At 42.7% G+C, this 72089-nt stretch overlaps 1 pseudogene; it reads right to left on the minus strand.

Moving 5' to 3' along the window:
- Positions 1 to 11954: 11954 nt before the first annotated feature.
- On the minus strand, positions 11955 to 32593 carry LOC137095303 (uncharacterized; annotated as a pseudogene).
- Between the last annotated feature and the right edge of the window lie 39496 nt (positions 32594 to 72089).

The raw sequence follows: 72089 nt of genomic DNA on the forward strand, positions 1-72089 counted from the left end.
ATTCCAGAAGAGAGATAAGCCTGTTGGAGAAACCCGTGCTAGGACGGAGAAGCATCTTTTGACAGGTCAGAGGAGGCCCCTTGATCAATGACTGCAAAATGCATGCTCTTCACCTAGACACAGAGACATATTTTTGCATGTTGGAGGGGGAACCTGATATTCTTATGATGCTCAGATGACGTAGGGATGACGATGACATATGTTGTAGTATGTTCTTTGTCTACTTGAGTCTGAAACTTATAAAAGGCCAGTCTGCACCTTGATCGCGGCTGGTGTGATTAGAGGTGACTCCACACCAGACTCCAGCTGGATAAATAAACGTGCTTTAAAGTCTCCAGACCTCTCTCTGTGTCTCCTTTCATCAAACCGCTCCTGCTACTACAATACCAGAAATAAATAATAAATAATAATGTCAGAGGAAACCTTTACCTTTTTATGTGTGTGTGTGTGTATACACACACACACATATGTCTGGAGTTACACTTTAAAATGTACTCCGGTATGGCGGATGGCAGCACTCCTCGGAGCTGCGACTCAATAAGAACTTGATCCAAGGGAATCCGAGGCCCATCTCCCCTCCTGATCCTCCCTAACCCAAGGAAGGGATCCAGAACAACCTGGGGTCTCGAAAAAGGCCCACGGCGGTCAGAAAACTCCAGGAGGATAGGAGAACCGGGAGAAGAAGTGGAGGGAGATAAACGAGGTAGAGCGCCGCCATCCATCGCGGCTGGCTCCCTCAACCCTCAACCCTTAATTGGTAAGATCGTACCGGGTCCCTTGAGCTCTGAGGGCCTGCCTGATGTCCACCTAACGCCTGGTTCGCTGGGTGGGTCGCGACTGGTATCACCATCTCATCAGGCCAGCAGAGAGATAAAACCACCCTCGCAGCCGCCATTACTACCGCGGCGCTGCATTGCTGCTCGGCCCAGCCGGACGAGCCGACGGCCCTGACTGATTGTGGCTGCAATATCTCAAGCCGTTTTGTGGGCCAGTGCCGCCCCCTCCTCTCCTTTCCAACCCGATCCACATGGCCCTTCCCATCGTTCTTACCATCGTCCTCCCTGTCGCTGGAGCGCCGGCCGGCTCTGCGGCCGCCATTGCCGGATCGGTGCCTTGGGCCGTGCCTTCTGACCCGGCTGCGGGGTCGTCGTGGCCGTGCGGTCTTTGGGAGTGCGGCGGGGAGGCCCGGCGCTTGTCTGCGGGCTGTCGGCGCTGCGCTGTGCTGCCCGTGTGTAGCATCGCTGCGGCGGCTTTGCTCCCTTTCGACGGCTGTTTTCCACTGGCGGTAAAGTCGGCCCGGTCGTCTGTGTAGTGTCGACTGCAGAGGAGGCCCCATGAACCTGCGTCGTATGGACGCCATGCTTGACGCCCTGATGTTGTTTGCTGCTGATTGCTAGTGTGGGGCATTATCCATCACGCCCACTAGCGTCGGGATCGAACATCGCCACGCTCCCATCAGGACTTAAGCACCGACCGGAAGGCCTACCCATCAGGAGACCATTGAGAACTCATAGTAATAAAACTTCTGTTTTGCGACAGCGCCCTCTCTGGCTGGAAGTGCAATAACACCTACCTTTTGGAGCCCACAATATATAAGACCAACTCCCTCTGACTTCCATCAGATTCTCTGGACGGCCAAGAAGAACTAGGGGCCTGGCCAAGGGGTGCCGGCTTGCTGTCCACGGGCCCTAGAAGCGGGGTCCTTGTTCGGATTGGCCCACTCTAATTGAATGACATTGGGACATCTATGTGGGCATAGCCCTTGAGCTACTGAATTATTAAGCACTTTAAGCCAGCTCGGGGACTAAATGGGTCATTAGAATCTGAGCCATAGAAAGTCATTCAGTACTGTAATCTAGCACTTTAATCCTGCACTTTAGTCTGCCTGGGTTGCCATAAGCTATTAACTGGTTCAGAGCCAACAAGCTGCTGTGAGGTGTGGTATTATAGCACTATAGCACTTTACTACAGCACTGTGAATTTAAAATCGCCTGATGTTATCGCTGCTGTCTTTTTTGGTATTGCTGATAATCCTCTCTGTTAATACTACTCAAATGCACTTTACTGGAAGCAAGGATGGGGGGGACCCTAGGGGTATAGAATTTTATAACCACAACAATGTCTGTTATGATTATGATTATGATTATTATGCATTAACATCTGATACTGTAAGTGAGGAAATGAGAGGGAATTCCCCGGGGACGGGTGATTCTATGGGTGTGGGGGCTGCTATAGAGGTGGTGACAGGTAGAGGAAGATACGGGAAAGGGAGAACAAACTACTCAATCCGACCCAAAACTCTCAGCAATAATTTGGCAAACCTAAAACGCTCTAAGAATGTAAGACAAAAACAAATCCGGCTCAAAATTTACAATAGAACACTGGCAATCCCAAAAGTTACCCATATTACAACTTCACAATCAATTTGGCCTGAAAATAATAGGAATATATTGGCGATTCCAAAAAAAAATCCTCCCAACAAGATACAACTGAGATGTCAGGATGGTGGTCCTTCTGGGCTAAGGGTGGTGCTGTTCAATGCCAGGTCGGTAAATGGGAAGTCCTCCATTATTCGAGATCTAATTCAGGAGGAACAGGCCGACCTGGCATGTATAACGGAGACCTGGCTGGACGAGGGGGGAGGTGTGAACCTCTCCCAGCTTTGCCCGCCAGGTTACTCTGTTCAGCACCAGCCAAGGCCCGGAGGGCGGGGAGGAGGAGTGGCAGTGGTCTATAAGGTTTGTATTCCCCTAATCAGGTGCCCCATCCCACAATCATCTACATTTGAGTGTGCCGGCTTCAGGTTAGGTGACCGGGACAGGATAGGGATTCTGTTAGTGTACCGACCACCCTGCTGCACGACAGTCTCCCTTCCTGAGCTAGCAGGAGTGGTCTCGGACATGGCGTTGAGCTCCCAGCGGCTTATAGTCCTGGGGGATTTCAATGTTCATGCCGAGACTGCTCTGTCAGGTGCAGCTCAGGACTTTATGGCCGCCATGACAACCATGGGCCTGTCCCAACTAGTATCTGGTCCCACCCATACCGCTGGGCACACACTGGATTTGGTCTTTTCGCAGGGATGGGGTGATAGTATCGGGGTGGAGGAGCTAACCATCGCTCCTTTGTCATGGACCGATCACCACCTGATTAGGTTTAGACTGACTGCTCCTCCCAACCTCCGCAGGGGTAGTGGACCCATTAGAATGGTCCGCCCCAGGAGACTTATGGATCCCAATGGTTTCCTGACGGCTCTTGGGGATTTTCCCACCTCCCTGGCTGGCGACCCTGTCGATGCCTTGGTCTCTCACTGAAACACCAAGATGACTAGGGCAATCGACACAATCGCTCCAGAACGCCCCCTCTCGAGTAACCGAGCTAACCCGGCTTCTTGGTTTACTGAGGAGCTGGCAGCAATGAAGCGAAAGAAGAGGTGGCTAGAGCGCGTGTGGCGCAGTAACCCGACTAAATCAACCCAAACACATTTGAATACCTTCTTAAGGTCCTACGGTGTGGCAATAGAGGCAGCACAAAAAACATCTTTTGCTGCCAATATTGCATCTGCGAAGAATCGTCCAGCTGAGCTCTTTCGAGTTGTCAGGGGTCTGCTAAATCCGCTGAAAAGCGAGATCCCTGACAGCTCTGGAGCTCGCTGTGAAGCGTTTGCTCAATTTTTCGCAGATAAAATTGGGCGGATTCGGTCGGGTTTTGACACCACTTTACCTGCAGTCTCTGAGAATGTAATGAGAGCATCTGCTTGTCAAGTTTTGTTGGATTCTTTTCAATTAGTTCAGCTTGAGGATGTGGACAGGATCCTTGGAGAGGTGCGGCCTACCACATGCATCCTAGACCCCTGTCCATCCTGGCTTATAAAAGAAGCCAGAGGGGGTTTGGCGGAGTGGGTGAAGGTGGTGGTTAATGCCTCCTTACAGGAGGGCAAGATTCCAGCGAGCTTAAAACAGGCTATTATCAAACCGCTGTTGAAAAAACCATCACTGGAACCCACTCAATTAGACAACTATTGGCCAGTTTCCAATCTCCCCTATTTGGGCAAAGTCCTGGAACGTGTGGTGGCAGCTCAACTCCAGGGATTTCTGGTAGACACTGATTATCTTGATCCGGCACAGTCTGGCTTTAGACCGGGACATGGAACGGAAACAGCCTTGGTCGCCTTGGTAGATGATCTGCGCAGGGAACTGGACAGGGGGAGTGTGTCCCTGTTAGTTCTCCTGGACCTCTCAGCGGCCTTCGATACCGTCGATCACGGTATCCTTCTGGGACGACTCACAGAAATGGGACTTGGAGGTACTGCTTTGCAGTGGCTCCGGTCATTTCTTGAGGGACGGTCCCAGAAGGTGTTACTGGGTGACACCTGTTCGGCTCCACAACCATTGTCGTGTGGAGTCCCTCAGGGATCTATTCTGTCCCCAGTGTTGTTTAACATCTACATGAAGCCGCTGGGGGAGATCATTCGGAGTTTCGGACTGCGGTGTTATCTCTATGCAGATGATGTCCAGATCTGTCATTCCTTTCCGCCTGTCACCAAGGAGGCTGTCCAGACCTTGAATCAGTGTCTAGCTGCTGTGTCGGACTGGATGAGAGCTAACAAATTGAAATTGAATCCAGACAAGACAGAGGTCCTACTGGTCAGTCGGAAGGCCGAACAGGGTATAGGGTTACAGCCTGTGCTGGATGGGGTTACACTCCCCCTGAAGACACAGGTTTGCAGCTTGGGAGTGATCCTAGACTCGCCGCTGAGCCTGGAACCCCAGGTCTCGGCGGTGGCTGGGAGAGCTTTTGCGCAATTAAAACTTGTGCACCAGTTGCGCCCGTACCTTGGGAAGTCTGATCTGGCCACGGTGGTCCACACTCTTGTTACATCCCGGATAGACTACTGCAATGCGCTCTACGTGGGGTTGCCCTTGAAGACTGTTCGGAAACTCCAACTAGTCCAGCGTGCGGCAGCCAGATTGCTCACCGGAGCGACATACAGGGAGCATACCACCCCCCTGTTGTGCCAGCTCCACTGGCTGCCAATTCAATTCCGAGCACAATTCAAGGTGCTGGTCTTAACCTACAAAACCCTATACGGTTCTGGTCCAGTGTATCTGTCTGAACGTATCGCCCTCTACGTCCCACCTCGCAATTTGAGATCATCTGGGGAGGCCCTGCTCTCGACCCCACCACTCTCACAAGTGAGGCTGGTGGGGACGAGAAGCAGAGCCTTCTCAGTGGTGGCCCCCCACCTGTGGAATTCACTCCCGGGGGAAATCAGAACAGCACCAACCCTCCTCTCCTTCAGGAGGAGGGTGAAGACATGGCTGTGGAACCAGGCCTTTGGGCAACCAGGCAATTAGACAATGACAACCAAATAAGACAATCAGATGTGTAAGATCGGCAGGATTGTCGAAATGGAACCAAAACAGATCTTTGAGTTAATTGTACACTGATGGGTAGGAGGAAGATCCAGGTTTGTATTGTTTTACTGTTTTTATCATTTTACTGTTTTATTGGATAATGTTGAATTGTGGGATTTTGTACTGTTATATTTTTGTGATGATTGTTTGTGTAGCAGGCGTCTAGGTGCGCCTTGCAGCTGTAAGCCGCCCTGAGTCCCCTCCGGGGTGAGAAGGGCGGGGTACAAGAACCCCAAATAAATAATAAATAAATAAATAAATACCTGTTCTGATTTACATACAAATTCAACTTATGAACAAACCTATATGACCGACTATCTTATTTCTAACTTAGGGACTGCCCAAGTTACTTTTAAAACTTCAATCTACTTGAATGTTATACTATGTCTATTTTCACTGTTATACACCAACTTGAGTTCCACACTAGAGAAAAGGCAGAACATCAATCAAGATTAGTCATCAAAGCAAGCTGCATCTTCGAAACTTGTGGTGACCTGGAACGTATTTTTCCTCTGAATGTTTTTTTTTTATTTTTTTTTTAGCATTTTTTATTATTATTATTATTATTGTATAATACATAGAAACATACCATCTTTGAAAATAACATACAAAATACCAGTTTTTTTCCCCAATCCCGCCACCAGCACCCCCCCCCCCCCGGGAACAAATAAATACTTTAGCTGTGTTTATTACAATTGTTCTATCATGAGAATAGTTTTGTTCAACACCGTATATTTATCTTTCCCCTTTATTCTATATATGAGACCCTTCCATTTTGCTTTCCATGTCTTTTTGCTTTGACCCGTCATATAGTAACTTTTCCTTTCGCTAATATAATCTTGAAGAATGTAATCTGCTAAATATTTGTACCAGGTTTTTGTATCCCATTTCTTGTGGTCTTTCCAGCCCAGGGCCACTGAGGCTTTAATTCCCTCTATCATATGTTTTATTATTTCCTCACTTTCCTTATATTCCTCTTTATTTTCGAATTTCTGAGTGAAAAATTGGGCCTTATTCCATTCTATCTTGATCCCTAATAGCTCCTCCATTTCTTTCCTGATTATTTCTTGGAACTTTTGGATTTTTTCACATTCCCACCACATGTGGGCATATGTTCCTATTTTACCACAGTTGTGCCAACATAATTTTGGGCACGTTTTTGTGATATGCGCCAGTTGCACAGGAGTTCTGTACCATTTTGTCAATATTTTTCGTTGCATTTCTTTAATCTTTAGGTGTTTTATTTTATTGATTGAATTAATCCAATTGTCTATTTCTCTCTCACTGCAACTTAATTCCTCCTTCCAGACTTCTATTAGGGTAGATTTTGTGTTGTATTGTATTTCGGTGATTGTGTTATATATAAATCCCATGATTCCTTTCTCCCTCTCTACTTTCCATTTTATTATTTTGTCGAGATTTGTTTCTGAGGTTTCCTTATTCTTCAATTCTATTAGCTTTTTAGACAGCCCTCCCCATTGTAACCAATTTCCATGCCCGCATTTATCTTTTATTTCCTCCCATTGAATTACAGTCCCGTCTGGTTTTAGTAAGTCCTCAATCTTTGTTATTCCGTTTTGTTCCAGTTTCTTTAGCATGTTGCGATATAGCTGGGGTTTTCTGTTGTCTAAGGAACCTATTGGGAGCTTGTCTATTTTATTTACTGGGAGTTTATTTTGCCATTTTCCCCAACAAGTCATTGTTAATGACAAGGGGCCTCCTTTTATGTTTTTTAGTTCTTTTCCCCCAATTTTCCCCATAATGCAAGATCCATATTCCCACCCGTTTGTTAATTTCTCTAACCTAACCCATCTTTTGGGCTCACCGATATCTAATTCAAGTAACCTAGCCAATTGACAGGCTTCGTAATAGTTCTGGAGGCAAGGTGCTCCCCAACCTCCATTTTCTTGTGGAGTATAAAAAATTGAATTTGCAATTCTGGTTTTACTAGAACCTACTACCCATGTTTTAATTGAGTTATCCCATTTCTTTATTATTTTGGGAGGAATGCTGCATGGAAGGCATTGAAATAAGTACAAAAGTTTGGGCAGTATCATCATTTTATATGTCTTCACCCTTGTTGTTATATCCCAATTCCATTTTTTCCAATTGTTAATCTGTTTGCTTATTTTCTTCCATAGTTGGTTATAATTTATCTGAATTATGTTATTTAGATTTTTAGGTATATACACTCCTAAGTATTTTAACTTCTTTTCCCCCAGTTTGACCCCTAGAATAGATTGGACTTCTTTCACCTCCTTCCAGTTCATGTTTTTAGGTAGGATTTCTGATTTTTCAATATTAATTGTTAAGCCTGAGAACTTTTCAAATTTTTTAATTTCTTTCGTTACTTCAATTACCGAATTCTCCATTGAACCTATGAGCACTACTGCGTCGTCTGCATACAAATTTATTTTTATTTCTTCTCTATCTATCTTATATCCTTTTATGTTTTTGTTCGATCTGATTAGATTAGCAAAAGGTTCTATTGCTAGGGCAAAGAGAAGGGGGGAAAGAGGGCAACCTTGTTTGGTTCCGCTTTTGATTTCAATAGTTCTAGAATTGGATCCGTTTACTATCACTTCAGCTAGATTATCTTTATACAGTTCCTTAATTACTCCACATATCTTTTTTCCTAAGTTACTCTCCTCGCATAAGTTAGCCAAATAATTATGATTTATTGTATCGAATGCTTTATAAACATCTAATTTTATTAGAAGTAATTTTGTTTTCTCTCTAGTTGCATGGTCAATTATATTTATGATATTTCTAATTGGGTCCGCTATCTTTCTTTTTATAATAAAGCCGTATTGATCTTCCTCAATTAGAGTGGGTATTACCTCTTTCAGCCTATTAGCTATTATTTTTGTGAAAATTTTATAGTCCACGTTGCATAAAGTAATAGGCCTATATGAGTTGGGGTCAGTCCCCTCTTTGTTTGGTTTTAAAATTGTTATAATTTCGGATTTTTTCCATGTTTCTGGAATTAGTTTATTTTCCATGATTTCATTATATAGTATTAGTAAATTAGGGGTGACTTCCTTTTGAAAAATTTTATAGAAATTTGTAGTGAGCCCATCGGGGCCTGGTGAAGAGTTTATTTTTAATTTCTTTATTACCTCCTCTATTTCATTGCTAGTGATGTTCCTGTCCAGTGTTGCTTGGGATAGAGGGTCTAATTTTTTTTGGAGTAGTCCTTCCGATTTCACTGTATCCTTACTCGTGTAAAGCTTTTCGTAGTAATTGGCCATTATTTCCTTTAGGTCCTCCTCGCTTGTTTTTATTTGGCCCATCTCGTCTTTCAAATTAAATATTTTTGTTTTCCCTTGTTTCTTTTTTAGGAAATTTGCTAATTTCTTTGTGTTATTTATGGAGTTTGTCTGAAAGTCGTTCTTGACCCAGATATATTTCTTTGTACTTTCAATTTCCTCCAGGTTTTCTAGTTGTTTATTTAACTCTATCCATCTCTTTTTCCCCCCCACTGTTTGGTCTTTTTGAAATGATTGGAACGCTTCTTCTACTTCAGACCTCAATTTCCTTAATCTTTCATTTTCTCTTTTATTTATTCCCTTCTCGATTGTTATACACTTTCCTCTAATTACTGCCTTGAAAGCATCCCAAACTATGTTTTCTTTCATTCCAGGGGTTCTGTTTAAGTTAAAATACTGAATAATTTGTTCATTTATCTCTTTCCTGTCTGACTCTTTATAAGCAACTTTTGGGTTAAATCTCCATTTTTTCACTTTGTTTATGGTATAATTTCCTAATTTTAAGTAGAGAGGTGCATGGTCTCCTGGCCAATAATTGCCCACCAAAAGTTCTTTTATTGGCATTGTGTTGTTGATTCCCACCAGGAAATAGTCTATGGTAGAAAATGTTGAGTGCCTATGTGAGTAGTGTGTTGGGGTATCTGCTCTTTCCCCTATTCTATTGTTGGCCTCTATTAAGTTCCACTTACTGAAATTTATCTTACAATTTGTACCTGAATTTCCAGTTCTATTACTCTTCGTTTTTTTGTACAATTGTAAATTTAGGTCCCCACCGACTATTATATCTCCTATTGCATGCTTTTCTATTTTTGAGCAAGTTTTGTTTATAAATTTTATTTGTTTCTGATTTGGGGCATAGACACTTGCTATTGATACCTGAGTATTGTTAATTTTACCTATTATCATTATGAATCTACCTTCAGTGTCTTTAATGACCTTTTCCAGCACAAAGTTTAGATTATCCTTTATTAGTATGGCAACTCCTCTGGCTTTGTTTGAGCCCCTTGATTCATACTGTATATCCCAATTTTTATCGTAAAGCAATTTGGTTTTGTCCCCCATTTTTTTGTGTGATTCTTGAATTAATGCAATATGTACTTGTTTTTCCTTTAACAATTTGGATAATTTGTGCCTCTTAACCGGTGTCGAAAGCCCGTTCGTGTTTACCGACATAATATTGATACCATCATCCATCATGATTGGTTTGTTCTTTTGCCACTTTCCACAAAATTTTATAAGTCCGTGTTGCTATTCTGTTTTTAACTGTTCCTTTTGTTCCCTTTCCTATAGCCCTACCCGCCCTTACCCCCTTTACCCCCCTCCCCCATCTGACCTCTGATTCCCACCCCTGAAGTAAGGGAGGAATGGCTGAGAATAATATCCTCGCCATCGGCCAGAGTTTCATGAGGGCAGAGTCCCCTGCTGCGACTTCCCCCCTTCCGTGCATTGACCTTTAACCTATGAACCACCCACTAATTCTATATAATAAAGATTCTGCTGTACCTTCCAATAAATAACAATATAATTTCTGAATTCATTTTGTGATCATTATTGTGAGAGCCACTTAACATTAATCCCTTAAGGTAAATCCACTATTGCTTTTCCTGAAATCTGCTTCAGCTTTCCCTTTCCAGCTCCTTCAAATACTTAACAGTATAATTTATGAATTTACATAGTGATCATTATTGTAAAAGTGCCTTAACATAAAAACCTTAACACAGATACCCCTTTGCAATTTTTAGATGCAGATAGTACTTTTCTATTATAATGTTCTTCAGTCTTAGATGTCTTTCAAAGTTATGAAGGTTCTAACATTATAACTAGTGATTTATTATATACTTTCTGCGCTTCTTCAGTCTTCCTGTACAATCACTCCTGCCACACTATTTGTTGTTCCTTCTTGTTCGTGACCTGTTTGAGGATGCATGATGTTTCCCAGTTTTTTTCTTTGAGGCCTTTCTTGTTTTTAAATGTGAGTGTGAGCCAGTTCCTTCTTCCTCTCCCTCAGTTGTTGGATCAATTTCCCCATCTGATTCTGTTTCAGCAGAGTGTCTCTTGGGTGAAGGAGAAGTTAAGTTCAGGTCCCTAAGAAGCTTGATTCCCTCTTGTGGAGTTCTCGCAGTGAGTTTTTTTCCTCCTTTGTAGATAACAATAGTTGCTGGAAAGGCCCAGGTGTACATAATCTTCTCTGTTCTGAGTCTGTCTGTTACGACCTTGAGGGAAGCTCTTTCATCCCTAGTAGATTTTGCCAAGTCCTGAAAGACTATCACCTTGTTTCCATTATACTTTAAATCCTGTACTTTCCTCAGGGATTTTAGACTTTTAAACAAGTAGATTCTCTGGCAAAGGCAATTATCACTGGCCTTGGTCTTTGTTTATGCTGGTTTTTATCTTCCTTTACATATGACGGTATTCTGTGTGCACGTTCAATGTCATCAGGCGAAGCTGGTATTCCAAGTTCTTCCCACCATTGGGTCAAGGATTTGATCAGATCTTTATCGCTTATATACTCTGGTATGCTTGTGAGAATAAGATTTCGGCGTCTCTGACGATTTTCCAAATCTGTTATTTTTTGATTGAGAAACTGTACATTTCGTTCTAAGGCTTCAATTTTCGCTTCAGACCCTTTCTGCTTCTGAAGCAAGAGCTGTACCTGCTCTTTAGTATCTCTGACCTCAAGGGCAAGTTGTCCCATTGAGTTTTGTAGCCCCTGAACCATTTCCATCAATTTATCCAGTTTGGAGTCAGTGGAATTCAGGGCCTCTGAAGCCATTCCGAAATGCTCTCCTCCTGCAAACTGTTTCCTCTCTCTGCCCCACTACCAGAATGGTCTTTATCTCAAGCCGTTCCTGGCAGCAGAGTTTGCTGTCTCGAGAAGCGTTCTGGACTTTGGAGCTCTTTTAAAGTCTCTAATATTGCAGGTTTGGCATGAAAGAAAAATCAGTTTGTTATATGGTTCATTAGCTGTAGATCAAGTTATTTCCAACACTTATGACCTTGAGTAAGTTATATTTTGCTGCTCTATAGCTTGCGCTTCTATTTCCTGTCCGCTCGGATGGCCGTTTATCACAGTCTATCACGGCGACTCCCGGCAGCTCCAGGCAGCAGTGACTGCTTATCTCAAGAAGTGTTTTGGAATTTCGGAGATAGCTTTTTTAATGCCGCAATTATTTCAGATATGGCAGAAAATTAAGCAGTTTGTTGTATAGACTCTTAGATATGCTTCGAGTCTATTTTCAGCTCTTTCAGCCTTGGGTAAGTTATATTTAACTTACTTTTTCACGGAGAGGTTCTGCAGCAGTCCGATCAGCAAAAGAGCATGCTCCTCCCCCACCATTTTTCCTCTGAATGTGAGATGGGATGCATAATTCTGGTCAAAAGCATAGAGAAGCATGAGAGTCACTCTGCCCTGCCCGAAGTGCCCCTTACCTGGAAACCGTTCTGGTCTCTGGGATTGAGACCAAGGCATCGGCTGAGAGACACATCCTCTGGGCTACGCGACCTATTCTCATACAAGATGCTTTGTCCGGGGGTGAGAATGGCAAGCAGCCAGTCGGCTGTCTCTGAACTCGAGGCTGTGTACACTACGGCGTCAACCAGCCCTTCGGTGGTAACTTCCATATTCATTTTGTAGATGGTGTTAGGACTGTGGTAGAGGGCCACGGCTTCCGCTCCATTCTGAATGGTATTATCCCGCAGGACAATCGAGGGCTTGGGGGTCACTCCGGCACTTCCCGCCAGGAAGTAGCCCCACTCATCAGTACGGTGGCCCCCAGATTGATCACCTGGTATGCCAAGTTGTTCTTGCCATTGTATAGGACAAGCCAGTGGTTCCAGAGCTCAAAGGGTCAAACTCTTCCTGGATAGAAGAATTCAATGTACTTTGCGTCCTCTCGTTTTCCTGGGTTGTCTGGATTCACTTCATTAATAAGCAGCACTGGTAGAGGTGCTTCTGTGGTCCTCGGCTCTGCTGGCATTACTCCTTAAAAAGAGTAAAATCTTAAAAAGAGTAAAAGCTTAAAAAGAGTAAAATCTATAGCTGGATAAGTACCTTGCTTCCATAACCTAGCTATGGCTATGGATCTTAGCTTAGGTGCTCTGCTATGGTGGATCCACTAAGAAAATCTACAGACCTACTAAGAAAATCCAACAAATGCTATGTTTAGCAAAGGACAAGAGAGATCCTCTCACCTCTGCAGGAGTCTATCGTATACCATGCAGCTGTGGACAGGTCTATATAAGGATCCCCAAAAGCAGCATTGCCCAGACACAAATCAAGGAACATGAAAGGCACTGCAGACTACTTCAACCAGAAAAGTCAACCATAGCAAAGCACCTGATGAACCAACCTGGACACAGCATATTGTTTGAGAACACAGAAATGCTTGACCACTCTAACAACCTCCATGTCCGACTACACAGAGAAGCCACTGAAATTCACAAGCATGGGGACAATTTTAATAAAAAGGAGAGAACTATGACAATGAACAAAATCTGGCTACCAGGATTAAAAAACTCTAAAATCAGAACAGTAAATAAAAAACAGGGGAATTCCAGACAGGAAACAATCAGGGCCAGATAATACCTCCTAACATAGGATTCCCCCAGGCAGGAATCAGCCAGTCTTTGAAGCTGTAAGACCATTCAGTTCTAATCAAGGTGGGCAATTGCAACATTCACACTTGCCTCCAGCAGACAAGATTTTTTTCTTCCACCCTGGACATTCCAAACATATACAAACCCCACTTGCCTAGTTTCCAACAGATTTCACAATCTCTGAGGATGCCTGCCATAGATGTGGGTGAAATGTCAGGAGAAAATGCTTTTGGAACATGGCCACACAGCCCGGAAAACTCACAGCAACCCAGAAGCAGAATATTTTCAAATTTTGATGCAAGTTACATAGTGCTTTATTACTTCATAATTCTTCAAACCCCCTAAATGTTACTGTGGCACAAGCAATGTGAGATCCACATTCTCTTTCCACATTCTTACCTCTTTCACTTGCCAAAGCAAAAAAATGCTCTGGCAGATAATATCATAGCTCCTGCTTTAGGGGGAAAGTTGCCCTCCCCAATGCTTCCCTCTCCATTACAACACTGTTACCTGGTGGGGTAGTGGTCTCATTTGTCTTAGGAAGACAAGCCTTCAACACCATGGAGTTCCACCTTCCAAAGCTCATCTCCTTTTCTGTATTTAGAACCCCCAAGAAGGCCTGCTCCAAGATATCCCGGTGGGCAGCCGACCTGGCAGTCAGGAGAGCGCTGAAGACCAGCTCTGTGCCCTGGCACATGACAGCAGCATCTGAGAGAGCGGCAGAGAGAAGAGGAAATCACTTACAAACCACAGCCCTGTATCACACTAAGGTCCTCATCAGATAGAGTTCTAGCTCCATGGCCCCAAGGGCGTCCCATGGAGGCCATTGCATAACATTACAGTGCTTGCAGTGGGACTCCGCAGAACATGGCGATGAAGCCAAAAGTCCATATTCAGAAGTCAGGTGCCACTCGACTCCAAACAGCATAAAATGGGGAAAGATGGGCGGAAGATGGGGAAAGGGTGTGGGATGTCTATCCATCCCAGAATAATGGGGAAAGATGCTAGGGAACCACGTAATCAAGTAAGGTGGTTCCCTCTGCTTCCCCCCTACTCCTGGAATGGTACCCTTAGATCAGTGGTTCTCAACCTGTGGGTCCCTAGGTGTTTTGGCCTACAACTCCCCCAAAATCGCAACCAGTTTACCACTGCCTTAGATAGTTGGCCATTTAAAATAAATATTTTTTTTTTGTTTTTACTAAAATAGCATTACAAAATTCCAATGTAATGACAAACAAAAGAAAGAAAGAAAAAGGACAAAAAGAAGACAGTGAAATCATGGCCCATTGGTTATTAAGAGTAAGTAGCTTTTTGTGCCAAAACCAAGGTCACAACAATGTCTGTTATAGAACTCCAGCCATATTCTGATGATAACATAGGCTGTGTTCATTCAGAAGAAGACCTACAAACCACTCTAAACATCTTATTCCTCTTCCTCTTCTTCTTCTTAATTCATTTTTATCCTGCTTTCAAAGCTGCGCACAAAGGTTTTAAAGAACAGAAACATATAAAAAACATATTCAACCAGAACATCAAAGCCAATTAAAACAAATAACCCAATTTGACTACACCATTTATAACAAATTAATCATTTACAACATGTACCAGAAGCAGAGCGTACACAAAGCTTAGCACTCAACATTGAGAAATCCAAACTGTTCTACCAGCAAAAGCCACCGGTCAATCCCGCTACAATGCCAGAAATACAGCTTAATTGTGTAATGTTACAAAATGTTGACTGCTATTGCTACTTTGGCAGCCACCTTTTCAGAAAAGTCAACTGAAATACAACACCATCTGAGTTCCGCAGCATTTTTTTTAATGAAGCAGAAAGTGTTTGAGGATCGGGGCATTCGTAGGGAGACCAAGATGTTTGTTTATAAAGCTACTGTCCTCCCAACACTGTTATATGCTTGCGAAACGTGGACTGCCTACAGACATCACAGTCAACTCCTGGAACAATTCCATCGGTGTTGCCTCTGAAAAATCCTGCAAATTTCTTGGGAAGATGAGCGGACAAATGCCAGCATGCTGGAAGAAGCAAAGACCACCAGCACTGAAGCGATGATCCTTCACCATCAACTTCACTGGACTAAAGGCCACGTTGTCCAAATGCCCAAAGCAGTTACTCTACTCTCAACTCAAAAACAGAAAAGGGAATGTTGGCAGACAGCAAAAGAGATTCAAAGATGGACTTAAAGCCAATCTTAAAAACAATGGCATAAACACTGAGAGAACTAGGAAGTCCTGCACCTTGAGCACTCTAACTGGTGGTCAGCTGTGACCAACAGTCCTGTGGAATTCAAAGAGGAACAAATAGAGGGTGAAAGGGAAAAACATGTCAAGAAGAAGAAGGCATGTCAAGCCAATTCGTGTCAGGACTGCCTTCCACCTGGAAACCAATGTCCTCACTGTGAAAGAACATGCAGATCAAGAATAGGTCTCTACAGTCACCTATGGACCCATCACCAAGACCCTACACTTGGAAGGCAATCAGACTTGGACATGAGGGATCGCCGATGATATGGACCCTGAAGCCCTCCGGGGTTGTCCACACTTGAACTAAATATTGTCAAGGGAATATGGGGCTCAAGTTCCTATTGAAGGATATGCTCCAGAGAGAGTGAGTGAGAAAAATAGTATTATTATTATTATGGGTCTCTTTGTAAGTGGCATAGAAACAGAAATAACTTCAACAATGATGATGAAAATGAACAACTGACTTTGCAGATGGTGTGGCTGGGAAAGTTTTGGCTTCTGTGCTTTTCTGAAGAAGGACTTCTGGTAATAGATAGGCCACATCTCATAAGCAGTTAGGAAAACAGGTATTTGCTAAAAATCTTATGAATGTGATGATGAAGACCTCAAACTGATTTATGTAGAAGAAAGGAAATAGTATTCCAGAGAGCAGGAAGACATCTAGTTCTGGAGACAATGGGGCAGGGGAAGTCAGGGGTCAGTACAAGAATCCATCAAAAATAGTCGCACCCTTTTGCCTTCTCCAGTTGCTGTGTAACGAAATTATCGGCAAGATTAGTGAGGAATTTGGACTACTTGCCAGTAAACCTAAAGCGCAGAAGGCACTCAGGTTTCCTTGAGAGAGGTTTAAAATAACCAAAAGTATTTTTTGTTTCTGTTTTGCTAGGCTCTAAGTAACAGGAAGAACAAGGAAATGATAGGAGGTAGTGGTACAAAAGAACTTCGAATTGTTTGGTTTTCTCCCACAAGGAAAAGAATACTGTACTTGGTCTGATAAAAACAGAACATGTGAAGCAATAAGGAGAAGCCGACCAAAACTGGGAGAAAGGTAGTAAAGGAATACCAGGATACTCTAAATACATTCAAGGACTAAATGAACTAAACCCAAAGGGATTAGAAAAACTGGAAGAAGTGACTGAGGGGCTTCTCCAGGATAATTCCAGAAGAGAGATCCAAGGGCAAATGTTTTCAGAGTTTTTGTGTTTTTCAGGTTTTAAACTGTATATGGTACACATTGGGTTTCCTTTTAGAGATATAAAGCTGTTGTAGTTTTTGTTGTTATTGCATTGTTGAAGGCTTTCATGGCCGGAATTACTTGGTTGTAGGTTTTTTCAGGCTACATGGCCATGTTCTAGAGCCATTCTCTCCTGATGTTTCGCCTGCATCTATGGCAAGCATCCTCAGAGGTAGTGAGGTGAGGATGCTTGCCATAGATGCAGGCAAAACGTCAGAAGAGAATGCCTCTAGAACATGGCCATATAGCCCAAAAAAAAACCCTACAACAACCCTTTGTTGTTGTTGTTTTCATCTTCAAAGAAGGCAAAGAACAAGGCCCAAATAACCATTTACTAGTCCACTCAACATCAGTAAAAATAAAACTCCCACAAAGATCTTAAATAGTCAGACTAGGAATACTTTAGAAAAAAATATTGTGATTATTAAGAGAGAACATAGTTTTCTTAAAAAATAAGTCATGCCAGACTAATTCATTCTCTCTCTTTCTCTCAATCTCTCTCTCTCTCTCTTGACAAGAGTTACAAACTTGGTAGACGTGAGTACTGTGGATGTTTTGATTTTACAAGACCATCTATTATATTCTTGCAAGCAAGATGGCAAAATATAGGCTGGACATTGTTGTTCTTGGTGGAATTCTAACAGGGTTGCCCACCAGTTAAAGGCAAGAAACACAAAAAAAACAGGGAACGCTTGACTTGAGAACAGAAAATTAATATTGGTGTCTTATCAAAGTCAATAATATGATGTGGTATCCAAAAAATTCCCAGGGGTGCATCCAGATCAAAGGAAGCCATAATCCTATTCTGTTCTGCTTTGGTCATACCTCGCCTGGAACACTGTGTCTAGTTCTGGGCACCGCAATTCAAGAAGGCTTGAACCAGACTATATCCAGAGAAAGGAGACCAGGATGAATGCTGAAAGGACTGGAACTCAAGGACTATGAGAAATGGCTAAGTGTGCTGTTGCACGCTGGGCCTGTGCATAAGACTGTAGACAGGACATAAATTCTGTGTGCCCAACGGGACACTGGGGCTGCCTCAGATTAAAGGCCCTTGGACCTCCCCAAAACAAAGTCTTTAGATTGCTTAAAGGTTCAACAAAGTTCTTTATTAATGAAAACAAACAGGTATTTCAAGGCTTTCTTAACAGTCTATAGGCTCTTTCAATCTTTCTAGAACAGGCACTATCTTCATGACTGGTATTTTAAGTAATGGGGAAATCCAGAAACTTCTAATCTGGGCAGTCTTTCTTTGCCTCTGTTGGTGTGGAGCCCCTACACCCGGTACCAACCGCGTCTGGCTTCCGCGAGTGACCCTTACCAAGCAGAGCTTTGTAGACTTCCAGGGAAAAAGGAGTTCAGGTTTCAGTGATGGCTGGCTGAAGTCCCTCAGCAAAGGAGCTGTAAGGCTGTATGATCCTCGGTCAAGCTGTGGGTCTGTATCTCCCTGGCCAAGCCGTAGAAGACAAAGCTTTCTACAGGAGATCTTGGTATTAGGTCCTGCATGGAAAGCTGCTCTGTGTGGACTGAACCAAAAGGGCTCCTATTCCCTCCAAAAATCCCAAAAGGGGGCGGGACCAGGGAACCTAACTATAATTGACAGGTGGCTTGCCCTATGATTGCAGCCAAAAGAAGCCACCTATCTGCAGAGTCCCTGAAACTTAGGACTATAACAAACATTCAATGCAAAGCAAACAAAATTGGAGCTCCTGGTGCAGTTGTACCTGCACACTAAGTCAGTTGATATGTTTAGCTTAGAGAAGAAAAGATTGAGAGGCTACCTGGTAGCTGTTCTTAAGTATCTGTTGGAATGTTATAGAGCCGGGCTTTAGCACAGTGGGTTAAACCACCAGCTGCAGAAAATCTTGTTGATTGAAAGGTTGACAGCTCAAACCTGGGTTGGGGTGAGCTCCTACTGTCAGCCCAGCTTCTGCTCACCTAGCAGATCAAAAACAGCAATGTGAATAGACAAAGAGGTAGCGTTTTAAACGTAATAAAAGGTAATAAAAGGTGCCCATAAGGACATGCTGGTGATTTGACTGGGTGGATGCCTATGCACAACAAAGCTCCTCGGCATGGAAGATGGAGCGACAGCACCTCCCTGTAGTTGGAGTCGAACACAGCCTCCAGCTGCCGAAGATGGAAAAAGATGGGAAGACTTTACTTCTGTTTTTGCATTGACTGTCTTTGTTAATCATATAACAGCATTGAATGTTTTCCATATACATGTACCGTAATCCGCCCTGAATCCCCTCAAGGAGATAGGGTGGAATATAAATAAAGATGATGATGATGATGATTATGTTTATTATTATTATTATGGGATGAACGAATCAATAAAATTCCATGGATGTAGTACCACCATTGATTGATGCTCACTAATCAGAATTTTGTCCTCAATGGTGGATGTCAATGAGAAACAATGACAGAGGAGACAGGGAAACACTAGTCATTTGTTATGCCTTTTTCTTCCAGACTGGAGGTGCATGAAGGCAAAAGTGGGTTCAGCAGGATAGCAGGAGATAATCCATGGGGCATTTTGACCAAGCCATTGGAACTAATACTTCTTCCATTTTCTTTTAGAAACACCTTTCTAATTATTTTATAATATGATCCAAACTCCTTAATTTGACAATGCATTCAATCCTACCTTTGAAGAAAGCAGGAGATATTTCACAGTCGTGCTCTTTGCCCAAATACTTTGGTACTGCTCATTTCTCCAAGGTCTGCTGCTGGTGGTCTAAAAGAAAACAGAGAAAAAGATGCTAAGACTATAATTCTATATCAACTCACTTGGGATTAAGCTCCACTGAAGTTCTGGCCTAATACATGTCCAATTTACAATGACTCTATTCTAGGGTTTTCTTGCCAAGATTTGTCCTACCTGCCATTGAGCAAATAGCTTCTTCATTTCCAAAATGGAAAAAGATGGGAAAGTCTTTATCTCTGTTTATGTATTGTCTGTCCATGTTAATTGTATAACGGCATTGAATGTTTGCTGTATATATGTTCTGTAATCTGCCCTGAGTCCCCTCAGAGAGATAGAGCGGAATATAAATAAAGTTTATTATTATTATTATTAATTTATTTCCCACCCCTCTTTGTGGCTTGAGGCAGAGTACAGTTAAAACAGTGAGGTAAAGCAAAGTAATATAAAAATACATATAACAAACACACACAGATAAAGTGCAGGTGTTATTAAGTGCCACTTAAAAAAAAAAAACACAGAAGCCAATGCTGCCCTTCTCCTCTATCATTTTCTTTTACACAACACTTTTTAATCTCTTGTCTCAAATATAGGCTGAAGTCTACGGTTATACAATGCACTTGTCTTACTTTGGGAAGAATTAGAATGAACATGACAATTGCATTTTTCTGAGACAGCCTCGGCCAAAAATATCAGGATCTCGCTTTTTCCTGGTGATCCTTGCTGGCAATCTAAAATGGGGAAAAGGAGAGAGAAAAATACATACTCTGACTGAAAAGTTGTATAAACCCATCAGGGTGTTTAGTTCCACTGAACCTAAAAAGGATCCTAAATAGACATCTATAGCAATTTGGTGGAGGAAACCCAGTGCCGTAGCACTTAAAAGCTTATTGTTGCTCATGAAAGACAAAAAATGGCTGTAAGTCTCATCTTAATTATATTCTGCAACTATGTTCCATAATAACTATTACCATCACCCCAATGAGGAGGGAATTCAATTAATCCTGTGCACCTCACTTGCTACGTATTCTCCAACTCGCACCACAGCCACTGGTCCAGGCTGTTGTTTACAAGCAGCTGGTGCTCAACCCGTGGCAGAAATATTTACTTCTCAAGCCACGAGAGTCAAGATGAAGATCCACCCAGAGGAAAAGTGTTCCTGCCATACATCAAGGGAACCACTGACCGCATAGGGAAGCTGATGAGGAAACACAACATACAAACAATCTACAAACCCACCAAGAAAATCCAACAAATGCTACGTTCAGCAAAGGACAAGAGGGATCCTCTCACCTCTGCAGGAGTCTACCGTATACCATGCAGCTGTGGACAAGTCTACATAGGGACCACCAAACGCAGCTCCAAAACAAGAATCCAGGAACATGAAAGACACTGCAGACTACTCCAACCAGAGAAATCAGCCATAGCAGAGCACCTGATGAACCAACCTGCACACAGCCTCTTATTTGAGAACACAAAAATGCTGGACCACTCTCACAACCACCATGTCAGACTACACAGAGAAGCCATTGAAATCCACAATCATGTGGACAATTTCAACAGAAAGGAAGAAACCATGAAAATGAACAAAATCTGGCTACCAGTATTAAAAAAATTCTAAAATTGCAACAGCAAAAACAGCAGAGAGAAAAACAGGCAGGGACATCTAATCACCTTTCAAGAAGAGTTTGCTCCAGGCACAGTCAGCCCATTGTATGCTAATCAAGGTGGTCAGTTGAAAGAGTCACACCTAGCCCAACTTACAAAAGCCTTTTGTTTCACCCTGGTCATTCCACAGATATATAAAACCCCTTTTTTCCCAGCTCCAGCAGACCTCACCTCTGAGGAAGCTTGCCATAGATGCAGGCGAAACGTCAGGAGAAATGCCTCTAGAACATGGCCATATAGTGTCATTGTTAGTTTTAGCTCTGAATGCAACAGCCCTCACCTGAGACTTGAAGGCAGAAGGAAATCTCTTGGCCAAAGCGCTTCTTGGGACAATCGTTGAATTTCCCAGCTGTGGGCTTGCTGACAGCAAAGGCGGAGGGATCGCGGATGAGAGAGCAACAGGAGCAGCGACTCACAGATGTATCATTATACAAAGATCTGGCAGAGATCAACAGGGAGGGTGGAGAGAGCCAGAAGTTGCCGTATTTACTCGAATCTAATATTCACCTTTTTGGGCTAAATTACTTTGCTAAAATTAGAGTGTGCATTAGATTTGTGGAATACAGTCATCTCTCACAAGTCTCCTTGTGGAGAGAAAGAGTGGGGTATAAATAAACACAATAATAATAATAATAATAATAATAATAATAATAATTATTATCATCATCTTACTGCTGAGCCAAAGCAAAGGGAAGGCTGATTCAGGAGAGTTGGGAGCTCCTCTTTGAGGGATGTCTTTTCTCGTTTAATGGCCAGGGCTCAATGCTATGCGATTCTGAGATTTGTAGTTTAGTGTGGCATCAGCACTCTTTGGCAGAGAAGGCTCAAGGCCATATAAAACTGCAGCCCCCATGATTCCATAGAATTGAACCAATGCAGTTAAAGTGGATCCATTTTACAGCATTCTACCAGTGGATGTGGCTCTTAATGAGACATGCCACATTATCATAAGATGCCTACGCCTTATGCTGCTGGAGAAATTATACTGTTTAGATGATACTGCATTGCTTGATATCCGCCAGGAAGCAGCAGCCACTAATGAAAGGACTAAGGCATGGACATCTCTGGCCCATCCTCTGTTTGGATATCAGCCAGCAGGCCAATGCCTTAAATCAAGAAACAGCTTCCTTAGATTTACAGAGATATTTGCAGGAACACCTCAGCAAGCGAGAGTCCAAAAGTGGCAGGCAAAAAACCCAAACCTCAATTGGTAGCTGATACTGATATCGAGCCACTTTTAGGAGGATCTCCCCAGCCGAGGAGGTCCCGAGGACCGCACCAAAGAGGGTCCCGGAATCTTGGTGAGGGCAGCGAAGCCAATTCCAGCAGCGAAAATATTAAAATAATAAATCCTCACCAAAGCAGAAGAAGCTGGTGACCGAGGTGTCTTTATCAGCGATTCAGCTGAGATCGGAGGCAAGTGTAGGGATATTTCCACTACAAGCATGCCGTTACAGAATATACAGTCATTTTTATAGCAAAAATACAGAAAAACATTTCAAATTTCCAGCCCACCCCTCTCCGCCCGGCTTCACGCTGATTGGTTGACAGCCTGAACAGCTGGGAGGAGGCTTGGTGGCCTGCCTCGCTCTGGGTCAATCAGCAAGCTTCTCTCGCCTCCGAGGATGGACGAATCAGGAGAGAGAAGGCAGGATGACCGCGGACAATGGGGAAAATGATGGGATTATCGCTAGCTGGCCAGCTGGATTTTGAGGCATTGTTTTGGCCGGCAAAGCTTAATTCTTTTAAGAAAGGTTTTCCTGCTTCAGATCTGATAAGTTGTGCCTCTTGATGGGCTTGGTGAATGCAGTAAACAGGACTGGGACGAGGGGACCACGGGGGTCGTCCTTGTCCCTTTGTGATTCAATCAAAGTGTCCAGAGAAACTTCCTTGCTTGCCAGACAAAACTCAGAAAGCAAACAAGAGGAAGTTTCAGCTTGCTATTGTCCATGCAAGATGCTTGATGATTTGGTTGGTTTCGGGGAAGCTTGGCTCTCCCCCAGGCACTTTTAATAGTCCTTGGTCACATTTTTCTAGGGCAAAAGTCAGGGGGCAAGACAGGAGGGCAAGCAATATTTTGTACACATTTAAACAATATATTTCATACAGAGAAGATCCCGTACCCATCCCAGATACTTAATAATAAAAATCATTTCTTTATTTGAAAACTCGGAGCTTCCTTGAAAGAGTTCATGGAAGTGGACACGGCTTGCCATTCAAAGCAAGCAGCAGAAAGTCATTTTTCTTGGCAAAAGTTAACAGGACAGTTGCTGAGTTGATTGGTAACAAAGTCCACGGCTTGGTCCTTGGGGAACTATAACTCCTTCCCAAGGACTGGGCCTCCTGCCCAGCCCCCTCTCTGAGGTCTCCTGGGGGCAGCCGCAGCAAGTCCCCGGTTGCGGGGCTGGGAAGGAATGAGCAGCAGCGAGGAGAAATGAGCTGTTTGCACGGAGCCGGCGAAATCTGACCAGCTGTTTTCTGTCAAATTATATTCTTTAAAATAAAGAGATTATTTCCTGGGCGTAGGGGTCTGAAATGAGAAAAGCAAGATAGCAGTCTGGTTAAGAATCAAGTACAGAAAAATATGGCATCGAAACAGGGCCGATCTGCCATTTTGAGATTTTAGCGGATACGGGGATCCGAAAGGAAGATCTCCATATCCGCGGTTCCAATTGACGCAGATTCGGCCTCCCCGGGACGCCAGAAAGGCATCCCAGGCAGGCTCGCGGTTCCCCGGAGCTCAGAAAGAGGTTTATTTCATGCATTAGTTAGCTTAGGCAGTGAAGGACACAAAGTATCAAGTGGAAAAGTTAAAAAGTTGCAATTTTCAAGTACCTTTATTAGGGATTTGTTACAAAGTCAGGGCTTGGAGGAAAGTGAGGAAGGCTGAATGCAATCCTAGTTTTGAGCTGTCTGCTGGGGCAGATTTCATCAGTTGGTCCCAAACTTGGCTCCCAGGAACTGCGGAACTCTCCGCTGCAGTTTAGACCAATTTGAAGGCGGAAGCCTCCGCCGCTCTTGGGGTCAATACCCGATGAGAAACTCCACCCTGGACACTCAGAAGACTGGGCAACTTGGATGGCGCTGAACAAACTGCGCTCTGGCAACACCAGATGCAGAGCCAACCTTAAGTAATGGGGCTACGAAGTCCAGCAGGTGAGTGTGGAGAAGAGCAAACCACACACTGCCTACTGCAATGCAATCTGAGTACAATGTACAATGGATGACTTTCTTACAGCAACACTAGAGGCATTCAAAGTGGCCAGCTTCTGGTTAAAAGAAATTTAGTATAATTCCAAGTTAAAAACTTCATTTATATACTATAACTGTATTCTCAATTTGCTTCTAACATGATAAATAAATAAATACTATAGCATCAATGCATCCAAGGTTTTCTTTTTCATTGCTGGAAGTTTAGGTGTTCCAACACAATTGTTTATAACGAAGGCATTCCAAGCAGGCAGCAATTGTAATGCGTACTTTTGAGTACACCTTTTGCATATTACATTTGGCAGCAAACACTTTTTTTTTTGGTTTCAGGGTTTTGGAAACCTTTTGCATATTACATTTGGCAGCAAACACTTTTTTTTTTGGTTTCAGGGTTTTGGAAACTGAGCTGCACATTGGATTCAATGGCACATGAGACTCGAGTCAATACGGTAACTATTGGCCTTACAAAAACCCTGACTGATGAACTAATATATAAACAAGTGAACCCCCTACTAACTAGAGCCCATCCCCTAGGAAAAAATGTTTTCAGAAATTTCTTAGTGCTCTCCCAAATGGAATGGGGATGTAAAAGGATTTCACACAGCCTTTTAAGAAATTGTCATGTCATGATAAAGACACTACCTGCATCAGAGCTATTTTGGATCATCTGCTTCCTGAGGGATTCTGGAAGATCGATCCCAAAGGAGCAACTTCTCCAAACTCTGTTCAGCATCTACACCAAAAACTGTATTGCTGAACACTGTAGTCTATTTTATTTTGTATTGTATTTTTATAATATCAAGTGGCTACTCAATTGTTTTTAAACATTTGTACTATAAATCGTGTTTACTGTATGTTTAGTCAAACCTATGAGGTATCACACTATGAACAACATTTAAAAATTGTGTTTCTTTTTCACTATTCACTATTTTTCACCTTCACTATTTGGAGCCATGGAGAAGAAGAACTCAACTGGTTCCTGGAACATCTAAACAGCATCCACCCAAACATCCAATTCACTATGGAAAAAGAAAATGAAGGAAGACTGCCTTTTCTAGATGTCCTAGTCATCCGCAAACCAGATCAACAATTGGGTCACACCGTTTACAGAAAACCCACACACACGGATAGATATCTACATAAAAACTCCAACCATCACCCAAGTCAAAAAAGAAGCACAATTAAAGCCTTGGCAGACCGTGCAAAAAGAATCTGCGAACCCCACCTTCTCCAAGATGAACTGAACCACCTAAACTGGGCTCTACAGGCCAATGGATACTCCACCTCAGACATCAGAAGAGCTGCAAAACCGAGAACAAACCACGAGAGTAAAGATGAAGATCCACCCAGAGGAAAAGTGTTCTTGCCATACATCAAGGGAACCACTGACCGCATAGGGAAACTGATGAGGAAACACAACATACAAACCACTTACAGACCTACCAAGAAAATCCAACAAATGCTACGTTCAGCAAAGGACAAGAGGGATCCTCTCACCTCTGCAGGAGTCTACCGTGTACCATTCAGCTGTGGACAAGTCTACATAGGGACCACCAAACACAGCGCCCAGACACGCATCAAGGAACATGAAAGGCACTGCAAACTACTCCAACCAGAGAAATCAGCCATAGCAGAGCACCTTTATGAAGGTGCTCTGCTAATGAACCAACCTGGACACAGCATATTATTTGAGAACACAGAAGTGCTGGACCACTCTCACAACCACCATGTCAGACTACACAGAAAAGCCATTGAAATCCACAAGCATGTGGACAATTTCAACAGAAAGGAAGAAACCATGAAAATGAACAAAATCTGGCTACCAGTATTAAAAAAAACTTAAAAAATTACAGCAGAAAAACAACAGAGGGGAAACAAACAGGCACATGAAATCACTCTCAACAAAAGATTCCCCCCCAGGCGCTTCCAAGCCATTGAATGCAAATCAAGGTGATCAGCTGAAACATTCACAGCTAGCCCCAGCAAACAAAAGTCCTTTGTCTCGCCCTGGTCATTCCACAGATATATAAACCCATTTTTCCTAGTTCCAACAGATCTCATTACCTCTGAGGATGCTTGCCATAGATGCAGGCAAAACGTCAGGAGAAAAATTGCCTCCAGAACATGGCCATATAGCCCGGAAAAACCTACAACAACCCAACATTTAAAAATGTTCTGTTCCTGGTTTGAAAGTGTTATTTCCTGTTTAACTGTATAGTCCTTACTTTGAAAGTAGTTGTTCTACTCCAGAAACTTTGTTTATGTGGCTGTCACAAACTAGGTTGCAATTGATTGCGACTCGATGAGATATTCACTGAAAAGCTAGAGCAAAATGTGCTATAGCAGGATGATGTCCCTCCTGCACAAAGTTCTTGCAGTTGAACAAACTTTTGCCATGTTTTTATGATAGAACCAATTAGGAAGTGACATTCATAACCCAGGAACAAAAATCATGTTACAATGAGTATTTATTTATTTACTTACTTTATTTATACCCCACCTGGCTAACAGTCACACACTTTGAAGAATTTAAAACAATGTGAATACAAAAATGAAAAACAATTAAACAGTATTGTGTCTGCTAGGTTAAAAATGCAGTTTAAATACAATACAATACAATAAAAACAATTAAATGCATACATCCTATTTTGGTGAAAACATGGGTAAGGCAGCTGGCAGTAAGAAAAGCAGATGCCCATATTCCAGATGGATAGAGTGAGACCCCATCTACACTGACATTATAATGCAGATTGAACTGGATTATGTGGAAGTGTTGACTGATATAATCCAGTTCAATTGCATTATATGAGTCTACATGGACCACAGAGTCTACACTGGCCATAGAGATAAAGCGGAGTATAAATAATAATAATATAATTATAAATAAATAAATAAATAAATAAATAATAACTCCAAAGGCTCTGACATAAACCAGTACAGGTGGTCCCAGTGGTAGTGGGCACACTGGGTGCTGTGCCAAAAGATCTGAGCCGGCATTTGGAAACAATCACGATCTGTCAACTGCAAAAGGCCACTTTACTTGGGTCTGCGTGCATCATTCAAAAATACATCACACATTCCTAAACGCTTGGGAAGTGTTTGACATGATTTTGTGATACAAAATCCATTATATATATCTCTTTTGCTGTGTCATAATGTGTTTTTGTGTCAGTAAAATAATGGTGTGTTTTTGTGTCAACAACAACAATATTAATAGACAACAAACACTTTTGGTAAAAGGGGAAAGTGGCTTTCTCTTTGGAGGCAGGAAGTAAAATGCCTTGTGTTTCCTAGATCTAAGAAAACTCGGCAGGAGGCATGCACCGCAGGATGATGCCCTTTGCCCCCTATGGCTTTATATAGAAGTGTGGATGCTTCTTCATTTTCAACAGGGAACCCCAGGCTTTGTTACAACACATCCCACGAGTCTCCCACAATTTTACAATAATTTGTTCCAGCAAAAAGTGAAATGGATCGTTGTGCAAAATTAAATTAAATCTAGACACTGGGCTCCTTTTGATGAAGTCCAAAATCTCTGGCTTTTTAAACTGCTGGTCATTCCATCCAACATTCAGATTTCCTTTTAAGCCCACTTATTAGCTGCCTTCATAAAGGAAGAAGAGCTGAAGCAAGCAATGCAAAAGAAGGAAGGAAGGATGGATTGCAAAAACAGAACTGACACATTTTCCTGCTTGAGGTAAACCACAGGATGGTTCCCTCATTCCTAGTTGAGTAGAGAAATGAATAAGATGGGCCATGGCATCTGACTCAGCACCGCAGAAATAAAGCAGCATCACACCTCTCTTCTCCAACACTTCAGCAAGACTTCCTGCTTCTCACAAACAGCTGAAGTAAACTCCGCTTCTTGCATAATAGTTGCATTGAAATCATCTTGCTCAAGGTAATATTGAAATAATTTGCACCAAGCATAGGAAATCAATCACTGCCCTTAGTAGGAGACCCCAGTGGCGCAGTGGGTTAAACCCTTGTGCCAGCAGGACTGAAGACGGACAGGTCGGAGGTTTAAATACAGGGAGAGTGCAGATGAGTTCCCTCTATCAGATCCAGCTCCCTATGTGGGGACATGAGAGAAGCCTCCTACAAGGATGATAAAACATCAAAACATCTGGGCGTCCCATGGGCAACGTCATTGCAGACGGTCAAGTCTCTCACACCAGAAGCGACTTGCAGTTTCTCAAGTTGCTCCTGAAACAAAACAAACAAACAAACAAACAAAATCTGCCCTCAGTAGACCTTCTCCTGGATCAGCTTAGCCAAAGAGCATAAATCCCCAAATAATTTTATAACATTAAGTTTTCTCTATATTGTAAATAAAGCTCCTAATTGGTGATAGGTAAAATACTTGTTATTCTACTTAATATAATAAATAAATACATAAGATATCAGCCCCCATCTTCCTATCCTTTAACAAATTCCTTAAAACGCACCTTTGCACTTTGGCATATGGGGAGGAGGACGACTAGGGCACCTTAGACCACTGTTACTGGAATGCTGGCTGACATTAAGTCCAGTCGTGTCCAACTCTGAGGGTTGGTGCTCATCTCCATTTCTAAGCCAAAGAGCCGGCATTATCCATAGACACCGCCAATTCTTGTTTCCACAACAAGCCACATTTTCCAAATTATCACAAGGACAGAAAGTGAGGTGAGATCTTCTGAACGGGGCACAGCCAGCAAAGGAAACTCCACAGAGGTGTTCACCCTTCTCTATACTATCCAAAACATACACACATTTATGAAAATATCCCTGTTCCGACTTACAAACAAATTCAACTTAAGAATACATCTACAGGACCAATCTTTTTTGCAACTTGGGGACTGCCTGTATTATGTATCCAAGAACAGAAATCCTACCTGGAATGCCTGTTTAATCTGAACCAAGAAGCAACAGCCCATCAGGGGATGTTTTGCCGTGGACCTTCCGGATAAAGGAAGTTTCTTGGTTCCTCCCATCAATCATAACCAGCACCACATCTTTTACCACAGTGTAAGGGGGGCCCTGCAGCTCCACAAACCTAAAACTTCCTTCAGCAAATGCAATGTTGACCTCATTGATCACTACAAAGGACGCATAGAGCTGGGCAAAAGAGATGCAATGATTATCCAAGTGGGGAGTAGGCACAGCCACTTGGAAGAACCACTGGGCATCGGCCCCTTGGCACCTCTCCAGGGATTCATCCGTGGTCCGAAAAAGAGGGTCCTCCAGGAAGGGCTCTACTCCTGGGGTCAAAACCGAGACCAACTCATCTGCTCTGTCGCTCTTTTTAGACTTGTGCACCAAAGCGTCCACCAGCCCTTCGCTGGTAACCTCCATGCCGTTATGAAGGTCTCTTCTCCCAAAATAGAGAGTGATCTCGTCGGGCCCATTCTGTATAGAGTTCTTTGGCAGGATGACTCTTGGCTTTGGGACCACTGCCGCAGATCCGAGAAGGAAAACTTGGTTATCAGTGAAAATGCCTCCCAGATCTTTCATGTTGTAAGCTGTGTTGCCATTGCCGTTGTAGAAGACCAAGGCATAGCCGTCCAAAGGAACCCGCTGGCCACCGATGTGATACAGTTCCAAGTACTCGACAGTGTCCTCCCCTGGATTATCCGAATTGACCTCATTGATCAGGAGGCTGTGTACTCCCCCCTTTGGGGTCACAATATGGTCCTGGGAACCCACGTCATGTAGCAAGAGGCACAGAAAGACTGACACAATTAAAAATCTAGACCTCATGACCATAAAGGTTGCAAGCATTCTGGAGATCTGCAGGTTCATTGCCACTTTCTGCAAAGATCCAAGCAAGGAGAGACACGAGTATGTAGGATATGAGAGCAGGCAAAAACTCAGCTCAATAATTGCATTTCTTGATCAGGACCAACTGGAGGTTGAAGGCACTTTGAATCCACAGTTTAGAGAAAGATGTGATGACAAACGTAAGAAGTGAATTTTATATACTGTGAAAGAAGAAGCAACATATGATTAAGTAATCACAACAAAAAACAAAATAGGAAAGCTATAGTATTGGAAAATTCAGAATTTATACCCATCACCTAGATCAGCTTTCTCCAAGAAATAAAATTGTTGTTGTTGTTGTTGTTGTTGTTGTTGTTGTTGTTGTTGCTGCTGCTGCTGCTGCTGCTGCTGTTGTTATTTTTCTGACTTCCTGGTATGCTGGAATAACAGCAGCAGCAGTAACAACAACAATTTTATTTCTTACCTGCCTCTCCTCCTGGCTCGAGGCGGGTAATAGAGCAGTCAAAATACACAAACATTTCAAAAATTCTATAAACACACATTAAAATGTAGCTCTAGAAAAGATACATATTAAATACACAGGACAGAGATTGAAACACAGGACATGAGTTTAAAATTCATGCTTACAATTGGCTGCATATGCAATTCCTATGCCTTACTGTGGGAATGGGAACAGTAGGTCAACACACCATTAAGCTGAGTAAAGTCGATATCAGTTGAACATTAAAAAGTATTGATGTCAAAGAGATAGCCGTACCAATCTGTTGCATCATGAAAAAAAAGTGAAAGAGAAGGGAAAAAGATAGCAGTCCATTGGATACTAACTGATATACTTCAGATAAGCTTTCACAGACTCCAGCCCACTTCTTCAGATATAAGCATAATACTTTTATAGACAGATATATCTCTATCTACTCATAATAAAAGTGAAAATAAGTATGTATGTGTGTGCCTGGGTGTCTTGCTCCTGCCTCCACAAACAGCTATAGCTCCCACTACTCAGGAGACACCAATGGCTCCAATGACATTACAGGTTATAGTGAGCGCCTTAAACATGTCCAAGAGCCCTGTCAATGTCCTCCACAAACCCCCATGACCAAGGCAAAATACTGGAGACGTTTGGGAGGAATTCATCTTGATTTATAGAAGTTGTAGGTACTGGGATTTATAGTTCATCTGCAATAAAAGAGCACACTGAACCCCACCAACGATGGACCTGTAACTAACTTGGCACACAGAACCCCCATTACCAACTGAACATACTGGAGGCGTTTAAGAGGAATTGACCTTCATTTCTGGGAGTTGTAGTTCACCTACATCCGGAAACACTTTGACCACCACCAACAATAGACCGGGACTAAACTTAACACAGAGAACCCCCATGACCAACTGAACCTACTGGAGCGGTTTGAGGTGACTGACTCACCATAGTGGGAGCTGTAGTTTATCCTACAATCAGAGACCACATGGACCCCACCGATGATGCTTCTTGAGAGCAAACTTGCCCAACATGGCAAACTTTAACCACTAATGGAGTTTCAGGGGTTAACCGGGAATGATGTGAGTTGTAGTTCACCCACAACTTTATTCATTTTCTAAAATAAAAATGACTTTTTCAAATAACCCAGGTGCCCAAACTAGTAATATAGTATGATATGATATAATAATTAATTATAATACTATATATATATATATATATATATATATATATATATATATATTGGTTCCTGTCGTAATTAGAGGTTTAAAAACAAAAGAACTACTGGGCCAATACCCACCAAATTTGGCAACAAAACTCCTCACCATACAAGGTGTGACCATCAATAATAAAAAACACAAGAAAGAACTTACAAATCCTAAAAAAGGAGAAGATGCCACTGGGCATGCGTACAGGGAGGGGGAGTGTGCACGCTTGCGCACACAGGGCAGCTCCACGTGGCAGAGCCTGTGCTGGCAATGGCCTGGAGTCAGCCTCGGCTCTTCGAGGTTCTGCAGCGGGAAGGCATTCACCAGCCTGACCAAGGCAGCTGGAGGCAGAGAGGCCTCTTCTTCTTCTTTCTCCCTCCTGCCTTGGGAGTAGGGATTGGAAATCAGTATGCCAGAGGAGAAAGAGGAGGAGGAGGAGGTCCAATTTAGCAACAGGAAGGAAGGCAAGGCCAAGGAAAGGAACTTCCATTTGAACGCTCTGCCATGCAAGTTGTAGTCAACACTCTTGCCCTTTCCTCTTTCATCCCCTTCCTTCCTTCCTTCCTTCCTTCCTTCCTTCCTTCTATTCCTTCTTGCTCTCTCCCTCATCCTTCTCCCCCTCCCTTCTCTCTTCCCCCATTTCCTTCCTTCATGTCTTCCCTTCCTCCTCTCCTCCCTCATCCTTCCCCTCTTTCCTTCTCTCTTTCCTTACCTCCCTCCCTTCTCTCCTTCCCTTCTATCATTCCTCCTTACCTTCTTCCTCTTTAGCTCTCCGCTTGGGTGCTGCCATCATGGGGTTCAGTAAGCCCGGCCCCTAATGAAGCAGAGTGTGCCGAGGAAGGAAGGAAGGAAGGAAGGAAGGAAGGGGAGAGCCCAGTTCCGCCTCCTCATTAATTGCAGCTAAGCTGGACATCCAAGCAGCCCCCAAGGTCAATTTCCACCAGAATTCACATTTGGACATGTTGAGTATTCATCCCAAGTTTGGTCCCGATCCAGCTTTCTTGTCCAGTGCTATCCGGATGAACAATTTCTTCTCCCCTCCCCCTCCTCATTCTCTCATCCACCCCAACTCCTCCTTCCTTCCCTCCTTCCTTCCTTCCCTTCCTTTCTCTACTTCCTTCTCCTTCCTTTAATTCTTTGCCTCCCTGCCTTCCCTCCCTCCTTCTTCCCTTTCCTTTTCTCCATTACTCCTCCCACCCTTTCCTTCCTTCCCTCCTTTCCCTTCCTCCCTTTCTTTCCTTCCTCCCCCCACACCATATATAATTACAATACTTTTTATATTACTGTTATATATACTGCTATATAATACATAAATATTATATATATTATTGCTATATATAATATATATATAATATAATATGTTACTACTATATATTACTATATTAAATAGACTTATAGAATAGAGTTAGAATGCACTCTACCGTGTTATTGGGGGAGAACAGACAGGAAAGAAGGAAGGTGGGAAGGCAGGAAGGAGAGAAGAAAGGAAAGATACCAAAGAAAGGAAGGAAGGAAGAAGATAAGTAGAAATGAAAGGAAAGGCAGGAAAGAGGTAAAGAAGGAAGGAGAAAAGGAAATAAAAAGTGAAAGAAGCAAGGAAACGGAAGGAAGAAATGAGACAAAGGAAGAAGTAGAGAAAGGGGGAAGGAAGGAAGGAAAGAGAGAAGGAAGGATGAAATCAAAATGTGAAAGAAGGAATGAAAGAAACAGGTAGAGAAGGAAGAAAGAAGAAAAAGGGGAAGGGAAAGAAAAAGGGGGGAAGGAATAGGTTGGTACCTCTCTTTCAGAATAGTTCAGATATCTACCTCTACTGTGGTAAGAAAGTTCTTACTACAGGCCACAGCAACGCATGGCAGGGCACAGCTAGTACAATATAATGGGCTGCAGGATGTCCCTCGTACAAGAACAATTTTTTTGCAATTTAAAACTTTTTCCTTACTTTTATGATAGAACCAATTAGGAAACAGCATGTTACATAGTGTTTATTTACAGGGATTCCTCAAACGTATTGCAATTTTCATTCTAGCTCAACTGCTTTTATTATTTACTAGCTTGGGGACCCGGCGTTGCCCGGGTTATTAGAGAAAGCGGGTAATGGCGGTTCTGTATGCCAAGTTTGGTCTTTATTGGTCTTTGGATAATGGCAGCATTATTTTCAGGAAGTGAGTGAAGGTACTTGAAGTCCCATCATCCATGGCCCATCCTCCTACAAACAGCAGCAGGATATAGAGTGGGTCATGGGGGCTCTGTGTGCCAAGTTTGGTCTTTATCAGTCATTAGATGAGGGTGGCAGTGGTGTCAGTAAGTGAGTGAAGGTATTGCAAGTCCCATCATCCAAAGTCCACCCCCTTTCAAATTGCAGCAGGATGTAGAGTGGATCATGGGGGCTCTGTGTGCCAAGTGTGGTCTTGATTGGTCATTAGAAGAGGGTTGCAGCAATCTTTGGAAGGGAGTGGAGGTACTTGAAGTCCCATCATCCATGGTCTGTCCTCCTCCAAACTGCACCAGGATGTAGAGTGGGTCATTGGAGCTCCATGTGGCAAGTTTAGTCTTGATTAGTCATTGGAGAGGGTCTCAGTGGTCTCAAGAGGTGAGCAAAGGTACTGCAAGTCCCATCATCCATCTCCAAAGTTTTCCAAATAACACCAGGACGTAAAGTGGGTCATGAGAGGTCTATGTGCCAAATTTGGTGTTGATCCATCATTGGATGAGGTTTGCAGAGGTCTCAGAATGTGAGTGAAGGTACTGGAAGTTCCATCATCCATGGTCCACCCTTCTCCAAAACTGCAGCAGGAGGTAGAGTGGGTCATGGGGGCTCTGTGTGCCAACTTTGGTCTTGATTGGTCATTAGATGAGTTTTGCAGCAATCTTGGGTAGTGGAGGTACTTGAAGTCCCATCATCCATGGTCTGTCGTCCTCCAAACTGCTCCAGGATGTAGAGCTCCATGTGCCAAGTTTAGTCTTGATGAGTCATTGGCGAGGGTCTCAGTGGTCTCAGGAAGTGAGTGAAGTGACTGCAAGTCCTATCATCCATTGTCAAATTCTTCCAAACCGCACCAGGATGTAGAGAGAGTTATGCGGGCTCTCTGTGTAAATTGTGGTCCTGATCCATCATTGTTGGCATTTATAATGGTCTTAGGAAGGGAGTGCAGGTATTGCAAGTCCCATCGTCCATGGTGCATCCTCCTTCAAACTGCACCTGGATGTAGAGTGTGTCATGGAGACTCAGTGTGCCAAGTTTGGTATTTATTGGTAATTGGATGAGGGTTGCAGTGGTCTGAAGAATGAGCAATGGTACTGCAAGTCCCATAATCCACGGTCCATCCCCAGCCAAACCACACCAGGACGTAAAGTGGGTCATGAGAGGTCTCTGTGCGAAGTTTGGTCCTGATCAGTCATTGGATAAGGTTAACAGCGGTCTCAGAATGTGAGTGGTGGTACTGCAAGTCCCATCATCCATGGTTCATCCTCCTCCAAACTGCAGTAGGATGTAGAGTGGGTGATGGGGGCTCTGTGTGCCTATTTTGGTCTGTATTGGGAGTGTTCTGACCCAGGCCCCGGCCTTTCCTTTCCTCTCTTTGTCATCTCGGAATGTTGGATTTGAGGCTGGCCAATCAGAGACCATATGCAAATTTCCTTCTGTCATGCCCCGTTTCTGCCATGAACCCTCTTCTCCACCAGGGGCTCCTATTGAAGCTGCCCAATCAGAGACCATATGCAAATAGCACCACAGCGGCAGCCAATCAGAACGCTGCCACATACACCGTCCGCCCTTCCTCTGTCCGATACAAACAAACACTCTTCTTTATTATATACTAGCTTGGGGACCCGGCGCTGCCCGGGTTATTAGAGAAAGTGGGTAATAGCGGTTCTGTATGCCAAGTTTGGTCTTAATTGGTCATTGGATAACGGCTGCATTGTTTTCAGGAAGTGAGTGAAGGAACTTGAAGTCCCATCATCAATTGTCCATCCTCCTCCAAACAGCATCGGGATGTAGAGTGGGTCAAGGTGGTTCTGTGTGCCAAGTTTGATCTTGATCGGACATTAGTAAGGGTTGCAGCAGTCTTGGGAAGGGAGTGGAGGTACTTGAAGTCCCATCATCCATGGTCTGTCCTCCTCGAATGTGCACCAGGATGTAGAGTGGGTCATGGGGACTCTGTGTGCCAAGTTTGGTCTTGATGAGTCATTGGCGAGGGTCTCAGTGGTCTCAGGAAGTGAGTGAAGTGACTGCAAGTCCCATCATCCATTGTCAAATTCTTCCAATCCGCACCAGGATGTAGAGTGGGTCATGTGGGCTCTCTCTGTAAATTGTGGTCCTGATCCATCATTGTTGGCAGTTGTAATGGTCTTAGGAAGGGAGTGCAGCTATTGCAAGTTCCATCGTCCATGGTGCATCCTCCTCCAAACTGAGGATGTAGAGTGTGTCATGGAGACTCAGTATGCCAAGTTTGGTCTTTATCGGTAATTGGATGCGGGTTGCAGTGGTCTCAAGAATTGAGCAAAGGTACTGCAAGTCCCATAATCCATGGTCCATCCCCGGCCAAACTACACCAGACGTAAAATGGGTCATGAGAGGTCTATGTTCCAAGTTTGGTCCTGATCAGTCATTGGATGAGGTTAACAGCGGTCTCAGAATGTGAGTGATGGTACTGCAAGTCCCATCATCCATGGTTACAGTAGGATGTCGAGTTGGTCTTGCAGGCTCTGTGTGCCAAGTGTAGTCTGTATTGGTAATTGTCTGACTCAGCCCCCTCTGGCCTTTTCCTTTCCTCTCTTTGTCATCTCGGAATCTTGGAATTGAGGCTGGCCAATCAGAGACCATATGCAAATTTCCTTCTCATGTCCCCGTTTCTGCCATGAACTCTTTTCTCCACCAGGGGCTCCTATTGAAGCTGGCCAATCAGAGACCATATGCAAATAGCACCACTGCGGCAGCCAATCTGAATGTTAGAACTTTCAGGCTGGCCAATCAAAACGCTGGCACATACTCCTCCCGTCGCACCGCCACACTTTTGCCCTCCGCATACAAACTTTCACCTTTATTATATGTATAGATATAGATTTATTTATTTATTTACAACAACATTTATATGCGCCCTTCTCATCCCGAAAGGGACTCAGAGCGGCTTACAAGATATATATACATACAATATATTATATTATTAGTATAGTACAATATCAGTATTATATATTACTATATTATACTATAGCATTATATTGTAATATTATTAGTAATATTACGTGTAATATCAAATATATAATTATAATATTGTATTATTAGTATTATATTGCATTATATTATTATATTATATGTATTATATTATATTATTAGTAAAGCAGAGGAGACAAGATGGAACTGTCTTTAAAATGCTTTTAAAACACATACACCTCCCTTCCATTGAAAAGCAGTGTATCAGGGTAAAAACTAATGGTGATGGCTTCTCTCCCAAGGGCTAGGGAAGGAGTGCTTGTCTTGGGTGGAGCATGCAATGATATAATGAGCTCCCAGTTTGTGGTTTGGACGGGCACTGAGCAGCAAGAGCCTCATGACACAAAAGAGCAGGCAGTAGGTCTGTTTCATACAAGGATTTGGAAATATAGCTGGAGTTTCTGCTTTGTGAGAAGACAAACATCACATTCAGCTCGAAAAGAAAGGTTTCAGACTTGAAAAAGTCTGAAAACTAAGTTATGTATCATGATCCCCTGTCATGCTCAAAAGTGTGCATTGACACTAAAGCATGCTTGCTTTTTTGGAGATTTTCAGTTATATGGACATACTTTTAATGTATCATAAGCTGCTTTGAGTCTCCCTGTGGAAGGAAAAAGCAGGGTATACATAAATACCCTAAATACAATAATACTTGCGCTCAGAGCAATTCATGAGCCACTCAAATTGCAACAGGCTTTGAAACTCTATGGAAGTGAGTCAACACACAAAAAGGAGAGCTATGCATGTCCCAGAAACAAAGTACAGTCAAGCACTCCATTTCTTTCCAATCTTCCATTCAGATTCTTGGAAAAATAAAATAGCTTGTATGACTGATGGTGCACTAAGTACAAAGTACAATTTCTGCTGTCTTTTCACATTTCTTTGCTTCAAAATGCAAATTAATACCAGGAAGATCTGGCTGTTAGGAATTGTGGGAGTTAAAGTCCAAAACACCCGGAGGGCCAAAGTTCACCCAGGCTTGATCTAGATGAATCGAGTGTGTCTCCCTCCTTTTCCTCCACAGTAAAAGAGTGTCAGGGCAACACTATGGAAGAGGTGCAACCAACTCCAGAAGCGACTGAATAACTGCTAATGCTGCAACTCAAGGCACTTTTGCTTGTCATTGCAAATTTCTACATAGAGCACTTCGAAAAGCAAGCCCTGGAAACAGCAACAAAATGCCCACTATATGGTTCAGATATGTGGAAGACAGTGTCACCATTTGGAGCCATGGAGGAGAACTCAACAAGTTATTGGACCACCTCAACAGCATCCACCCAAACATCCAATTCACCAGGGAAAATGAAAATGAAAGGAAACTACCATTTCTAGATGTCCTAGTCATCCATAAACCCAAAAAATACCTGGGCCACACAGTTTATAGAAAACCTACACACACAGATAAATACCTACTAGGCCTGGGTAACAACGGAAAAATTTGTTTCTAAAATCGATTTGTATTTGGGGTTTTTTTTTGTTTCGATATTTAAAATAATTACAAAAATTTCCCTTAAAAATGTTCGGTATTTACGAAATTTCGTTAATATTAACGAATCAATTCGTTAAAATGGCGGACGCGGTTGCGCGACGTGAAAATAATAGTTTTAAATAATAGTTTTAACCTCAGAGAAGGAAAGAGGGGGGAAAGAGAGAGAGAGGAGGGGTGAAACAAACCACTTTCTGCCTTCGTGAATCTAAGGGACAGTCAAAGCAGTACTGAAAGATGGCCATCCATTCTTAATAATAATAATAATAATAATAATAATAATAATAATAAATATATATAGTTTTAACCTGGAGAAGGAAAGGGGGGGAAGGAGAGAGAGAGGAGGGTGGGTGAGATCTCTATTCTGGTTTGACAATGCTTCTTCTCAATAATAATAATAATAATAATAATAATAATAATAATAATAACAAACCACTTTCTGCCTTCGTGAATGTAAGGGACAGTCAAAGCAGTACTGAAAGATGGCCATCCATTCTTAATAATAATAATAATAATAATAATAATAATAATAATAATAAAATATATAATTAATATCATAGTTTTAACCTGGAGAAGGAAAGGGGGGGAAGGAGAGAGAGAGGAGGGTGGGTGAGATCTCTATTCTGGTTTGACAATGCTTCTTCTCAATAATAATAATAATAATAATAATAATAATAATAACAAACCACTTTCTGCCTTCGTGAATGTAAGGGACAGTCAAAGCAGTACTGAAAGATGGCCATCCATTCTTAATAATAATAATAATAATAATAATAATAATAATAAATATAATTAATATAATAGTTTAACCTGGAGAAGGAAAGAGGTGAGGCAGGCAACGGGCAGGTCTCTGAGTGCTCCACTGCTGTGTCTCTTTGCCCAATGCACGCAGGCCAGAGTGAGGAACGAGGTGAGGTGACGACAGGAGGAGAGGAGAATTTGATCCACTTAAGCAGAGGCCAGGGACCCGGAAGTGGGGTAAATGCCGACCGCTTGCAACCAGGGAGAGGGGAGGGAAACAACTATCAAACTTGCACCAGACACATACGGAAATAATAATGAAACAATAACAAAACAATTACGAAATAGCTTTAAAAATTCGTTTCGTTTTTTAGTTGCTCCTGGATGGTTTGTTATCGCTTCGTTTACCCAAAAAATAACGAATTATTAACGAATTACGAAATTAACGAATGAAACCGCCCAGCCCTAATACCTACATAAAAACTCCAACCATCACCCAAGTCAAAAAAGAAACACCATTAAAGCCTTGGCAGACTGTGCAAAAAGAATCTGCGAACCCCACCTCCTCCAAGGTGAATGGAACCACCTCAACTGGGCTCTACAGGCCAATGGAGATTCCACCACAGACATCTGAAGAGCTGCAAGACCAAGAAGAAGCCAAGGGAATAAAGACAAAGATTTGCCTAGAGCAGCGGTTCTCAACCTGGGGTCCCTGGGTTTTAACTGCGCATGCCTGGCTAAGAGGAAGCAACTCTGTTCCTGATGCTCCGGAGAAACAAATGAAAATAAATGTCCAGAGCCTGAGATAAGTACTAATTAACAGTCAGATAAAAGATAACTCTGCATAAGAGGCCCCAGCAGCTGATGAACTTTCTCTATATAGTATAAATATTGGGGGGAAAGACTCTTTATCAAGTAAGCATAAAACCGGGAAGACAGCCAAAAATGGCGTCCAAACGGGAGCTGCAAAACATTCAACAAACAATTACAGAGCTATCTGACTCTCTGAATTCAAAGGTTGACTTGCTATTGGAACAAATGAAGACAATACAACAAGATAACAAAATAATTAAAAAAAAACTCAAACAGACTGAGAAAAGATCACAGCATAACCAGGAAGAAATTGCAGCTTTAAGACTTAAAGTGGCTGAACTTTCAGACAGGCAAAGAAGAAAAAATTTAAGATTGTCAGGCTTCCCAGAACAGATACCTGCAGAAAAGCTAGAAGCGGAATTGATATCATGGTTTCAAGGATTAAACTTAGAAATAACGCAAACTCAAATCGAAAGAGTGCACAGAGCTTTTCGCCAAGCAAGAGGGGGAGGCGTTAAAGACATCCTAATTGCCTTTACTTCAGAATGAAAAACGGAGGAAGTGTTTAAACATCTTAGAAAAAACAGAGACTTATTATACAAAGGGAAAAAAATAATTCCAAAACATGACTTGTCTCCTGAATCTTTGAAGATAAAAGCTCTCCTAAAATCATATGCAGACAGTTTGTTTGCTCATGGAATAAAGTTTTCCTGGGTGTTACCAATGGCCATTCTGGTGTATAAAGATAAGGAAAAATATATTGCAAGAACTCCAGAACAAGCCCAGAGAATGCTGGAAAAATTGGGTATTCCTTCAATACCAGAATCAGAGAAAAAAGGAGAAGTAAGCAAGTCAGAAGAAGGAGAGGAAGATGAAGATGAAGAGGAAGATCAAACTGTTACAGAAGGATAACTAGTAACTGGTTTAACAAGAACTTCAAAATGAACATGGACTACAACATCATCATAAGTACTAACTCTGCCTTGGGACTAAGTATGGGGGGAAGTAAGGGTGAAAGTAACTTTTGCTTTTTTCTTTATTCTCCTGGATTTCTATTGGAAGTTGTTTTTGGAACCTTTTCGTAAGATGATTGTAGGGTTGATGGGTTGTAATATTGGTATAAGGAAACTAGTATATATGGAGGGAAGGGGGTTGAAGTTGGGGCCATACAAAGGGTAAAAAACAATGAAGTAATGGGACAGATTAGAATAATAATACTAATAATAAATAAACAGGAGATGGAACAGGGGGCGCAGTACTCCAAGAAATCTCAAATGAAAGGAAAGATAGATTTCCTTAAAAAAACATTTGAGAAGGGGGAAGGGGCAACCACAGTTATAAGGCAAGGGATAATAGCAGATGAAAAGCCACAAATAGACAAAGATAATGGGTGATAATCTGAAAATGTGTTTTTTTAATACAAACGGAATGGCTTCGGATTTGAAGCGTTCAAGAATAGCACAGTTAGTAAGGAAATCGCATTGCAACGTCCTCTGTTTACAGGAAACCCACAAACATAAAAAAGATAGCAAACAATTAATAAATATACCAGGTTGGAGGGTGATAGCAGAAGCGAGGGGTACAAATAAAGCCAGAGGAGTAGCAATAGTAATGAAAAACTCATTAAATTTGGAAATATTAGAAACAACAATAGATAAAGAAGGGAGATATATAGTGTTGATATGTAAAATAAATGGCAGGAAATATACAATAGGTAATGTATATGGCCCAAATAAAGGACAAAAGAAATACTTTAGAAAGTGGTTCAAGAAAGTACAAGAAATTTATCAAGGGGAGCTAATAGTTGGAGGAGACTTTAACATGGACCTTAGAAATAATAAAAAACTTTTAAAAGAATGGAAGTTGGAGGATGTATTCGAAGGAAATTCTATAAATCAAAAGCCAACATACTTCTCAAATAGTCATAAATGTTTCACATGGATAGACTACATATTAATAAAAAACACTAACAGGTCTAGAATTCTAAATACAGAAACACAACCAATCTGGATTTCAGACCATGCGCCTATTATAGTGGAGTTAAAGCCAGATGAGCCTGATGAAACAGAGGTAACAAAAACTTGGAGATATAAAAATTTGATAATCAAGACAGAAAAATTTAAAAAAGAACTATTAGAAGAGATAAAAAACTATTTCAAGGAAAATAGAGGCTCAGCAAGTGTAGAAGTAGTCTGGGATGCAGCAAAAGCAGTTATTAGGGGTTATTGCATAGCAAAAGAAGTGGCAGTAAAGAAACAGCAAGATAAAGAAAGAAAAACAATGGTTAAAGAAATAGAGGAAACACAAAAGCTATTGCAAAGTAAATACCAAGTGCAGGTGAAAGTAAAGTTGGAAAAATTGAAGAAACAATTAGAAGAAATGGATAATTTGGATTTGTGGAGAAAGGAGATATTTCTTAAAAATAATTTTCAAAGACAAAATACAAATACAATGAAAAAATTGGCTAACTATTTGAAAAATGCGAAAGAGAAAGGAAGAGTCACCCAGTTAAAGAATAAATATAATAAAAAGGTAAATTCAAATAAGGAAATAAGAGAAGTATTCGAAGATTTCTACCAAGGCTTATATAAAAAACAAATACATGGAGAAAGGGTTAATGAAAATATACCAAAGATATTAGATAGAGAGGACAATAGGAAACTAGGAGCAGAAATAACATATCAAGAAATAGAGCAGGTGATTGATACACTGAAAAATGCAAAATCCCCGGGATGCGATGGGTACACTGCAGAATTTTACAAAGAAACGAAAGAAATAATAATCCCAGAATTGAAGGATTTATTTAATAGTATAATGATAGGAGGAAAGCCCCCAGATACATGGAGAGAATCAGTGATAATAACAGTGAGAAAGAGCGGGAAAGATCCAGAAGACCCTAATTCATATAGACCCATTAGCCTCCTAAATCAGGATTACAAAATTTTCACGAAAATATTAGTCAACAGAATAGAAGGGATTATAAGTAAAATAGTAAAGGACGATCAATACGGATTTATAAAAGGTAGAAATATCGCACATCCTATAAGAAATGTATTAAACATTCTTAATCATAACAAAAAAAGAAAATTTGCACTCTTAAAGTTAGATATATACAAAGCTTTTGATTCACTAAACCATGACTATCTGTTGCAATTAATGGGTAACTACGGATTTGACATTTCATTTACTAAAATAATAAAAGAGTTATATAGTAATATGAGAGCAAGAATAAGAGTAAATGAAGGACTAACAAAATTCTTGAAAATAGAAAGAGGAGTAAAACAAGGCTGCCCTCTATCTCCGCTGTTATTTGCATTAGCAATGGAACCTTTGGCAGACAGAATACGAAACAATGGCAGGATAAAGGGTTATCAGATTAAGAACGAAGAACTGAAGATAAATCTTTATGCGGATGATATTTTATTAATAATGGAAAACCCAGTAGAAGCAATAAGGGAAATACAAATAATTCTAAAAGATTTTGAAAGATACTCAGGATTGAAAGTCAACATGAGCAAATCAGAAATCCTTATATACAATATGGGGAAAAAGGAGCAGAAGGCGCTGCAGGCAAAAATGGGAGAAATAAAAATAATAAGAAATAGAATAAAATATTTAGGCATTACTATTACAAAAGAAATAACCAAGTTAAAAGTGGCCAACTATGGGGCAATATGGAAAAAAATTCAGGAAAAAATAAAAGCCTGGAGGGATAAGCAACTAAGTATCCCACGGAAAATACAAGCTCTGAAAATGTGCATAATTCCCAAACTACTTTATCTCTTCCAAACTTTATCAATAAAAATAGAATATAAACAATTAAAAGAATGGGACAACACTTTAAGAGAATGGATATTTGGGAAAAAGAGAAACAGAATAATGAAAACGATTCAATATACCCCAAAGAGAATTCTTGGATGGGGGTTTCCAAATCTACAATGTTATTATGAGGCTTTCCAGTTAAGAGCACTACTAGAAATAAGTTTAAAGGGAGAAGATAAATGGATAAAAGTAGAGAATGAAATAAATCTAGGATGGGGAAAATACGGCTTATTCACCAGAGATATTAATAAAATAAAGGAAAATCTAATAGGGCTGAGAAAGGTAGCATATGACTGTTGGCAAAAATGGCAAAAACTATGGGCATATAAAATATCAGGAAAGACCCCTATTAAGAGCATGGGACTCCCCGAAAGGTTAGCAAATAACTTAGAAGAAAAGGGATTAAGGAGGGTACAAGATATGTGGAAACAAGATGGAGAGATAATTAATTGGCCAGAGTTTTTGGAAAAGGGGGGGAAAGAAAATTGGTTAAAATTAAGAGGGATTTGGGAAAAAGTAAAAAAAAGAGGGTGCAAAACCCACTGAAGAACTAAAGGTGGACAAATTGCTAAATGCAAGAGAAAAGACAAGTAAAGGAACAGTGGCAAAAATATATAATTTAATGGTAGAAGATAAAGAGTTTATGATTAGAGCAATAAGTAATAAATGGAATGGAGTTAAATCATTACAGACAAGAGAAATAGAGGAAATAATTAGGAACATGAATAAAATAAAAATAGAAAAATATAATGAATTAGAAAAAAGATGATATTAAGATGGTATAGAACTCCTGAACAATTGGCTTATATGTTAAAAGGAAAGAATTCGAAGTGTTGGCATTGTAATAAGGAAAAAGGTACTTATTCACACATGTGGTGGGAGTGTTCTGAAATAAAAAAATTCTGGCAAATCATACAAGTAAAAATTCAGGAGATATTCCAGATAAGAATTCAAATTAATAATGATTTGCTACTTTGGGGAGTGTTGGATCATCCGAGTATAATAATTAATTGCCAGGAGTTATTTAAGGTAACAATAAGAGCAGCCCATGCAGTGACTGCCAGAGGATGGAAAGACAAATCAAAATGGACGTTAACTAATTGGAATGATTACATGTATGACCAAGTGCTGTTAGACATTATGGGAATTATGACTAAGCAAACACCAAGAATGGACAAAGAAAAGATCATTACAAATAGATGGAAGGGCTACTTCAACTGGGTGAAAAATGGAGGAGCCAACGATTACATCAAAGAAAAAACACTAAGACTTTACCAGTGGCTGGATCTGCAAGATTAGCTAGAAATATACTGTGGTTGAAGAGGGAGGGAGGGTGGGAGAGAGGGAGGGAAGGTGGAGATAAGGTAATATACACCAGTCTAAATTAGTATAATAGTTTTAATATTTGTTGAATTATTCAGGTTATATATGTGTAACACTTGGAATTTGGCTTACTGATCTGTGTGTATAATATAATAATAATAAAAAAATATCTGTGTAAAAAAAAAAACTGGGGTCCCGAGATGTTTTTGGCCTTCAACTCCCAGAAATCCTAACAGCTGGTAAACTGGCTGGGATTTCTGGGAGTTGTAGGCCAAAACAACTGGGGACCCACAGGTTGAGAACCACTGGCCTAGAGGGAGAGTGTTCTTACCACCGTGGCCAGATCCCACTTCCCAAGGTACGGGCGCAGCTGGCGCACAAGTTTTAATTGTGCGAAAGCTCTCCCGGCCACCGCTGAGACCTGGGGTTCCAGGCTCAGCGATGAGTCCAGGATCACTCCCAAGCTGCGAACCTGCGTCTTCAGGGGGAGTGTAACCCCGTCTAACACAGGCTGTAACCCTATACCCTGTTCTAACACAGGCTGTAACCCTATACCCAGGTGTTTTGGCCTACAACTCCCAGAAATCCCAGCCAGTTTACCAGCTGTTAGGATTTCTGGGAGTTGAAGGCCAAAAACATCTCGGGACCCCAGGTTGAGAACCGCTGCTCTAGGCAAATCTTTGTCTTTACTCTCTTGGCTTCTTCTTGGTCTTGCAGCTCTTCAGATGTCTGTGGTGGAATCTCCATTGGAGAGATCATTCGGAGTTTCGGACTAAGATGCTATCTCTATGCAGCTGACGTCCAAATCTGTCACTCCTTCTCACCTGTCACCAAGGAGGCTGTCCAGACCTTGAACCGGTGTTTAGCCGCTGTATCGGACTGGATGAGAGCTAACAAATTGAAATTGAATCCAGACAAGACAGAGGTCCTACTGGTCAGTCGGAAGGCCGAACAGGGTATAGGGTTACAGCCTGTGTTAGACGGGGTTACACTCCCCCTGAAGATGCAGGTTCGCAGCTTGGGAGTGATCCTGGACTCATCGCTGAGCCTGGAACCCCAGGTCTCAGCGGTGGCCGGGAGAGCTTTCGCACAATTAAAACTTGTGCGCCAGCTGCGCCCGTACCTTGGGAAGTCGGATCTGGCCACGGTGGTCCATGCTCTTGTCACATCCCGGTTGGATTACTGCAACGTACTCTACGTGGGGTTGCCTTTGAAGACTGCTCGGAAACTTCAACTAGTCCAGCGAGAAGCAGCCAGATTGCTCACCGGAGCGGCGTACAGGGAGCACACCACCCCCCTGTTGCGTCAGCTCCACTGGCTGCCGATCCAATTCCGAGCACAATTCAAAGTGCTGGTTTTGACCTACAAAACCCTATACGGTTCCGGCCCAGTGTATTTGTCCGAACGGATCTCCCTCTACATCCCACCTCAAAGTTTAAGATCTTCTGGGGAGGCCCTGCTCTCGACCCCGCCAGTGGCACAAGTGAGGCTGGCGGGGACGAGGAGCAGGGCCTTCTCAGTGGTGGCCCCTCACCTGTGGAACTCACTCCCCGGGGAGATCAGATCAACGACTTCCCTTCTAGCGTTTAGGAAAAAACTAAAGACCTGGATGTGGGACCAAGCTTTTGGCCATGCTGACAACTAACTAAAGGACCTGTCGATAGACAAGGACAATGGAATGGAATGGATATATGGACTCTGATATATGGACTCTGACATGAGATAGTTTTTATGATTTTATTAGGTATTGATGTTTTATTTTAATTGTTGAATTGTTATATTTTGTATTGTTTGTTGTGTGTTTTGGGCATCTAATTGTGCCTTTCCTGTAAGCCTCCCTGAGTCCCCCTCGGGGTGAGAAGGGCGGGGTATAAGTAGATGAAATAAATAAAGAATAAATAATAAATACCATATATCAAAGGAACCACTGACAACAGAGGGAAGCTGATGAAGAAACACAACCTACAAACAACCTTCAGGCCCACCAAGAAAATCCAACACATGCTACATTCAGCAAAGGACAAGAGGGATCCTCTCACTTCTGCAGGAATCTACCGTATACCATGCAGCTGTGGACAAGAAGTCTCCATAGGGATCACCACATACAGCAGCATTGCACAAACACAAATCAAGGGACATGATTCTTTCCTTCCCTACTCATCCTAAAAAAAACATAATCCATTAAAACAGTCTTCTTTTCTTAAAGCTAGAGGTGTCCAGCTCTTTGCCTAAGGCAGTGTTTCTCAACCTTCCTAATGCTGTGACTCCTTAATACAGTTCCTCATGTTGTGGTGACCCCCAAACATAATTTTTTTCCTTGCTACTTCACAATTGTAATTTTGCTACTGTTACAAATTGTAATGCAAATAACTGCTATAATAATAATAATAATAATAATCTTTATTTATACCCCACCAGGATGTATAAATCCAGGATGTATTTTCATTAACTGTACCAAATTTGGCACAAATACCCAATACACCCAAATTTAAATACTGGTGGGATTGGGGGCGGGGTTGATTTTGTCATTTGGGAATTTTAGTGGCTGGGGTTTATATTTCACCTATAACCAAATAACATTCTGAACTCCACCAACAATAGCATTGAACCAAACTTGGCACACAGAACTCCCATGAGCAACAGAAAATACTGGAAGGGTTTGGCAGGTATTAAGCGTGAGTTTTGGAGCTGTAGTTCACCTATATCCAGAGAGTACTGTGGACTCAAACAATAATGGATCTGGACCAAAATTGGCATGAATACTCAATATACCCAAATGTGAACACTGGTGGAGTTTGGGGAAAATAGACATGACATCTGGGAGTTGTGATTGCTGGGATTTATAGTTCGCCTACAATCAAAGAGTACTCTAAACCCGACCAACGATAGAATTAGGCCAAACTTCCCACACAGAACCCGCACGACCAATAGAAAATACTGTTTTCTGATTGTCTTTGGTGACCCCTCTGACACTCCCTCACAAACAGGACCGTAGCCAGAAAAAATTTCAGGAGGGGTTGAAATTTTTGGGGGGGGGGGTTGAAAATTTCATGGGGGGGGGTTGAAACCTGCCTCCTAGCTCACGCTGAAGCAAAGAGTACAGCAGGGGGCAGAGCAGCCTTCAATAGCCTGCAGCTCCAACCCTGTCAACCACCTTCACCAAGTCTGGCCTCCTTAATGAGAACATTCAACACACACACACCCAACTTGGTTGCTTCACTACATTGGCTTTTGCTGTAAGTAATGACAGTGTGAATAAATTGTCAATATTTGCCTGAGATAGTGCTTGCAGTTCTGGAGACCCTCTTAATTTTTTGCATCTCATAGGCTTAGCATGGGGTTTGGTTAACCAGTTAAAATTCATGAGTTTTTAACAAAATCTGAAACATTGGGGGAGGGGGGGTTGAACCGCTAACCCCCCCTCGCTACAGGCCTGCTCACAATCCCCCCCCCAGGGGTAGTGACCCCCAGATTGAGAAACGCTGACCTAAAGAAAGCCATGGACAATGCATGCTCCCACTGTACTCCAGCTCCCAATTACTTTCCCAAAGTTCTTCCTAATAATCTTCAGATGTAGTTTTCCTGAAGTTTGTTTGGATCCCTGGCTGCCTTGTGTCCCAGTCTCTAGTTCTTGTCCCTTCTTCAATGGTCAGTGGGACAATCTTTCCGATCTTTTAACATGGCTCTCCTGTCCCTTCTCAAGCATCTGAAAAGGGAAGCAAGCCCCTCCAGAAAGAGAATCCCATAGGGTAGGAAGAGGTGGGAAGGAGCGCTCCCCTTTCTCATCCCAGAATCGCCCTTTACACAGACCAAAAGGGACCCGACAATTCACACCTATCTCTCCATCCCATCCGGATGGGGAAGCAACCCCACAAAAGCAGAGCTTTGAAACAAGGATCTCCCTGTTTTCCTCTAGCATTGGACTTGAGCCTCTTTCCCTGCCTCGAAAAGGAAAAAGGAGGCTGAAAGAGGTGGGGAAAGGGATCTGTCTGCTGTCGAAGTCCCTCCTTTGCTGCTCCGCCTCCGCATCCCTTTGTCCCATCGCTTTGGGGCTTCTTTTGGGTTTCTTTCCATCCCTCCCTGGTTTTAGGCACCCCAGGAAAAGCAAGAAGAGGGGAAATGGGTAGGAACTAGGGATATCTCCAAGAGAGCTTCCCCTTTGCTTTTCTCTCTCCAGGAAATACCCAGGAAAGTCACAACCCCTCCATTCAGATACAAGAATTCCCCCCAAAAGGCCTCCAAAGAAGGAGCCTCCACTACACTCCGGGGCAGAGAGTTCCACTGCCGAACAGTTCTCACAGTCTGGAGCAGCCGTTTTGTGGCAGCTGTTAGGAGAAAAATAAAATAATAATCATAATTTAAAACGAATCAAGATACAGACGGTTCAGAGGAAATTTTGCAGAGTAAGGGAAAGAATCAACAGATGGTACAAATCGATAAAGAGGTCAAAATGACTGTTCAAAAGGACATGTTTGTACAAGCCGAATGTTTACTCCAAGCTGAATGTTGACCAGAAACCTGGCTGCACATAGAAAATCAATATATATCGATCCAAGACTTGGAATATCTAAGGCAGGGGTCCTCAAACTAAGGCCCGGGGGCCAGATACGGCCCTCCAAGGTCATTTACCCGGCCCTCGCTCAGGGTCAACCTAAGTCTAAAATGACTTGAAAGTACAAAACAACAATAATCCTATCATCAGCCAACAGCAGGCCAACACTTCCCATTGAAATACTAATGTTTATATTTGTTAAAATTGTTCTCCATTTTAATTATTGTATTGTTTTAAAGTGTTTTTGCACTACAAATAAGATATGTGCAGTGTGCATAGGAATTCATTCATATATTTTTTTCAAATTATAATCTGGCCCTCCAACAGTTTGAGGGACTGTGACCTGGCCCTCTGTTTAAAAAGTTTGAGGACCCCTGATCTAAGGTCATATGGTGAGAGAGCGCCATCTCCTGACTATTTAATGTAAATAGCAGGCAATTTCAGAAACTCTTTTCTTTTAAACAAGTTTCTTTGGTTTTCATATTAACAACTACATAATTGAGGCTGAATTTCACTAAAAGGAGATTGCCTTGATCAAATCTTATGTTATAAATATATAAAACTATAAATCATTAAGAGATCAAGGAAGTTAAGACCAATTGAACATGTCACCTGGAAATAAGGGGTAAAAGGTTAATAATTATATAAAGTGGGCAAATGTTTGGGGTCATTATGATCTTGCCAAAAGAGTGTCCTTGGCAACTATATTTATTTATTTATTTATTTATTACTTGCACTTATTAACCGCCGCTCTCAGCCCTAGGGCGACTCGTGGCGGTGTACAAAAACATAGAAAAGACAATTTACAATAAGTCAGGACAGCAAAACAACATTCTACTACTACATAACATCTACTTATACTAAAAATCCGCTTCGTCTTATCATGGGTCATAATCAATCTCATAGTCGTAGTCCATTCCGGTCGTCATTTCCAATAGCATAGCACTCAGTTGAAGGCCATCTCGAAAAGCCATGTTTTCAGGCCCTTACGAAAGGCCATGAGGGAGGGCGCCTGTCTAACTTCAGCAGGGAGGGAGTTCCACAGCCGGGGGGCCACCACCGAGAAGGCCCGCTCTCTCATCCCTGCCAGGCGTGCCTGTGAGGCAGGTGGGACCGAGAGAAGGGCCTCCCCAGATGATCTCAAGGTCCTCGTGGGCTCGTAGGCCGAGATGCGGTCTGCAAGGTATTTTGGGCCGGAACCGTTTAGGGCTTTGTAGGATAACACCAGCACCTTAAATTGGGCCCGGTAGCAAATCGGCAGCCAGTGGAGCTGGGACAACAAGGGCGTTGTATGCTCCCTGCGTCCTGCTCCTGTTAACAACATGGCTGCCGCGCGCTGGACTAGCTGAAGCTTCCGGGCTGTCTTCAAGGGCAGCCCCACGTAGAGAGCGTTGCAGTAGTCGAGGCGGGATGTGACCAAAGCGTGTACCACCGTGGCCAAGTCAGACTTCCCAAGGTACGGGCGCAGCTGGCGCACGAGCCGAAGCTGTGCAAATGCTCCCCTGGTCACCGCTGAAACCTGGGGATCCAGGCTCAGCGATGAATCCAGGGTCACACCCAAGCTGCGAACCTGCGCCTTCAAGGGGAGTGCGACCCCATCCAGCACAGGCTGTAACCCTATACCCTGCTCGGCCTTGCGACTGACCAGGAGTACCTCTGTCTTGTCTGGATTTAATTTCAGTTTGTTCGCCCTCATCCAGACCGTTACAGCGGCCAGGCACCGGTTCAGGACTTCGACAGCCTCCTTAGTAGCAGGTGGGAAGGAGTGACAGAGTTGGACGTCATCTGCGTACAGATGACACCGCACCCCGAAACTCCGGATGATCTCACCCAGCGGCTTCATGTAGATGTTAAACAGCATGGGGGACAGGATAGAGCCCTGAGGAACCCCACAGGTCAAAGGCTGTGGTGTTGAACATGAGTCCCCCAACAACACCTTCTGGGTACGACCCTCCAGAAATGACTGGAGCCACTGCAAAGCAGTGCCCCCAAGACCCATCTCTGCAAGGCGCCCCAGAAGAATACCGTGGTCGACGGTATCGAAGGCCGCTGAGAGGTCCAGGAGCACCAACAGGGACACACTCCCCCTGTCTAGCTCCCGGCGCAGATCATCCACTAAGGCGACCAAGACCGTCTTGGTACCATGTCCCGGTCTGAAACCAGACTGTGCCGAATCCAGATAATCCGTGTCTCTCAAGAATACCTGGAGTTGTGAGGCCACCACGCTTTCCATGACTTTGCCCAAGAAGGGAAGATTGGAAACAGGCCGAAAGTTGTCGAATTTGGTGGGGTCCAATGGTGGTTTCTTCAACAGCGGTTTTATAATAGCCTGTTTTAGGCTCGCTGGAATCTTGCCTTCCCGAAGGGAGGCATTAACCACCACCGTTACCCACTCTGCCAATCCCCCTCTGGCCTCCTTCAGAAGCCAGGATGGGCAGGGGTCTAGGATGGATGTGGTGGGCCTCATTCCTCCAAGTATCTTGTCCACATCCTCGGGCTTCACAAACTGAAAAGAATCCATCAAAATAGGACAAGCAGGTGCTTGTGTCACATCTACGGAGACTGCATTTAATGTGGTGTCCAGCCCAGAGCGGATCAAAGCGACTTTGTCTGCAAAGAACCGAGCAAATGCTTCACAGCGCGTGGCCGAATTGTCAGGGCTCCCACCTGAGGTAGGGGGAGTTAAAAGGCCTCTGACAATCCGAAACAACTCCGCCGGACGGTTTTTTGCGGACGCAATAGTAGCCGCAAAGAAAGTTTCTTTGCGGCTTTTATTGCCACGGCATATGCCCTTAGAAAGGACACAAACCGTGCTCGATTTGGCTTGCTTGGGTCCAAGCGCCACACGCTCTCTAGTTCTCTCTTCCTTCGCTTCATCGCTGCCAGCTCCTCAGTAAACCAAGGAGCTGGTTTAGCTCGGTTACTTGAGAGGGGACGTTCCGGAGTGATCCTGTCAATTGCCCTGGTCATCTCCCCATTCCAGAGAGCAACCAAGGCCTCGACATGGTCACCTACCGAGGTGGCGGGAAAATCCCCAAGAGCCGTCAGGAATCCATTCGGATCCATAAGCCTCCTGGGGCGGACCATTTTAATAGGTCCTCCACCTTTGCGGAGGTTAGGGGGCGCAGTGAGCCTAAATCTGATCAGGAAGTGGTCGGTCCATGGCAACGGAGAGATAGACAACTCCTCCACACCGCCACCCTGCTCCCATCCCTGGCAGAAGACCAAGTCCAATGTGTGTCCAGCGCAGTGGGTGGGGCCAGTTATTCGTTGGGACAGCCCCATGGTTGCCATGGCAGACATGAAGTCCTGAGCTGCTCCTGTGAGGGTCGCCTCGGCATGGATGTTGAAGTCCCCCAGCACAAGAAGCCGTTGGGACTCCACCGCCAGGCTCGAGACCACCCCCGCTAGCTCAGGTAGGGAGACTGTAGTGCAGCGAGGTGGACGGTACACTAACAGAATCCCTATTCTGTCCCGGTCACCCACCCTCAGGTGGACGCATTCAAAATTTGTGGTCTGCGGGATGGGACTCCTGGTCAGATGGATGGAATCTCTATAGACCACTGCGACCCCGCCTCCCCGTCCTCCGGCTCTTGGTTGGTGTTGCACGGAGAAACCTGGAGGACAAAGCTGGGAGAGGTTTACACCCCCAGCTTCATCCAACCAGGTCTCCGTGATGCACGCCAGATCTGCCCGCTCCTCCAGGATTAGATCCTGGTTCCAGGTCGTTTTTCCGTTGACAGATCTGGCGTTCAACAACACCACCTTCAAACCAGAGGGTCCGCTCACCTGGTTACACCAATTTACCTTAGGAGACCGATTGGGGGTTGTTAATATGGATAAGCGGTCCGAATTAGGCCGAATTTGAGGTCTCCTTTTTCCGCATCTCCTCCCTCCCACCATGACCCCTATGGGGGCCCCTCGGCTAGTGGAACACCTCCCCCCCTCCATGCCGCAGTCCAGAGTCAAGAACTTGCTTTCTGCTTTGCTCGTTGTTAGATTTTTTGGTTCCTGCCAACAACCTCTCTCCCCCTTCTCCCCCCTCCCCACCCCATTTTCATTCGCAGGCTCCAGCCCACCTCCTCTCCTGCCCCCTCCGCTACACAATAGTAACAGGGACAGAACATAAAGGGGGGTGGGGAACCACATGGGTAGCAGCAATACAGGTGGTGGTAGGTGTTCCGGCCACACCAGTAAGATAGTTCTTAAAGTGCACAAGTTTTAAGTACAACACCGTCAGTAATAATATTCAATATGAATAATATTCAATCAACAACAAACACTACGTGTCGTCGGGCACATTCATAAAGTGCTAGATCTAAAGTGCAATAGTACCCGACACTGTTCAACGGTAATTAAAGTGCGGCATAGAGGGACAGGAAAGGGCGTAAGTGCTTGTGCAATCTAGCAGCAGATGGCAGGCGCCTTAAAGTGCTCTATTGCGTTCTTATATCACATTAGCAGTGGAAGACAACCAGGAATGTACTAAGTTGGTAATATTTAATCACCCTCTTAAGAGGATGGAGATGATGGCAAATTAGCTAAATGCTGTTATGATCCCAGGTGAAATCTTCAGACGGTTGGTATAAAAGCAGATGGGGCTTCCGGAGATGACAACTCAGCGGTGGGGCAGCACGGTTGGTCAATCACACTCTTACACAATAAAGGTCTTAACGGTCTGCACAAAGGTCTACACAAGAAGGCCAGCAGAAAGGTCTACACAGAGATCTACACAAAGAAGGTCAGCACACAATGTCTCACAGAGGTCCACACAAAGAAGGCCAGCACAAAAGGTCTACACAGAGGTCTACACAGAAGAGGCCAGCACAGCAGGTCTATACTGAGGTCTATACAAGTCAGTCAGACCCTCCGCGGTCTCGTCGCTTCGCCCTGATGGAGGATGGGGCGGCAATGGCGGCCGTGGCTCAGCAGCGGCCTGATGGTGATGGCGGCCGGATGGTGATGATGGCCGCGGCGGCCGCAGCGGCAGCGGCAGCCTGGTGGTGGCCACGGCCTGGCGGCGACTGTAGCCTTATGGAGAAGGCGGCGGCGACCCCCGGCAGCGGCGGCAGCGACAGCCCGGCGGTTGTTCGGCCCCTACCGCGGGGTGGCGGTGGTCCCGTCCGGGCGGCGGCTACGGCCTAGCGGCAATGGCGGCCGCAGCTCAACAGCGGCCTGATGATAATGGGGCCGCGGCGGCCGCGATGGCGGCCTGGTGGCAGCTGCGGCCTAGCGGCGGTTGCAGCCCGATGGGGCGGCGGAGGCGGCCCAGCGGTGGCTCAGCCCCTGCAAAGGGGCGGCGGTGGTCTCGTCCGGGCGACAGCGGCGGCGGCGGCCCAGCGGCGATGTTGGCCGCGGTCCAGCAGCGGCCCGGTGGTGGTGGCGGCCGCGGCGACCGCGGCGGCCTAGAGGTGGCAGCTGCGGCCCGGTGGAGACGGCGGCGGCTTGGCAGTGGCCCAGCCCCTGTGGCGGGCGACGATGGTCTTCTTCCGGGCGGTGGCGGCAGCGGCCTAGCGGCGATGGCAGCGGCCCAGCGTCGGCCCTGGCCTGGCGGCGGCTGCGGCCCGGCGGCGGCAGCGGCGGCGACCTCCGGCGACGGCGGCCCGGCGGTGGCTCGGCCCCCACAGTGGGGCGGCGGCGGTCCCGTCCGGGCGGCGGCCCAACAGCGATGGTGGTCGCGGCCCAGCAGAAGCGGAGGCCCGGCGGCGGCCACTGCCCGGTGGAGTGGCGGCCCGGCGGAGACGGAGGCCCGATGGAAACGGCGGCAGCGGCGGCCCGATGGTCTGGCCAGCCAGCAGTCCCTGGAGAGGACGCAGAGCGCAGAGGCCGCAGAGGCCGCGAGGCTGCGGGTAGGTCGGCTGCGATATAATGGCGGCGATCGCTTCTCCTTCTTCTGCCTTTCCTCTGCCTTCCTCCGTTTCTCTGCCTTCCCGGCTCTTTCCCGGCTCTGCGACCCTCTATGGGGAGCCTGAGGCTCGGGGTCTCTCTCCCCTCAGTTTGTGGATGGATTGGTGAGGGGGAGGCGCAGGATTCCTTCGGATTTTAAATTTAGGTTAAGCAGCTCTACGTTTTCAGCTGCTTGCCACCATGCCGGAACCGGAAACCAGATACACATATGTTGGAGATGAGCCCTAAGTCTAAACACAAAATTTATTTACATTTCATATGTACATGCAAAGATCTAACATTATTGTTTAACTATACATGAAGAACAACTGTTAATGATTTTACTGTGTAAATGTCAGGTCATTTCTGCACATGTGTTAACCAGTGACTTTATGCTATAAATACTGAAGCAAGTCTGACTTCCAACTTGTGGCAGACATTGTGATCTGTACACTCTATCTTGCTTGATAGTAAAGCCTGAAATCGACTGCTGTCTCCGTTCTTTTCCTTCCTGATTGTGCTCTAAATGATCTCGAGTAATGTATATTGCACAACAAATGGGGGCTCATCCGGGATCTGAGTCAACAGAGAAGGAACAGAAATGAAGCCTCTTGGGTGGAGGAGGATGAGCTTGAACAAGAGGTGGATCAAATATACCAAGTCTCCTCATTCTACTCTAGGAAACACAAAACACCAAGAGACGTGACAGTCCAATTCACAAAAAGAAATTACGGGATGAGATATTGTGGAAGACAAATAAAGATCCATTACAATACAAAGGAGTGAAAATTCCAGTTCTTAAAGAATATCCACAAATGACACTTAATAGAAGGAAGAAATACTTCTTTCTAACAGACGAATTGAAGAAGAGAGGAATCAGATATAGATGGGAGAGACACGAGGGTATAATGGTGACATATAAGGAGGAGCGTTACTGGTTAACAACGGAAGAGAAAGCAAAAGTCTTCTACGATAAATTGATGAGAGAAGAGGAGGAAGGAGGCAATGGAGAAAAAAGTGAGAAGGGGAGAAACGAGAGAAGAAACAATCCTCACCGAGAAATGGAAATGGAAATAGAAGTAAGAAGGCAAGATATGTCTCACCAGAAGAATATAAATTACTATTGTCTAGAGAAAGAAAATTTGCGGCAATTAGTGCATCGGAAAGAGATTTAGCTGGAATTGAGGCAACGGCAACAGCGATTTCGGAAATGGATCTTGGCATAGGCAGTTTGGACTTAGATAATAATGAGTAGCATGATGGAGTGGCAAATAAAATGTTTTTCGAACAACATTAGTGGTGTGAACTCACCCCAGAAAAGGAAGAAAATCTTTAACAAGTTGAAAAGGCAGAAATATGACATAATAGCTCTCCAGGAAACACATATATGTCATAAGCATATATCCCATCTCGCTGAGAAAAAATTAGGGAAAATGTATCACTCTTCATTTGAAAAGAAAAAACGAGTAGTATTGTATATAAAAGATAACTTGGTATCGGAATTACTATTCAAGGATCAAGAAGGCAGATGCCTCGCAGTTAAAATTCTTATTGGAAACACAAAACTATTGATATGTAATATATATGCACCAAATGGACCTAAGTCATCCTTTGTTGAATTTTTGAAAAACAACCTGGAACAGGCTGAGTATGATGAACTTTTATTGCTTGGAGACTTTAATGGAGTGCTGTAACCTCAATTGGATAAGACGAAAGTAAAGAAAAAGTGGGGAGTAGAAACAAGTACCCTAATCCAAAAAATCTTGGACTTAAAAAAAAACTGGACTTGGAAGATATTTGGAGGATAAGAAATGAGGAAAAGAAGGATTATACATTTTACTCTAACAGGCATCGGTCTTGGTCGAGAATTGACATGATATGGATTACAAAAAAATTAATGACAAAAGTGCAGGATGCTCTCATCCTCCCTAGAGATCTATCGGACCATTGCCCAATGGAGTTAATTATATTTCAAAGAGAGGGAGTTAGAAGATGGAGACTGAATGAAAACCTGATAAAAACAGAAGTGGATAGATCTAATTACAAAAGAATAATTCAAAATTACTTGGAAATTAATGATACGAAGCTGACAAATGCACAAATAACATGGGATGCAATGAAAGCAGTCCTGAGAGGACATTTTATTCAACATAACTCCAAAAAGAATAGGGAAAGGAATAAAGAAATTAAAGACTTAACAAATTATATAATGAATATGGAGAAGGAATTTAAAAAGAAGCCTGAGAAGGCACAACTGGAAAAGAAACTGAAGATATTAAAACAAAAGAAGAATCATTTGGAATTGGAATCTCAAGCTAATGAAATTAAAATTTTGAAACAAAAAACGTTTGAAAATGCGAATAAACCTGGAAAATGGCTAGCCAAACAAGTGCGAAAACAACATCTAGACAAATCATGAAGATTAAAGTGGAATATAAAATCATCTCAACAGATAAAGAAATAATGGAGGGGTTCAGGAAATATTACAAACAATTATACTCAAAAGATTGTATAGATAAAGAAGAAATAATGGCCTATATAAATAAATTTAAGTTTCAGAAAGTGGATGAGGAAATATTTTTGAATAATAAGAAGATATGATCCAAGAAAATGGAATGGAAGTCATTTTTTTTTGTTTTTTGTATATTTTTGTAGAATTTTTTTTTTAGGGGTTATTTGGGATTTTAGTATACTTTTTGTTTCTTCTTTTTTCTCTTTTTTTCTTTATTTCCTCACTTTCCTATACTTTATTGTTCTCACTCTTTTGTTGTAATCTATATAAAATTTAATAAAATTCTAATTAACAAAAAAGAAATGAAGCCTCTTGAGAGCTTGATTGCCTCCACTCAGCAGGTCAGATAAGATGCTGATCAGAAGGGACAAGAAACGGGTATCCACTGAAAGAAACGGCCCGGCTGATCCTCGCCTTTCCTGCCTCCAGACTGGGGTACATTGAGAACTAACAGCTTCGATTCCACGGCACAGGTAAGGGGGAAAAAGGCTAGCCTTAAAGGAATGGGAAAAGGTACATGAGAAGTACCTGGGGAACATTTCACTGTAAGATTGCTGCAGACATCAAGTGAAACCCCTAGTGATGTTTTCGCACAGAAATCGCACTCATAGGTTGGAGGAACACACTTTCAGGGGGAAAGTGATAAGTCTATTTTGTGTTTTTTGTTTGCCTTGGTTTATGTAATACTGTGCCTCTTTGCTTCTTTGCTTCTGTATTTTTCCCCTCTTTATGCTTTCTGTGCTTGCTTTTTTTTGCCTTAAAATATATATACCTATTTGTGTATATGCTTGTGGGCATAAAGAAAAATAGAAAATGGGTGGTATACCAAGTAAGAAGTCTTCAACTCCTCTTGAATGCATGATGAAAATTTCTCAAAGTTTAGGGAGTTAACTCAAACACCAGGATGCAATAGTCCCCAGAAATTGAGATCTCTTTGTGAGATAGACTGGGTGCAATTCAATACAGGATGGCCGATTGAAGGAAGTTATGATTTAAAAGATATCAGAACAATTGTGAGAATAACAGCAGAGGTTCATCCGGATCAGTTTCCTTATGCTGAGGCATGGGACAATGCCATAACTACACAGCCTTCATGGCTAGAGAAATGTCAGAGTGAAGAATGTGCTGTTTTTGTAGCCCAAAATAATCCAGAGAAACTTCAAGCAGATAAGAAGAGAAATAAGGTTGAAATTTTTCCCTGTCCTGAGGAAGAATTAAGCAACCCTCCTCCTTATGTTCCTATATATCCGCATTTAAAAGCCATTGACAAAGAAGGGTCAACCCTGGCTTCTCAGCCAACATCTTTAACCACACCAAAATCTTCTGATACCTCTCCTGGGGAGTCTTCACTTACAAAGTCACCTTTAATAGATCTAGCATTTGCAAGCAGATGGCTTCAGAATATAACAGAAGAGTTTTTGCAAGATAGTCCCATAGCTGGAAGAACTAGAAGTCATAGTTATCCCAACCCAAAGATTACTTTTCAATTGCCCTTGAGAACAATGGTTCAATATGTACAAGAGACAGATGGCAAAGGAGAATTAACCATGATTCCAACAATTACTTACCAGCATGTGCCTTTTACTACTTCCGATTTGTTAAATTGGAAGTCTAATAATCCTTCTTATACTGAAAACCCCCAGCCACTTATAAATTTGTGTGAAACAATAATGGCTAGCCACCAGCCAAATTGGCCAGATTGCCAACAGCTATTACAGGCTCTCTTTACGTCTGAAGAGTGAAGAAGAATCCTTAATCAAGGAACCCTAATAGCACAGGCATATGCTGCCAAAAACACAAGTTATAATCCCACCAAATGGGCTGCAGGGGCATTTCCTTTGACAAATCCAAACTGGGATCCTAATATTAACTGAGAGATGGGCTATATAGTCCGATACAGGGAATTTTTAATAGAAGCTTTGAAGAAGGGACCCCCAAAAGTGGTCAACCTTAAGAAGATACAGGAAGTAATACAAGGAAAGGAAAGCCCAGGTGCTTATTTAGAGAGATTGTTAGAAGCTTATCGAAAATATAGTCCCTATGATCCTGAATCCAAAGATGGATCTGTATTATTAAATACTTCATTTGTTACTCAATCTACACCAGACATTCGTAAAAAGTTGCAGAAGCAAGATGGGTTTGCAGGGATGAATCTGTCCCAATTAATTGAAATAGCCACCAAAGTATTCATCCATAGGGACGAAGCAGAAAAGAGAGAAAGAAAGAAAGTAAGAGAGGAGGATCATAATTTTTTTTGAACATATTGGATGAAAGAGATAAAAAGAAAGAATTTTAAGTGAAAACAGAGGGAGAAGAGGAATGTGGCAGAAGGAAAGAGGAGGAGGGTGAGGGATGCCCCTGGGAAGACGCCAGTGTGCCATTTGTCGTCAAGAAGGTCAATGGAAGAATGAGTGCCCATCTGCTCAAGGAGTGGTAGAAATACAAAGGGGAGTGCCATCCCAGAGAGGATATTGGAGAGGAAGAGATCGGGGAGGAGGCCATCAAGGGGGATATGCTACCCCGGTTCCTGTGGCTAGATATGGAGAAAAAATGGAAGAAGAATTTGTTGGCATGGTTGGATTAGGAGAGGACTGGAAGGAATAGGACAGACCGGCCCCCTTATGCCTAGGCCCGGGGAAGCCACTGGTCAAAATGAAAATTGAGGGCCAGGAAATGACTTTTTTAGTAGATACGGGAGCTGACCACTCTGTGATAATAAAGCCAGTGGCCCCTAAAAATGGACAAGAACTTCAAGTGGTTGGAGCCACTGGTCAAAGAAAAAGTTACCCTATGTTACAAAGTAGAAAATGTGATTTAGCAAAACAACAAGTGATGCATGAATTCTTATATATTCCTGAATGCCCAATCTCCTTATTAGGAAGAGACTTGCTTTGTAAAATGAGAGCAATATTGGTGTTTGAAGCAAATGGAGAAATGGAAATGACTGCTAGAAAGGGACCCTATACTTTGATTTGTCCTATGTCAGAAGGATGGAGAATATTTACTGTTTGCCAGGAAAGTACAGAAGAATGGAAGAGATATGGAGTCCCAGGTGTATGGGCAGAAGACAATCCACCTGGTTTAGCCCGGTGTATTCCACCTGTACAGATAAAAGTAAAACCAGGGATGGGGCCTGTGGCTATTCGACAGTATCCAATACCTCGAAAAGCTGTAGAAGAGATCAATTTGCATCTGATCCAGTTACTAAAATATGGGATCCTAAGAGAATGTAGGTCTCCTTGGAACACCCCTCTTTTACCATTACAAAAGCCAGGGACACAAGATACCCATTTTACAGTCTTGGATTTAAAAGATGCATTTTTTTGTATACGAATTGAAATCGATAGTCAGCCCATCTTTGCATTTCAATGGGAAAACCCCACAACTGAAACTAAAGTCCAGTACACTTGGACCGGTTTGCCTCAAGGGTTTAAGAACAGTCCGACTATATTTGTAACAGCATTGGCTCAGGACTTACAAGGGTTCCCATCAGACCCTAAAAGTAGGGTGCTTTTACAATATGTGGATGATCTTCTTTTGGCAGCCACATCGCAAGAAGACATTTGTTGTTACAAGAGTGTTACTATTACATTTACTCTATGAAAAAGGATATAAGGTTTCTAAAAAGAAGGCCCAGCTGTGTAAAACTAATGTCAAGTATTTAGGCTTTTGTGTGACACAAGGAAAGAGACAATTAGAAATTGAAAGAAAACAAACAGTTTGTGCTATCCCCATCCCCACCAGTAAGCGTCAAGTGCGAGAATTCTTGGGGAGTGCAGGATTTTGCAGAATTTGGATACCAAACTTTGCTATAATGGCAAGGCCTCTTTATGAAGCTACAAAGGGGGGTGAAAAGGAACCATTTAATTGGACCTCCGAATGTGCCCAAGCAATTGCCCAGTTAAAACAAGCCTTTGTGCAAGCACCTGCCTTGGGCCTGCCAGATTTGGAGAAGCCATTCACACTTTATGTTGGTGAAAGAGATGGAATAGCAGTGGGGGTGCTCACCCAGCTATTAGGAACATGGCTGAGACCAGTAGCTTACCTGTCTAAACAAATTGACAATGTGGCAAAAGGATGGCCAACTTGTCTATGTGCTGTAACTGCTACGACCCTGCTGACTCAAGAAGCTGATAAATTGACTGGGACAAGAGTTGATAGTTAAAGTCCCTCATTCAGTAACGGCTATCATGGAATATAGAGGGCATCATTGGTTCACAAATAGCCATATGCTAAAATATCAGACCTTATTATGTGAAAACCCTCGAATCAAGTTGCAGGTTTGCAGCATTAAATCCTGCTTCACTCCTGCCTCTTGAAGGAGAACTGCTTCAGCATGATTGTTTAGAAACTATGGATGAGATATATTCCAGTAGGCCTGATCTAAAAGATCAACCATGGCCTAAGGCGGATGCCACTCTTTTTACAGATAGAAGCAGGTTTTTTTTGAAAATGGACAAAGATATGCTGGGTATGCAGTAGTAACTGCAACTACTGTGTGGGAAGCAGAACCACTTCCTCTGAATACCTCAGCTCAAAAGGCAGAACTGATAGCATTAATTAGAGCTCTTGAGTTATCAGAAGGAAAAGTAGTCAACATTTACACAGATTCTAAATATGCATTCACTACTCTACATGCACATGGAGCATTATATAAAGAAAAGGGACTACTAAATTCCGCTGGAAAAGAAATACAACATAGTGAGACCATTCTGAGATTGTAGATGCTGTCTGGATTCCTGCAAAAGTAGCAGTGATACATTGTAGAGGACATCAATATGGTGAGGATCCTCTGACCTTTGGAAACCGGTATGCTGACACCACCGCAAAGGCCACGGCCTGAAAGGGACGAGGAAAAGAGCCGGTCATGACCCCTTTGCAGGTAAGAGACTTGTTACAAAAAGATGACTTGCTGTATACTCCAGAAGAAGAACAATGGGCCCAGCGTGAGAAAGCTGTAAAGAAAAATGGATGGCTGGTGTTGCCTGACCAGAGACTGTTTGTAGCCAGGCAAATAGCTTGGGAAATGATTAAGGAGGCACACCAAGAGACACATATGGGAAAAACAGCTTTAGCCTCACTGATGGGACGACAACTTTATATAAATGAACTCACTGCCCTAACAGTAATAGCCTCAGCCAGATGTCATATTTGTGCTAAAAATAACCCCAGGACAGGGGCTATGCCACCTCCAGGGGTTCAATATCAAGGAAATACACCTTTTGAATCTTTAGTAGTAGATTTCACCAAAATGCCTAAATGTGGGCCTCAGAAATATTTGCTTGTTTTTGTATGTACTCACTCTGGATGGCCTGAAGCATATCCAACTAAAACTGAAAAGGCAGCTGAAGTGTCAAAGGCACTTCTTAGAGACATTATCCCAAGATATGGGATTCCTTTACACATTGGTTCAGATAATGGTCCTGCTTTTATATCAGAAGTATTACAGTCCTTGCTCCAACTATTGGGGACAAAATGGAAGTTATACTGTGCATACCGACCTCAAAGCTCAGGAAAAGTAGAAAAAATGAATCAAATACTAAAAGGAAAATTATCAAAGATGTGTCAAGAGACTCGCTTGCCATGGACTAGGTTATTACCTATGGCCTTGTTACATATTAGATGTACTCCTACTAAGTTTTTGGGCCTGTCACCTTTTGAACTCATGCATGGAAGACCTCCACTTGGATTGAGGCATCTTCAAGGGGACATCAGTCAATTGGGACAACAAACATTAAAAAAAGATATCCAAGCATTAGGACAGGCCATAGCTCAACTCCAACAATACACTGAAGAACTGAGACCACCCTGGCCAGCTACTCCTTTACACTCTTTCCGCCCGGGGGACTCGGTGCTGATTAAAGACTGGAGAATAGAACCATTAAGACCAAAGTGGAAAGGACCTTTTACTGTCTTGCTTCCTACCCCCACAGCTGTCAAGGTGGAAGGAATTAAAGCCTGGATACATTATACCAGAATAAAAAAGGCACCACCTGAATGGACTGCGACTCCTGATCCAGAAGATCCCCTGAGACTTCATATCATCAAGCCAGCAGCGCCATGAGACCCAGAAAGAGGACTACGGCTCTGGTTTTGACCACATACCTGGAAGCTGGTCAAATAAATCAGACAGAAGATTGAGGAGCACTGTGAAAGTGCCAACGTGTATGGAACATTCTTCGATAACTGTGATGAATGATTTTGTTAAGAGCTATAATAATTGTGTTAAATGTTATTTTTTCTTTTTCTTCCTTTAACAATAAGGATATAACTTCATGAGTTTGCGATGCTACTGTAGAACATTCGCTCGCAAAAGGGGGGGATATGGCAGTCGTTAGGAGAAAAATAAAATAATAAACATAATTTAAAATGAACAGAGGGTCTTACCGAGATTCAGACGGTTCAGAAGAAATTTTGCAGAGTAAGGCAAAGAATCAACAGATGGTACAAATCGATAAAGAGGTCAAAATGACTGTTCAAAAGGACATGTTTGTACAAGTCGAATGTTTACTCTAAGCTGAATGTTGACCAGAAACCTGGCTGCACATAGAAAATCAATATATATCAATCCAAGACTTGGAACATCTAAGGTCATATGGTGAGAGAGTGCCATCTCCTGACTATTTAATGTAAATAGCAGGCAATTTCAGAAACTCTTTTCTTTTAAACAAGTTTCTTTGGTTTTCATATTAACAACTACATAATTGAGGCTGAATTTAACTAAAAGGAGATTGCCTTGATCAAATCTTATGTTATCTATATATATAAATTTGTTAGGGGCATCCAACGAGGAAACAAAACTCAACCCCCCCCCAACGAAACTTAACCAAAATTCCCATGCCCATAACACAACCCACAAGGTACAAACATATCTACTCAAAATGAAAAACAACACAACACACTCACAAAATGACAAAACAACAAAACTCAAAAATCCCCCAACGAAACTTAACCAAAATTCCCATGCCCATAACACAACCCACAAGGTACAAACATATCTACTCAAAATGAAAAACAACACAACAACACATTCACAAAACGGCAAAACAACAAAACTCAAAAATCCCCCAACGAAACTTAACCAAAATTCCCATGCCCATAACACAACCCACAAGGTACAAACATATCTACGCAAAATGAAAAACAACACAACAACACACTCACAAAACGGCAAAACAACAAAACTCAAAAATCCCCCAACGAAACTTAACCAAAATTCCCATGCCCATAACACAACCCACAAGGTACAAACATATCTACTCAAAATGAAAAACAACACAACAACACACTCACAAAATGGCAAAACAACTGAGCATGCGCATTGGCGCCCAGCCGCAAGTTCCCTGGCACGTGCACATGCCCTTCCGGCCAACGTTCCCTCTGCTGAAACCATGCCCACTCCAAGCTCCGCCGCACACACACACACAACCCCACACTCCATCACTCCCCCCGCCGCCGCACGCACACACGCAACCCCACGCTCCATCACTCCCCCACCCCAATCTTACCTCCTTTTACTTCACGCCCCCTCCAAACCCCACCCCGCCCCTTCCCGCCCTGTCAAAATCTAGGAAAGACAGGAAGGAAGGAAAGAAGGAAGAAAGAGAAAGGGAGGTAAAGAAAAAGGGGGAAGGAAGGAAAGTTAGAGAAAGAAGGAAGAAGAAAAGGAAAGAAAAGGAAAGATGGAAGGAAAGGAAAGAGAGACAGCAGAAAAGAAAGGAAAAGGGGGAAGGAAGGAAAGAGATAGAGAAAGAAGAGGAGAAGGAAAGATGGGAGGGAAGGAAGGAAGGAAGGAAGGAGGGAAGGAGGAGAGAAAGAGGGAAGATTGGCCACAGCAACACGTGGCGGGTAAAGGTTGTTATTTCTATTATTATTATTATTATTATTATTATTATTATTATTATGCTATTGTTCCTATGAGACCCTGGAGGAATGGGAGAGGTGTGTCAGGTCCCAGAGGCAATGCATTGCATTATTGTTATTGTTATGATGGTGGTAACATAAAAGGGAATAAAAAGTGAAAGAAGGAAGCAAACAGGGAGGGAAGAAAGGCAAAGGAAGAAAGGGGGAGGGAATGAAGGAAAGAGAGAAGGATGAAACCAAGTAGTGAAAGAAAGAAAGAGGTAGAGAAGGAAGAAAGGAGAGAAAGGGGGAGGAAAAGGGGGAAGGAATAGGTAGGTACCTCTCTTTCATAATAGTCCAGATATCTACCTCAACTTTGATAAGTTTTACTATAGGCCACAGCAACGCGTGGCAGGGCACAGCTAGTAAATATATAAAACTATAAATCATTAAGAGATCAAGGAAGTTAAGACCAATTGAACATGTCATCTGGAAATAAGGGGTAAAAGGTTAATAATTATATAAAGTGGGCAAATGTTTGGGGTCATTATGATCTTGCCAAAAGAGTGTCCTTGGCAACTATACATGAAGAACAACTGTTAATGATTGTACTGTGTAAATGTCAGGTCATTTCTGCGCATGTGCAAACCAGTGACTTTATGCTATAAATACTGAAGCAAGTCTGACTTCCAACTTGTGGCAGACATTGTGATCTGTACACTCTATCTTGCTTGATAGTAAAGCCTGGAATCGACTGCTGTCTCCATTCTTTTTCTTCCTGATTGTGCTCTAAATGATCTCGGGTAACGTATATTCCACAACAGTTTATTAAACTGGGTTGATGTGAGTTTTCAGGGCTGCATGGCCATGTCCCAGAAGCATTCCCTCGTGACGTTTCACCCACATCTATAGCAAGCATCCTCAGAGGTTGTGAGGTCTGTTGGAAAGTAGGTTTATGGAATGTCCATTGTGGGAGGAAGAACTCTTGCCTGTTTGAGGCAAGTGTGGATGTTGCAATTTGCCACCTTGGTTAGCATTGAATGGCTTTGCAACTTCAAAGCCTGGCTACTTCCTGTCTGTGTAAATCCTTTGTTGGGAGGTGTTAGCTGACCCTGATTATTTCCTATCTGGAATTTTCCTGTTGTTTTTTTTTAGTGTTGCTCTTTATTTACTGTCCTGATTTTGGTTATTTTAATACTAGTAGCCAGATTTTGTTTATTTTCATGGTTTCTTCCTTTCTGTTAAAATTGTCCACCTGCTTGTGGATTTCAGTAGCTTTTCTGTGTAGTCTTACATGTTAGTTGTCAGAGTAGTCCAGCATTTCTGTGTTCTCAAATAATATGCTGTGTCCAGGGTGGTTCATCAGGTGCTGACTTCTCTGGTTGACTTAGTCTGCAGTGCCTTTCATGTTCCTTGATTTGTGACTGGACAATGCTGCTGCATTTGGTGGTCCCTATGTAGACTTGTCTACAGCTGCATGGTATACAGTAGACTCCTGCAGAGGTGAGAAGACCCCTCTTTGCTGAATACAGCATTTGTTGGATTTTCTTAGTGATTCTGTAGATAGTTGGTAGGTTGTGTTTCTTCATCAGCTTCCCAATGTGGTCAGTAGTTCCCTTGATTTATGGCAAGAACACCTTTCCTCTCGGTGGATCTTTGTCTTGACTCTCGTGGCTTGTTCTTGGTCTTGCAGCTCTCCTGATGTCTGCAGTGGAGTCTCCGTTGCCCTGTAGAGCCCAGTTGAGGTGGTTCAGTTCATCTTGGAGAAGGTGGGGTTCGCAGATTCTTTTTGCACAGACTTTCAGTGCTTCGATTGTTCTTCTTTTTTTTGACTTGGGTGATGGTTGGAGTTTTTATATAGTATCCATGCATGTAGGTCTTTTGTAGATTGTGGCCAAATTGCTGATTGGGTCTGCAGATGACTAGAACATCTAGAAATGGCAGTTTCCCTTCATTTCCCCCCATGATGAATTGGATATTTGTGTGGATGCTGTTAAGGTGGTCCAGGAACTTGTTTAGTTTTACTTCTGGCTTTTTTGTCACTGTTTCCAGGGCTTGTTTTTCCAAAGTGTTCAATGTAGAAATTTGCTATGACTGGGTTGAGAGGGCTTTCCATGGCTACTCCATTTTTCTGTTGATAGAATTCATTGAGCAATGGTGAAACAGAGCTGTGATGTCTTCTGGGAACTTCTGGTTGATTAGTGCAATGGTGTCTGCTACCAGGACCTTGGTAAATAAAGACACCATGTTAAAGGTGATCAGTTTGTCATTGGTGTTGAGATTGAGGTTGCTGATTTTTTATAGGAAGTGGGCTTAGTCCATGATATAGTGTATACTTTATCAAACAGCAAAAACTTTGTTGTTGTGGGACAATCTGCAGCACTTTTTGCTCTAGTTTTTCAAGGAATATCTCATTGAGTCTCAACTCATTCAACATCATTTGTGCCACAAAAAAGTTTCTCAACCATAAAAACACTTTCAAACCAGGAACAGATTTTTTTCCAAATTTTGTTACATAGTGTGATTATAATATTAGTAATAATAATAAGCTCCTAGACACTTGGGAAGTGTTCAACTTGTGATTTTGTGATACGAAATCCAGCATATATATCTCATTTGCTGTGACATACTGTGTTTTGTGTCAGTAAAATAATAATAATAATAATAATAATAATAATAATAATAATAATAATTTAATTTCTTACTCACTTCTCCTTGTGGCCCAAGGCGGATCACAACACAGTCAAAACACCCAAATATCGCACAAATTCTATAAAATGTAGTTCTATAAAAGATGCATATTAAATACACAGAACACAGATTAAAAAGACCTTTCAAACAGGCATTTAAGAAATGGGCTAAGACATTCTGAACTATTTAAAACATCTCATTCTCTTTAATTGCATGTTATTCATATAACTTTAGGTCTCAATTATTTCGATATTATGAATAGTTTAATTCATGGTGTGTGTTTAGCTGTCTTGCTCTTTTTACATTGTGAGCTGCCTTCAGTCCCAGTTTTCTGAGAAAGGTGGGGTGCAAATGGAAATGTAGGGTAATAATCGCACAGAGCAACAAAAGTATTTTATAAGTGTCTTGGTTTTTAGACCAAGTCTAAAAGTTATTTGGGTCACTTATTCACAAAATTGCATTGGTGAGACTGCATCAGCTCTAGTTTCTTACACATGGATAGCATGGTTTTCTATGGTCAAACAGATGGTGGCTGATAGATAGCATATGTTCTGTATCTCAAAAACTAAAGTTGATAAAGGGAAACTGGTGCAGTTTTTGGAATCAGCAGGTCAGATATACCCAGAAAGAAGGCTAATGTTTGAGGCACCAAAATGTGTGTTGGCAGGTGTAGTAACGTCAACAGCAACCACCAACAGCACCTCTAATTTATAATTGCATCAAGTGATCATAGGCAAATCAAGAAGTTCCATGTGGACCTGCCTGCTTCCATCCCACACCTCCTATCTTTTCCTTAGGATTTGCTGCAAGAAAAAGCTCTGCTATTTCCACTGTTGGCACCTCTTGCTCCATCTCTTGGCTCTGTCCAAGAAGAGAGTGAGTCAAATGCAACGGTTTCATTGCTACAAACTTTTTAATCACTTAAAGAAGGAAACAAAAGAATTGAAAAGGATTGCAAAGAGTGGCTCGAGGCACAGCAAAGAATGGATCAAGCTCCACCAAAAAGAGTCACAAAGCACATGCAAGGGTCCAAGTAAGGAAAGCAACCCGGCTGAATACGAAGCGAATTTGGTGGCATCTTTAGAGGATGGGGGTGTCTCCCAATATTTTCCAGCAATTCTGTGATTCACACAGGAACTCACAAAGCAGAAACATCTAGGTTTGGGGCAGTTCCAGGAAGGCCTGTTTTGTGAGCACAGCTGGGATAAAAACAGAAATAAAGGAGAAGTGAGGACATTGAAATTTACTTCACAGAAAATAAAATTTGTGTTTAACAAAATGACCAACTAATGCTGTCTTGAGTGTAGAATGGGGAGTGGTTTCATAGGACCTCATCCCATGAGGGGGGAACACAGGGGGAATAGTCTTCTAACTGTAGCATTTCATTCCAATCAGTATATAAGGGAAACGAGTAATATATTCACCCCCATCACACACAATGTACTATGTCAATTTCTACTGTAATCCTCCGCATTATGAGTTATCACATGGGTGAATGTAGTCCCCACCCATACCACTTTCTTTCTTTTTAATTAAAAAAGGGAAATTTTGCAATTGCGGAAGTCTGAAATCTAGGTCTAAAAGGGAGGGGCGCGGAAATATAGCAAGAGCGAAGTGGTGATATATTGAAATTGTGCAATTCCTGACAAATACATTAATTTTTTAAATGACCATAAAAGAATCACACAAGAGGATTACTGGTGAGAAAAGGAGCATTGAAGCTCATTTGGGGACCTCCCGCAGGAACACCCGCTCTTCAACATCACTGATCTAACAAATCCGGGCAAATCCAACCAATCCCATCACACTTTAAATTAAACCACTTGAGCTGTTTCCGTGCAAACTGGAAGTTCTGAAGACGATTGTTCCCCTACTCTATAATCCTCCGCTTCTATATACTTTTGAAACAGTTTACAAAGTCTTATGCAGACAGAGTCCTATAGTACAGCAGGTTAAACCGCTAGCTGCAGGAAATCTGCTGACTGGAAGGTAGGCAATTTGAAGCCACAAACCAGGGTCAGCTCCAGATCATCAGCCCAGCTTCTGCCACCCTAGCAGTTTGAAAGCATGCAATGCGAGTAGATCAATAGGTATCACATTGGTGGGGAAGTAAAAGGGTGCCCCATACAGACATGCTGGCAATGATTGGAGATGTCTACAGACAACAGGCTCCTTGGCTTGGAAAATGGAACAAGAGCACCTCCCCATGGCCGGAGTTGAGCATCGTAGGAGATGAAAAAACGGGGAAAGCCTTTACCTTTGTCTGTGTGTAAAAGGCACTGAATGTTTGCCTCATATGTGTATATTGTAATCCACTCTGAGTCCCTCCAGGGAGATAAAACAGAATATAAATAAATTGTATTATAATATTATCATAATGAATGGCAGAAGTAGTTTTGCATCGTATGATTGGCCCCGTAGGATTATGGTTTCAAAAGTACATAGAGACGGGTGATCCTGTGTCTGATGAGGTCCATAGTGTGTTCTCCTGTTGATCATTCAGCATCTCTACTCTTGGTTCAAATTTAAACATGTACCAATATTTAAGACAAAAAATGCAGTGTTTGTGCATATCTCTTGGTTAGGAAAAATATATCCTGTTCTGATCCTTGACAAACTTATTAAACTATCCCCTACTGAATGTCCCATAGTAAGGATTTATATTTTAACTCTTGTTATTTCATACATAAAATATGAAGTGTGTTCTTTCCCAACTTACTTCTCACGATGACAACACATTCTTTAAATAGGCGTCTTTATTACCATATCTGTTGGATAGTGGGGTGGCCAAAAAAAGAATGAAATTCATAATTGAGATTACTTATGTATATTTTTCTAAATATAAAAGAAAGATGAAGTAGTGAAGGAAGACACTGAGATGCCTCCCATGAAATGAGGTGCGGGCAGCCTTCAGCCCTCCAGGTGTTTTGGACTCCAACTCCCATAATTCCTAACAGCCTCGGGCCCTTTCCTCCCCCCACCCACCAGCTGCTTAAGCTTAAGCGGCTGAGGGGGAAAAGGAAGGGGCCTGAGGCTGTTAGGAATTGTGGGAGTTGAAGTCCAAAACAACTGGAGGGCCGAAGGTTGTCCGTGCCTACACCAAATAAAAGCTAGGAGGACATACTCACCATATATCCTTCCTAAAACGTATCAGTCATTTCAGACCTGCAGGTGATAAAGTAATAAGAAAAAAGGTAGGTTATGCAAGCAAGTACAGTCAGCCCTATATATCCATATATTCTGCATCCATGGGTGCAACTAAAATCATGGCTTCAAAATATATTAAAAACTCTAGCACTTATTTTTCATAAAAGGGATGCCATTATATATAACACTATGTAACAAGATTTTTAAAAAATCCTGTTCCTGGTTTGAAAGTGTTATTTCCTGTTTCATCATGCGGTCCTTC

The sequence above is a fragment of the Anolis sagrei genome, chromosome Y, assembly GCF_037176765.1.
Source record: "Anolis sagrei isolate rAnoSag1 chromosome Y, rAnoSag1.mat, whole genome shotgun sequence".
Lineage (NCBI taxonomy): Eukaryota > Metazoa > Chordata > Lepidosauria > Squamata > Dactyloidae > Anolis > Anolis sagrei.